This window comes from Ascaphus truei, chromosome 6 (genome assembly GCF_040206685.1).
Source record: "Ascaphus truei isolate aAscTru1 chromosome 6, aAscTru1.hap1, whole genome shotgun sequence".
In the NCBI taxonomy this organism is placed as follows: Eukaryota; Metazoa; Chordata; class Amphibia; order Anura; family Ascaphidae; genus Ascaphus; species Ascaphus truei.
This window is the reverse complement of record NC_134488.1, coordinates 37,623,379-37,684,326: the sequence shown is the minus strand read 5'-3', so window position 1 is coordinate 37,684,326 and position 60,948 is coordinate 37,623,379. Positions and strand designations below refer to the sequence as shown.

Genomic DNA, 60,948 nt, shown 5'->3' with positions numbered 1-60,948 from the left:
TGATACACAAAGGCACAGTTGAGACATAGGCATACTGATATATACTGATCTGTACATGCATACTCACACAGATACACATAGCCACACACATGCTTATATATTGTTATATACTGTATACTGCTTATACTGTAATGCTCAGAGTTTTTGCTGACATGGCAATGTTATGTGTATAGAGGCATATTCACCCTATTGCTTTGTCAATGCCCTGTGTGCATCAGAGATTTGGGAGCCACATACAGTATAGGGACAGCAGTTGGCATGGATCTGGACAGGTTTGTGACAGCGTGATACCCTCCCCCCAAGCCCAGCAGCTGATCGCAATGTGAAGCCCTTCACTCGGCAGCACTACTGACCCCCCCCCTCCCCCCAAGCCCAGCAGCTGATCGCGATCTGAAGCCCCGCACTCGGCAGCAGTACACATACACACACATGCATACATGCATACACACACATGCACACATACACACACATGCATGCATGCACATACACATACACACACACAATGCACACACACACACACACACACACACAGGAGACAGGGACCGGAGCAGAAGGGGGGCAGGGACCAGAGCAGAAGGGGGGCAGGGACCAGGGCAGAAGGGAGACAGCGATCGGGGCTTCACACACACACACCCCACCTTCTGTCTGGCAATGACGGCTCTGTAGGGAACCGGCTGCAGACCCATTGGATGGGAGCGGTCACGTGACCGCTCCTCCGCTTCCCCTTACTAACTGACAGCACTTTCCAGTGAACTGGACGGCTACTGCCGTTTTTTCCTGGCGCGCACAATTGGCGACTTCAGCGCTGAGAATTCAAGCACACATGCCGAATACCACACTTTGCCCTTTCCTGCATATGCCGAACCTAGAAACATGGCGAAATTTAAAAAAAACACGCTTCTCGCCAACACATTGGCGGGATGCTGCCGCCTAGCAAATCTCCTGGCGAAAATGTCAAATTTCGCCACTCAAGGAAGCCTCTGTGCATACGGGAAGCAAATTCTGCCGAATACATGCCGAATGGCATGTATTCGGACGACTCTGCATAGGCCCCCTAATGTTTGTGAACTATACTAACTGTGAGCCTATAACAGTATTGGGCTAAAACAAATGTTTATTACTTAATTCACTCATGTTTATCACCATTTAAATAGGTTTCATACAAGGCCTACTTACTGCTATCAATATGTTGTGTGTACTCCTGCATTATATATATATATATATATATATATATATATATATATATATATATATATATATATATTATTGGTTTTAACACTACAGCCCTTCTAAATTTAAAAGAAACATTTTTTGATGGTAAATCACATTTACCAGACAGGTCAATGCAATAGGCCATAAAAGTTTAAGCCTCTATTATGTTAACCTTTATATAAATCACACCAATATAAAAATCCCTCTTTACATATAAGCCCTTAAAAGTTGTAATATACACACACAGACATGTAAAGTTTGGTTTTTCAGACATATTGTAATATATATATATATATATATATATATATATATATATATATATATATATATATAACTATATATATAACTATATATATATATATATATATATATATATATATATATATATATATATATATATATATATATATATATATATATTACAATATGTCTGAAAAACCAAACTTTACATGTCTGTGTGTGTATATTACAACTTTTAAGGGCTTATATGTAAAGAGGGATTTTTATATTGGTGTGACGCTTATTGGTTTGATCTTGCACAAAAACTTCTTCAAGTTTGAGAAGTCATTCTATTTGCAACTGATGGGTACCGCGATGGGGTCCAATATGGCCCCATCGTATGCGAATCTCTATATGGATGCCTACGAGCAAACTCACCTCCTCAACGATGCACCACACTCGGAGTGCATTCTACATTACAACAGATATATAGATGATATCTTCATGCTTTGGAAAGGGACAGAGCAGGATCTGTCGGAGTTTGTGGCACACATCAATGGGATACCATCCACCATCAGGTTCACAGAAAGTCATGACACAAAGGAAATCAACTATTTGGATACAGTGGTCTTTTTGGATGATGGGAAGCTCGGGACACGGGTTTTCCACAAACCAACGGATAGAAACACTCTGCTGGATGCCAGGAGCCATCATCCAGCTACATTGAAAAAGGGTCTTCCATACTCACAAATGCTGAGAGCCAAGCGCATCACTAGTAATCCCTTGGAGGTGGATGCTGCGTTAGAGAAGATGGCGGATCGCTTCAGACAAAGAGGGTATGACAATGGAGAAATAGAACAAGCCCTTATTAAGGCCAGAAACAAGACCAGGGTGGAGCTTTTGACACCGGTCAACAAAACACAGGACATTGATCGTTTTAATGTTGTCTCAACATATAGTACATCCTCAAGGTTGATACAAAACAGTATCAGGGATAACTGGCACATTCTACACTGGCGACACACTTTATTCGAGCTTGGCTAGTCCCACGAATTCGGGTATACCCGGGTGTATTGAGGTTTGTGACTGTTTTCTGCCCGAGTACATTGAGTTATTTTTCAAGCAGGGATTGAAGCATTTTATTCCCGCTGGCTGCAATACTGCACAGTATATATATATACACTGCATTACAATTCATGAATTTATGCCATCTGGTAGACACGCGAAGCATTGCAGCCTATTAAATCCTAATCATCCTCATTTAACAGATCAGCCGCCCATCAGCCAGGCATGAACCCAGGCTGGGAAGGCAAATGCAACGGGGCTTGTCAGAGGTGAGGAGCGGCGCATTCCAGGTATCTGCCAGGTACATACCGGGTATTTGCTCGAATAAAGTGTGTCGGTGCAGTAACTAACGACAAAAAAATTGGAAAGAACTTTCAGCTGCCACCTCTTTTTTGTTATAAGAGAGGGCGTAGCGTGGGGGACATGCTTACTTCAGCAGATCCTGTGGATAAATACTCTACCAGAACGACCTGGCTCAAACAATCACCTGGAGTCTACAAATGCAAGGGTTGTGTTAATTGTCAATACCTTCTGTTAGGTAAAACCTATGCACATCCACACAGTGGTATTCCCATAAAAATCTCGCATTTCTTAAACTGCGAATCATGCTTCGTAGTGTACATTATTAGATGCCCCTGCGGACTGTACTATGTGGGGAAAACAACAAGAATGCTGAAAGAACGAATTGCGATGCACAGGTCCTCCATCAGGAAGGCACTTTTGGAGACCACAGACCAAGATGAGTTGAAACACCAGCCCGTGGCTAGACACTTTAAAACTCTGAAACATAGCCTGGCCACGTTCCGTTGCATGCCGATCGCACAGGCACATGTTCCAAACAGGGGCGGCAATAGGAACAAACTGTTATTGCAAATGGAAGCAAGACTCATATATAATCTGAATACGGTGACCCCAAAGGGTCTTAATGAGGACCTTAATTTGGGATGTTTTCTATAATTGGCCTTTTTTATGATTGGCCTTTCATTTACTGTAGTTCTGCTGTTCCTTACTGCATGCACATGAAACGTACGGTGCGCTGCTGCTGCAGTCATTGTTTGTATTATCTTCCTGCCTGCTGTCTCAGTCTCTCTGTGTGTGACTCTGGGATATAGGGTATTGTAGGGTAGTAGTATGTGTAGATATCAGACACGGCGTGACTAAATTGTTTTTAGTTTTCTTTGTGTAAATATGTATATCCCTCGTGTGTTCACATATCCCTTTCCTTTTGTGTTAGTATGGATGGTTTCTATGTTACACTGTTATGTTTGATGAGCCTTGTCCCATAGGATTGATGCAGTTTATTGATGTGCAGTAAGAGGGTTTTTTTGGCTACATTACCAGTTGTCATTTATGGGAAGCATTACTCCCTTTTTTTTTTTTTTTTTTTTTTTTTTTCATTTTTTTTTCTCTCTCCCCATAGTTTGCTATATCATTATTTCCATTTTTTGGGTTGATTGGTGCTTTGTTGCTGCCTGTATAGACAGCCTAAGGCTGTCCTTCACTCTTTCTGCATGCCCCATTGACTCTAGCTTGGGAATAGCCAGGTACGCCACCTAGTGGTCGTTCTGGCAGGCAGACAAGCTGCAAGACTGACCTTACTATAGGGTAGATACATAGTAGCAGTGAATGAAGGCAGATCAGTGAGGTCATTACCTTCACAGACACCCCCTCCAAGATGGCGACGGCTCATCACACACACCTGGCAGGTGATTTTTGCAGAGATTTGGATTGTAGGTAATGTGAGTCAGGTGTGTTTGTCACATGTGGTGAGGGTATATATATGCTTGTCTATCAGTCTGTCATTGCACCCCCTTGAGAAAGGTCCTATTCCAGGACCGAAACGTCGGATTGGGTGACTTATCTTTTTTATTCAGATGCCCAATACAGTTTTTCATGATTACTGAACCGAGTGCAGTCTTTCTTTACCGGACGAGAGAATGGTAATGTTGTTTTTCTATTATTTGAGACTAGCACCTGTCTATATGAACCAGTACATTGAGTGCAAGCTGTGATGTTGGTTTTTATATATATATATATATATATATATATATATATATATATATATATATATATATACATATACTACAATATACATATACACATTATATATATATATATATATATATATATATATATATATATATATATTTATATTTATGAGAGAGATATATATATATATATACATATACACACGTACTTAAACTGCTGCAGACAGGGAGTTAACCAGACTTTCAAATACACACACAAAATTATGAGGAAAAAAAACATTTTCTTTTGCAGGTGTGTGTGTATTTCATTATATGGCTGTGTAAGCACTATTTTCAGACAGTGGACAATGTTATTTTTCCTCAACCCACAATGATTCTTAATTAAAAGTCTACCAATGTTTTGAGAAACAAGATAAGATTTGCTACATGTTGGTCAGAAAAATGTCTATCACAAACCACAAATGTGAAAGCAATTATTTCTACACATCCAATTGGTGCTTCAAACAAGGAGTACAAGTTGATACTTTTTATGACCTTGAAAAGGAAAGACAGCAAATAGTTAGCAATTGAGCAGTTTCATTCTTATGAGCAAAGAACAGAGACCTGCAGACATCTTTTCTGTTAATCTGCAATGGCTGATGAATTATTAAAGAATATGCATCCGCACAGAGGATACAAATTCATGATAGCAGAAGCGATTTTGTCCGCTTCCGGACACAAAGCCAACACGGGTCAAATCTATGATTTGATTAGAGCCAAGTATCCTTATTACCAAGAACCTGGGCATGCGCGCAATTTTAAATCCTCAGTAAGATTCACTTTATCAACTAATGACTGTTTTGAACGTGTGCAGGATAAGCTACAAGACAGATATGGTTTTTGGAAGATTGCTAAGGAAAAACATTTCACCGTGAAAGAGGCCACACATATTGTGCTTAATGGCATATTTATTCCTAATGCCAATAGCAATGGATCCGCTACTACTGTTCCGTGTGAATCGATACCTGCTGCAATATCTGCACCCTCCATTCCTGAAACCCACATTGTACAAGAACATAACTACTATGATTATGTACCAAGCCTTTCAGCTGAAAATGCATTGGAATGGGTACCCGAAGAAATGAACCTACCTCCGGACCAATTGTTTGAAGAAAGCTGTGGCGATTCCTATGAGCGCTTCATGGAGGAGATGTGTGTCATACAGGATTCAGCGTTTGGGTCAAGCGTGGATGCATATGCCTTGGTTTTCTGGAGCGACCAGTTGCAGGCAGACGAAGTGTTAATTCTACAAGAATGGTAAATATAATAATCGTTATGTGTTGACTCAGCGTTTAAATTTTTTTTTTTTTTTGTAACCACCATTTTCACTTTCAATGCGTGGATACAGCGTAACATTGCAGACTGCATAACATGTAGCGATCACAAACAAATTGTTTCCTATTACAATATAGTAGAACCTGAAAGAGTAGTACACATTGCTGACGGAATAAATATACGTACTTTCCTATCCCTTTAAACATATTAGCAACATGTTACCATAACTCTAACACATACCTGTTTTGTTATCATGCAACAGCTACAAAATAAAAAACCGGGTCCACCACGTATGACGTGGGACCCTTGTCATGGGCCAAGGCGTCCTTAAAAAGGATTACGGATGTAAGTCCCGCCCCCAAGCGACGTGCGAGCGTCTAAGCCTATTGGCTGTGTTGTTTTGTTATAGTTACGGTAACTGCACTGTGTCATGCGTGCGGCTCAGTGTTTGTGGGCGTACACTGGGCGTTAGCCGAATGTTAATTGAGTGGGAGGAGTGTTAGCGTGCGTTTCACGCTGGCTTAACATGACGTCACACGTATTGCATTTGCGCATTGTGTTATCGGCCGTGCTTTCTGTCCAAACACGTCTGTTTAAAAAGAATACAGATGTACTCGTTTGGAACGAATGTAGTTTCGCCTTCATTGTATTTGAAATAAATATTTTATGGTTAATGGTATTTTCAACATGTATTGAACGCACAACGTACGCATTGTTTTGCGCATGCGCTAACACTTAGTCGACCCAAGCGTGAAGTGCGTGCGCACACTAAGATGTGCGCGCACATTTTTTAGTATACAGGCAACGTTCACTTCATATACATAGTTATGCCTGCTACTAATTTAATGAAAGATTACATAATGATGTACACTTGTACTTCTAACATATAAGTGACTGACGTGTGTATGTACACAATCATATAGAGCTGTGTAACGCGTTGTCACGGATACATATATAGTAAGGTGCTATCTTTGACCATCATGTGTTTGCTGTATTTCAGAGATGTCGGGGAAGATACAATCGGATCAATGTATGATTTCAGAAGAGTCTACCTTTATATGAGATGATTGTGAGGAGGAGCCACCGACTACTATACGGAACTAATTTTATATTGCTTGCAGCGCTTATTAACAAACAATTAAAAATGTGATACCCTTATGCCTATATTGCATAAGCACTTAATTAACATAATGATGTTTCAAAAGAGTGCCTCATGAATTTTTCTTGAGTGTTCTTTAATTACTACTAACATTTTATGGCATGGTGTGTTTTATATATAACAACCTTTCCCACTCTGCTAACACATTTGTGTATTCAATTGTGTAATGGAACGTATGTCTGTCGAAACTATGTAACAATAATAATAATAATAATATGAGCATGTTCATGTATAGCGCTGCTAGTTGTACGCAGCGCTTTACAGACACATTTTTACAGGCTCACGTCCCTGGCCCGTGGAGCTTACAATTTAATTTTTGCCGCCTGAGGCACAGGGAGATAAAGTGACTTGACCAAGGTCACAAGGAGCCGACACCGGGAATTGAACCAGGTTCCCCTGCTTCAAACTCAGTGCCAGTCTGTGTCTTTACTCACTGAGCCACTCCTTCTCCCAATGTAAAGAACACTTACAACCAACTAGCCATTTATTGTTAAAAATCTCTTGTTAAATGGGTATGGTGATAAAATGTTTTGGGACTGTAGCAAATAATGTTATTGCCTAGATATTGTGGTCCCCTACAATGCATGATTTTCTGAATATTACATCAACATCATGTAATGAAGTACGTTTCTGTGTATATTTCATTTACCTAACTAACTGTCGTTTACTGTGTTTATTAAACGTTATATAAATAAATAGTACAGTGAATATGATGATATAAGCTACCATAATAAACCTGCTGTTCTCATTTGTCGATGTTATACATGGATCCTACACAAATTGATACAGACACAAACAGTTGTCTTAAAAAGTGTGCCTATGCTAATTTGCACGTGATTGACGTTTATATTTAGAGAATACTTGATAATTATCATCATGATAATGATGAAGTGACGTGAATCACATTCCAAATATATTACCAACATTGCAATTGTGGGAAATTAGAAATGCAACATTACAGTAACATTTGGGACAAAATTGTGGTTTTGTTTACACTTTGCCACTTGTTACATGTAGGTCACATCCACACACGTGTGACTTATACATAAACATGTCTCAAATTTTAATTAATGTTGACTATTAATTTCTAGCATTAATAATCACCTACATTGCTAAATATAAGATGTACTACGCATTGTTGTGATTACAGGCATTCATGCATGGAGTGTTATGATCAGTCAATTGCATCCGTGATGAATGATCTCCCGTAAGTAAACAAATAAGTACAGTTATCCCCTTTTCTCCAAACACCTCTATATTACATTATTGGAATTTATAAGGGAACATACATAAAATGTGATAAAATGGGAGTAATCATTTTCTAATACAATGCACATGAATCCTCAATAGTAGCTAAATGCATGTACATGATACAGAAAGTACATGTATGTTACATATTTTTCTTTAAACCAATATGTTGGGTTTTCACTTAAAATAATTATAGGAAGATTGAGGTAGGCACATCTTATGAGAGATGTCAGCAAATATACATACCATGATCAGTCATACTGGAGATATACCTATAATGCAATGGAACAATATATAAATTGCAAACATTGACATGCCATCTTCAGTACCGTAAGCAACACAGCAAAGTGTGTATTTGGTGTTAAATGTGCAACACCATGTATATTTAATGACATTCAAAATGTAAAGCAGCCTGGTGTACACATCATATGGATGTACATGTTACACTGCACCAATAACATTGTATGTAAGCATACTAGAAGAATGAATGACTATGGGCATACTATGTGTATTGTGTTTGCATAAGGAACAACACAATGCTAAAATATTACTGCTTTGTTACCCCAGTTGTATTCACATACACACAACTAATGTACAATTGAAGAGGGATTATATCACCTGTGCAACAATAACATACCGGTGCCACATCCCTTTGTGCACACAGCAGAGAAAAGAAAGGTGTGCAACCCATATTCATCTGTGTCCTAACAGAAGGTTATATAAAGAAACATTATTGTTAATATAACATAATTAAACTATAAAAGTAGTACTAGGAACATATATTTTTTTACTTACAAGAAAAAAATGAATTGATGAGATTCTGGCGTGTCTGGCCACCACTTGCTGTTTGTTCATTTTCAGCAGCTACATGGGTGGGATGCTCGTCTACCAAAGGCTCAGCTAGGTCTGATTGTACATTGTGCCTGAGTGCAACATTGTGCAAAATGCAACAGGCAAGGATAATATCAGACACTTTTTGAGGCTTGTATAGAAGAGCCCCACCAGTTCTGTCGAGACACCTAAATCTGGTCTTGAGTAGGCCAAATGTCCTCTCTATAACAGATCTTGTAGAGATATGGGCTGCATTGTACCTCTCCTCTGCTTCAGTTTGAGGGTTTAGCACCGGAGTCAAGAGCCACGGCCTAATTCCGTATCCTGAGTCACCTATAATGAATGGAGCACACATAAGCTTACATTAGTGATAAGATTCTACAATGAAAACATTCCTAAAGACAAATGTGTTTTGTGTTACAACATCCAAATCTGTACTCACCCAGCAGCCAACCATGTTCAAAATGTCCCTCTTCGAACGCATGGAAGACTGAAGAGTTCCTCAGGATAGAGGAATCGTGACTGGAACCAGGGAATTTGGGTACCACATGCATTATCCTCATCGTGGCATCACATACCACCTGTACATTGAGTGAATGGTAGTGCTTACGATTGCGGTAAACATGCTCACTCTGACTAGGTGCAATCAAAGCAACATGTGTGCAATCGATTGCACCCAGCACACATGGTATCCCTGCTATATTATAAAAGCCATTCCTGACTTCCAGCCACTCTGTCGCCTCTGTAGGAAAATGAATATAATTCCTAGCGCGTCTATTGAGTGCATAGAGAAACTGGGTAAAGGCCCGCGAGAATGTAGATTGCGAGACCCCGCCCACTATGCCCACAGTTGTCTGGAATGACGCGGAAGCAAGATAATGTAATGAGCACAGCATTTTAACAAGCCCAGGGACTGCACGACCTCTGGCTGTCAAAAAATCTAAATCTCCCCTTATCTCCTCATAAAGAGATAAGATTGCTGCTGAACTCAAACGATAGCAACTTACTATCTCCTCCTCACTCATCCCATCTAACAGGGTTCTCTCCCTGTACACACGCGGACGAGGCACAACTTGTCTCCTCTGTCTTCTCCTCTGATCTCCTGTCCCTCTACCTGTCCCTCGGCCTGTCCCTGTCCCTGTCGTATCTGCGTGCCTGTCCCTGTCACTGTCCCTCGGTCTGTCCCTCCCTTGCCCTATATCATTCTCTTGATCAGCAAGCATGTCATAGAATAGAATGTTCCTCCGTCTCCTAAACAATCGCAACATTTTGAAATGAGAAGCTGTGAATGAGCAGGTAATGGGCGTCCTTTAAATAGGTATGTGATGATGTCAGGTGACATAGTAAAATGCAAGGTGTTACATTAACATAATAAAGTACTTCTGTGCCAAGCTGTGTGCAGTTGATCTTAGAAGTATTTGTTGTGTGTATTCTGCAGGGAATGATGATATTTGCCAATGATGTCACGTGAAGCTTTGTACAAACATTGCTTGAAAATAAATAGTTTAATGTGCAATGCATGTAACACTTCTGAACGCAACAGTCAGTCATGTAATTAGACAAAAAGGCTGAGATTGACGTGGGAAAAGTTTGCTGTAACATGTGTAATTAGCCATGTTATTGTCACATGTTGACAACAATGAATTGTCGTGTGCATATGCATGCATTTCTGCAAATCCTCAAGCCAATGCATGCTGTTTTAAACACAGCTTTTAGACAGAGGCTGGGATGAGATGCAAAGCCATTAAACCCACTCACAGACATGTTTAAACCTTGATGGGTATCATCAGTGTGAGGTTGGTCTTAATGGCTAAGCAGGTTTGAGACTAGACTAGGTAATCACCACTATTATTAAGGTTATGGTGGGTAAAAAAAAGTGACAAAAACCCTCCACAGTAAAGCATAAAGCAACTGTAAATATTACTGTATGTTCATTTGCATTTCTCATAATCCCTTGTTGCAGTGGAAGCGCTGTATGCTGGGCGATGATGGGGAAAGACAGGGTTGCAGACCTGTCTAAGACATGCAAATGAACATACAGTAATATTTACAGTTGCTATATATATATATATATATATATATATATATATATATATATAATATATGTGTGTGTGTGTGTATATATATATATATATATATATATATATATATAGCAAAATGGGGGAAGGGGGAAAGGGAGGGGACCCTCGCATCTGCTTATAATATAGAAAATCTCTATATGGTGTGTACAACGGTGCAATAAGGGGAGAGAGAGAACAACATTGATACTAGGAAACAAAAGCACCCTATTTGACAGCACTCGTATGTGATGATGAAATGATGAATAACTTAATACATAATATTTAATAAATCTCAATTAAAATAAGTATCAAAACATTGAAACCAACAACCAACTGACATTGGTGTTTAATAAGCAAATCCTCCCTTGGGGGGTGAAGACGCCGCACAGCAGCAATAATGGAGAAGGCTGATGGATGACTGAAAAAAGCTTTATTCACACAGAATGTGCAAGCGGATCCTCTTGACGCGTTTCAGCCTGTGGGGCCTTTGTCAAAAGAGTGATCCGCTTGTATTAAAACCATCTATTTATAGGGTGTTTCCAATTGCTACACCTGTTCCGATTTCCCAATAGAATCGTGTAACAGGTGTCCATTAACACACTCCCCATATCATAGACGTTACATAAAACATAGTGATACACCAGAATCATAATAACCTGAGCACCATTACTTATACAATGAATCCTCACATTGTAACCGAATATGTAAAGCAATGTCTAAATGTTCAGGTTATATAAAAAACATGTATATATGCACAATTCATGTCTGGATCAAGCAATGAAATAATAAACATATTGCAATAATGCTATGATATACCCATGGATTTGGATGACGAAAAAATGTATACATGTAAAGGGCAACAATAACAACAAAAGGATATAGCAATTCATAATTCATAATCTATACAAATATTGAAATATTATTTCTGAATTTTAAATTTGTAAACAGTAGAATAAAGCATACAATCTATTGAATGTGTAATCTAAATACATAAATTGATAAGGAGAATGGAGAGGATGAGGAGGGGGAGGGGAGGTGGGGGGGAGAGGGTAAGGGGGGGGGGGATGAAGGAAGGAATGGCACAAAGTAATGAGAGGTATAAGATGAATCAATCATGAAGGAAATATTTCAGTTCCCATTCAACATTTAAACCAAAAGGTTGCAAAGTATTCAATGAGAAAATCCATGACATTTCTTTTTTGTTGAGGCGATTAAGCCTGTCACCTCCTCTTACATGAACAGAGACATGTTCTACACCAAAGAACGAAAAATTCTTTAACCCCCCGAATGGGCATTGTGCAAAATGTTTAGCAACTGTGTGAAAAAGGTCATGTTTATTTATTAATCTAATATGTTCAGAGATTCTAACATATAATGACCTGATAGTCCTACCTACGTATCTATATTTGCAACCACAAGTAATCACATATATAACATGAGTAGTTTGACAATTTATAAAGGTATTGATCCTGTGTCTGCTGTTGGGTAATAATGTACGTATTATTTTGGTGGGAGATGCATATTTGCAGTACTTACAGAAACTACAAGGGAAAAAACCTTTTGGTATATTTCTTATGTTTGATTTTTTAGATTGAAACATGCTTCTAGAGATGGACGTGGCTAGTGTATTGGCCTTTCTGAATGCAAATTTTGGACCCGATCTGGTGTATGATTCCAGGTCAGGGTCCAATTTCAGTATATTCCAGTGTCTAGAGACAATTTGTCTGATTTGTGATGCCTGTTTACTGTATTTTGTGATGAACAGTGGACCGTCAGTAAACTTGGCTTTTTTAAGTTTGTCTCTTTCTTTATTTTGTGTCAATAATTCTTCACGATCCATTGAATCAGCATTCAGAAATGCCATGTCTATATTCTCCTGAGTATATCCTCTAGATAGAAACTTGGAACTCAATACTTTGGAGTGTTCCAAAAATGTTTCTTGGGAGGTACAAAGGCGTTTGTATCGCATGAATTGCCCTTTTGGTATCCCACGGATCAATGTCCTGGGGTGACTACTATCTGCATGTAGGTATGAGTTCCTGGCATGAGGTTTGGTATATATGTCCGTTTGTATACCTGCAGATGGATCACCATGGATAGTCACATCAAGGTAATTTATGGTCTCAATGTTAGTTTCAAAAGTAAATTGTAGATTTAAATTGTTAGAATTAATATTTTGAATAAAGGATTGAACACTATTAAGATCACCATCCCATATGAAAATTAAGTCATCTATATAACTCTATAATAAATAATATGTGAACGAAATAGATTAGTGCTACCGTAAATGTGTTCCAATTCCCATAGACCCATGAAAAGATTAGCATATGAGGGTGCAAAAGAAGTCCCCATAGCTGTGCCCTGACATTGGTGACAAAACACACAACAGACAACAATACGTAATACTAAAACTGCAAACTACGTGGATAAAGAAAATCTAACCAGTGTACCTAATGGTAGAAAAAAAACTCACAAGTAGGAGTTAACCCTCTAGTGCAGCAATGAAAATGATTAAAAAGCCTGTATAATTAGAACAGGTAACATAGGACTGATAATACACATGTATATACCTCCATGAAATACCGGGTATATAACAAATGAATGTTGACTCACTGCCACATGGAATAATATATACCGGATGGTATCCACAAATGGTCTACTGTAATATGTCTGTAGTTACTGACCCACTGTAAGGAACATTAATATGCCTAAAGAAGCTAATAGCTTAGCAGATCAATATCAGAGATGTCAATCGTGAATATTAGGCACAAGAGCTCACAAAGTGTGATAACTGGCTCTAGGGCACGGATCTAGTCTGTATCCAGTTATAGCCCCCTAGTATAATGTGCCATGTATCCACGCTAAATATAAAACAGCAGACACATTGCAGTGTGAAAACAGACTAACATGAAAGAGGGGATGGTTTGATGCAAGCAGCAGTTGCAATCAGCTGCTGTAACAGAACAAACAGGGTAGATTGAATAAATGCACACAAGTGACACGCTCTAAATGCAGCAGAGTTATGTCTACAAAGCCAACATCATGGCTAAGAAAGCACAATAATGCTGCAACTGATACAATATCATTAGTTGAGCATATGGTACCCTTATTACGTTTGTTCTCTTAATATTAAAACAAGCAGGGTTAAACAAAGCAGAGTGATAATACACACGTGTGCAGTTTGATTACATCTACAAAGCCAGCGTCATGGCCATGAGGACACAGTAATACTGTACTGCAGCTGCCACAGAAATACTAATAAAGTATACCATACCATAGTTTAGTATGATCTCAAACAATCTCAAGCGATTTAGCACTCAGGATACCCAGCAGTGTGTGTGTGTATATATATATATATATATATATATAGATATATATATATATATATATATATCTATATATATATATATATATATATATATGTGTGTGTGTGTATACAGTATGTATATGTGTGTGTATACAGTGTGTGTGTGTATACAGTATATATATGTGTGTGTGTGTATACCGTGTATATATATATATATATATATAAATGAATGTGTGTGTATACAGTATGTGTGTGTGTGTGTGTGTGTGTGTGCGTGCGTGTGTGTAATATTATATAATGTGTGTGTATAGGATACAGTTCGGATGATGGTTAGATTAATGATTAAATGTGCAAAAATTAAAGTGCTAATAAACTGAAGCAATAAAACATACTGTTTCATGCAGTATTATTTATTAAGCTCCATTAGACATTTAACACATTTTGTTTCTAAAATTATCATTCTTAGTATAATTAAGTTGATGTTTAGCAACATTTTTATAAAGCTTCACTAAATTCAGTAATCATTTGTTATTGGGCTACTTTTGGCTATTTCCGAGATGTTATTGGGCGGGATTTTTGGGAACTATCTGGCAACACTGAGGGGAAGGTTTAAAGCACAGGGCTAAAAACAGACATGAAAGGAAAGGATACAGGAAGGAAGAGACACAAAAAGAAAATGACGTACAAAAGAGAAATACATAAGAGCGTAAAATAAAGACATGAGAGAGACAGAACAAAGATAGAGAAAGAGAGAGAGAGCAAAGAGAGCAGAGAGAGAGAGAGAGAGAGAGAGAGAGAGAGAGAGAGAGAGAGAGAGAGAGAGAGAGAGAGAGAGAGAGAGAGATAGAGAGAGAGACAGAGAGACAGAGAGAGAGAGAAAGAGCAAAGAGAAAGAGAGCAGAGAAAGAGACCAAAGAGAGAGAGAGCAAAGAGAGAGAGAGAGAGACCAAAGAGAGAGAGACCAAAGAGAGAGAGAGAGAGAGCAGAGAGAGCAGAGAGAGCAGAGAGCAGAGAGATCAAAGAAATAGAGAGCAGAGGGAGAGAGAAAAGAAAGAGAGAGCAGAGGAGAGAGCAGAGAGTGAGCAAAGAGAGATATAGCAAAGAGAGAGATAACAGAGGAGAGAGCAAAGAGAGAGCAAAGAGAGAGAGCAAAGAGAGAGAGCAAAGAAAAGGAGCAGAGAAAGAGAGCAGAGAAAGAGAGAGAGAAAAGAGTGACAGAGCAGAGAGAGAGAGAGAGAGAGCGAAGTGCCTGAAAGCGAGAGCGAAGAGATAGAGAGAGAAAGAGCAAGAGAGCAAAGAGCAAGAGAGCAAAGAGCCAGAGAGCAAAAGAGCCAGAGAGAGAGAGCAAATAGAGAGCGAGAGAGCAAATAGACAGAGAGCTAGAGAGCAAATAGAGAGCTAGAAAGCAAATAGAGAGCGAGAGAGCAAATAGAGAGCGAGACAGCAAATAGACAGAGAGAGCAAAGAGACAGAGGGCCCGATTCACTAAGCTACGTTAACTAGCGCTAAAATGGGTTATATCGCCCGGCCGCAAAAGGCTGAAGCCATAAGCGCTATTCACTAAGGCTGCTCGGCGCGTTTACGGCCGGCCTTGGCCAAAAGGGCCTTAGCGCACGATCACCTTTTCCCCCCCTGTTATCGTGCTCAAAGTTATTTAGCACGATAACTATAATAAACAAAGCAGCCTGTAAGAACTGCATGGAGACGCTGTGTCTCAATGCATGGCTCTTACCGGCGATCGTACTGTACAAATATGAGTTTTAATAGTAGTATACATGAGCAGGGGGTCTTCTGAGCTGAACTGCATTGATTTCAGGTCCGAGGACCCCCTACTTCAGGAGTTACAGGCCACGTTATGGGGTGCCGGTATCCCCTGCAGAATTTCAATGTCCCGGTCACGTGACGCGGGAGTTTTAAAGTGCAGGGGATACCGGCACCCCATAACGGGGCCTGTAACTCCTGAAGTAGGGGGTCCTCAGACCTGAAACTAATGGGTTCAGCTCAGGAGACCCCCTGCACATCTACACTAGTATTAAAAAACAGATAACTATAAATAATAATTCATTACCATAGCGGCTATCCGCTATGGTAATGAAGCTGCATTAATGTATTTTAAATAATAGTGTGTGGGAGCAGGGGGTCCCCTGCTACCACACAATATGAATAAAAATACATTAAAGCAGCTTCATTACCTTAGCGGCTATCCGCTAAGGCAATGAAGGGGTTAAGGCATAATAGCATGTTTATTGAGAACAATTGCCCCCAATAAACATAGCAATATACCACACACATCCCCCCCGCCCCCTAACACATACACTACATTAATGTGCAAAATTACTATTATCCACATATGGATAATAATGCATTTGGCTCAAGTAGAACATGTGACAGAGGCTTTGGGGAGAACGGATGTGACGTTCGTGAAAGCCTGTCACATGGTACTTGAGCCAATCAGAGTTTGGATGTATTTCCCACGCTCTGATTGGCTACCGTACCATGTGAGGCCAGCCATCTTTCTTTTCATGACGTCATCTTAAAGGCAATTGAAGCAGCGCCATTCTGATTGGCTGTGCTTTCATTGCCTTTAAATGACATCATCATTTTTTTTTGTCGGCCAAAACACATTGTTTTCACGGCCCAATCAGGGCCGTGAGAACCATATGACGAAAATGTGACCTCATAGGCCATTAAAAGCCTATGTCGTCTCATTTTCAGGCTTGACGCCGAGGAGGAAAGACCTCCTATGAAGAAAGAAGACCAGGGTGTGGTGGATGAAGATAAGAAGACCCCGGGAGAAGAAAGAAGACCCCAGAAGAAGACAGAAGAAGACGGAGAAGACCCCACGATGGATTACAAATAGAAAAAAAAAAAGATAAAGATTTTTTTTTTATGGTTACCTGGTTCCTGTTGTTGGATTAGCTGCTCCAGTTTTTCCGGTTCCCCTTGATTGCTGTGACTGGTACATCTAATAGTAAGTAAAAGAAGAAAATGTACTGTATTTGAATTTTATTTTACAGGTTTTTTGGATTTTTCTCCCTGACGTCCATTTTTTTTATGTCCATTTATTTGTCCTGAATGTATGTATGTCACTATGGGTATACATACGTACAGGACAAATCAGTGGTTGTAATGTATGTTCATTTTTAATGGGATTAAATTGTTTTTAATGCTCTTTTATCGCACCTGTATTTATGTCTGCAAAAAATATAGATGGACATACATACAGGTATAATAAAAACGTGTTGACGTGTTGGCTTGCCTTGTTTGGATGTTTTTTTGAATGGTAATTTGCTGCTTTGTGTAAAAATGTGTTGCTAATGTACATTTAATGTTTGCAAATGTTTAGTTAAAGGCTGGATTCGATAGATTATTTTATTGGCTTATTTTTGGCATATAGATGTTGTTTGATGGTTACTTTGTCATAGATTAATTTACACAATGGTTTGATTGTATGATTTGAAGTGTGTAATTGAATTGGATTGTAATTGATTGGTGATTAGATTAATTGATGGTAAATTAATTGTGTTGATGCTTTGTTTTTCTTTAATGATTGTATTTGTATCTTGTTTGGATTAGTGTCTTTGATTTGGAGCAGTGTTTGACATAGTATATATGATGAAAAGATTATTTGTATCGTGTACACATTGTCAAATTGAGTGTTTGTATTTTTATTTATTAGATATTGATTGAGCTTGGTGCTGTTTGATATTTGGAGAGATTTGTATTTGGCCATGTACTGTATTTATTTGTATATTGTTTAAACCTCCATATACAGTATATATATATATATATATATATATATATATATATATATATATATATATATATATATATATATACATGATGAAGCCACTGTACAAATAAATGGGTGAAGGGTGGGTATCGGGTCAGGGTGGCTTAACCCCTTAATGACTGTAGCGGTTAATAACCACTAAGGTCATTAAGGGGTTAGGGGACATTAGTTTGGCACTTGTTCTTATTTTGTATATTTTTCAGCACCCCAGTGTATGGATGAGAAGGAAGATGCGGCTGGCCTTCATCGTGAGTTCCGGACAAGGGTGAGTACAACATGTATTTAATGTATTTATTGAATTAATGTATATTTAATGGGCAAATGCATTATTATCCATTAGTGGATAATAGTAATTTTGCACATTAATGTACTGTATCTGTTAGGGGACATGGGTATTTTTTTACAGTCTTGTTAAATTTTTGGGGGCACACCAATGGTACCGCAGGACAGCGGGGACCCACGGATGCCCACGGACCCCCGCGGGGACCCACGGACTCCCCCGCGGGCCTGTTGTATGGATGGTGTGCCAGCAAAAAGGTAAACAATTAATTTTTTTCTAATTCCAGCTTCTTTTGCGCCTGCCTTTTGCTGGCGCGTTTATTTGGCACGTTTTTTAAGGCCGATTCACTTAGCACTGCTTAGTGAATCGGTAGTACTGGCAAAAATCAGCGCAATAGGCTGATCGTGCGCATTTTGCGCCGAGGGCAAAAAAATTACCTTTTAAGACTAATAAAGCGCCGTTATCACTGCTTAGTGAATCGCAATGCAGCTTTATGGGCTTGAAGGGTACTTTGCGCTCTTAAAGCCACTTTACGGAGCTTAGTGAATCGGCCCCAGAGAGAGCAAATAGACAGAGGGAGCTAAGAGAGGGAGCTGAGAGAGAGAGAGAGAAGAGAGAGAGAGCACAGAGTCAGAGAAAGCAAAGAGACAGAGAGAGCAAAGAGACAGAGAGAGCAAAGAGACAGAGAGAGCAAAGAGACAGAGAGAGCAAAGACAGGGAGAGAGAGAGAAAAGAGATAGAGAACAAAGAGCAAGAAAAGAGATAGAGAGCAAAGAGAGAGAAAAGAGATAGAGATAGCAAAGAGAGAGTTAAGAGATAGAGATAGCAAAGAGAGAGTAAAGAGATAGATATAGAGAGAGAAATTGAGATAGAGAAAGTGCAGAGAAAGAGATGAGAGAGACAAGGGGACCTGAAATTTGTTTTGCCCGGGGGCCTGCACATGTCTAGCTACGCCACTGTCCTAAATACATAATAACCCCAGGGGTGTAATTAAATAAAAGTGGAGATCAGTGGAGGGATGCTACGGAGCACAGCCAGGTAACAGCCAGGAGATACTCTTTGACAAAGCGCTATTGTAGCGTGAAACGCGTTAGAGTGGTGTTTCTGCACCTGCTCTGTATCATGCGTTCACTGTTTCAATAAACCAATTTTAATCATATTCCTGATTGCTGGCCCCACTTTTTTCTATTCTGGCTGTTACCTGGCTGTGCTCCGTTGCATCCCTCCAAGGATCTCCACTCCTATCTCAAGTATACTACAGTATGTGAGGCAAGCTCTGGACTTATCTGCAGCACCAATATGAGAGATATTTCTTATCTCATTATAATGTCACTACTGTACCCTGGCTAGTGTACTAGGCTCTAGGGTGTGTGTCCAAGTGTAGTAGTTTAGATAGGACAGTTTCATGTACAGACCCTGGTCTTTTCACATACTGAATAGGATTCTTCATTGCTTTTAACACCATATACAGTAGGAGCTTACTTGTGACTCTCACTAAGGTGCTGCTCTTACAGTATATGCATTTCCTGCAGGAACTTGCCAATTTCACTATACCAACCTTCCCTTAATTTGGATGCTCTGCTATTGAGGACATTGTACCTTTTTTCAACCGTGTAATTAAATAATGCAGATGGTGCAACATGGGATGAAGCTTCTGAACTCTGTAAATATTGGGAACACACAGAAGTACATTAAATGTCTGTCACAAGTTACACAATCCCACCATCATACTCTGTGCATATCTTACCTATATGATTCATCATTCAGATGTCTCCCAATACGTTACACAATGTTCATTTAAAAACGTCTTGTCATATTCTAGCCTGCAGTACCCATGCTTGTCCACCAGGATTGCTGCTGCTAAACTAAGGAACATTCCAGACCCTGAAACCTGACACCACTGCACCTGTGTTCTACCTCTCAGCCTGCTTATATAAACCTCCATTTCCTGTTCCTCCCTTGCCTGTTTATACTGGTTACTAGCTCTTGCAAGGTTCCTATGTTACTGCTGTGCTAGCTATTGCTATCATCCTGTTCCAGTCTCCTCGTCGCCGACCTCTGCTTGTTTCCTGACTCCGCTATCTGCCGCCTGCCTCTGACCTCTGCTTGTTACCTGACTACAATATCTGCCTCCTGCCTCTGACCTCTGCTTGTTACCTGACTACGCTATCTGCCACCTGCCTCTGACTTCTGCTTGTTACCTGACTACGATATCTGCCGCCTGCCTCTGACCTCTGCTTGTGACCCCTACCACGCTCCCTGCTGTTCCTGCCGCTGGGACTCACTTCAGCCGAAGTCCAATCCTTGAGACCTCTACACAAATACTTTTATTTTGGTTAATTAGATCAGTGCAGTTGAAACCAATAATTACATTTTAGGAGAGCAAGATAGGTTTGTATTGCTCATCTGTACTGTCACGTATGACCTCCTGCTAGCAGGCAACCTGCATACAAGACAAGGGTTAATACTGACGCTCACAAGCGTACCCACTCTTCACCTCCGCTAAGGTCCATCAAATGGACAATATCCCCTCTAACAGGATCAAGGATCAATACAAAACCCGCAAGCTGCCCCACTCTTTACCTCCACAAAGGTCCCTCAAATGAGTTGTATCTCTCCTCAAGCCATCCCAATAAAACACCGCCACGAATAGCACACAAGTGAGCACGTGACTTTAGATATGCAACCAGGGTTAATACACAAGGCTACTCTAGCTACCCCTTTTCTCCTCTGCAAGGAACCAGCGAGTTAGTATTAACCCCTACCCAATTGCACATCATAACTATCCACTGCCACCACCTGAGGTTATGCAAATATGATAAAATGGCAATTAATATTTGCCAGGGCCTCAGGACCATGTTTATTATAGGAATAACTACGCACTTTAACACAAAATCAGTTGAAATAACATGTGCTCAAGTTTAGTAAGTTATTCTCTCCAGTGTGCAAGAGTTCATTCAGAGCCCAAAGCATTCCTTATTAAATGTTTTAATATATATAAAAATACAGAGCTTGGATTATAGAAAAGTATTACAAAATATACATACAGTTACAATATAAGGCAGAACAGCTTCTTAAAATAAAATGATAAACAGAAAAGAACATCTATACTTTATCAAATGACAGATTTTCCCAGAGAGGTCGCTGGTAAGAAACATTAAAATATCCCGTATCTGGTCTCAAAAACACTCCTCTGTGGACATCTACCCCACACAACACTTGCTCAGCCTTAAATATAGTTATTTCCCATTGAATACAACCTACACTCAGCCCCTGTCATAAATTAGTGATGAGGTTGACAGTCTTACCCCAGAGTAAAACTCCTCCCACCACCGGAAGTTTAAAAAGTGCTTTTCATATCTAAATGTACTCATAACTTGAGTTCTGTAATACTTACGGAAACGTGAGACATATTAATACATTTCGGCACACATGGCGGTCCCAATGAGACTAAACATAACAGTGTAATCCTAAAATTAAGAGAAATATTAATATCTGTCTCTTAGTACCTGCTAGACCTCGTGTCTGTAATCATTATGTGCGACTCGGTTCCACGGATATACACGTAACTTTTAGCATGTTCAACAGAGGACCTCTCATGATATTCTCATATTTAAAAAGGTCACTCAGTTTGATACCTTCTGTAGCCACGACTCTGGCCACCCATTTTACTAAAACTGTACCTCATAACCCCTTAAGCACCAGAGGGATTAAAAAATGCCCAGTATCTCATGAAATTCTCATGACATGTACCCACATAAGATAATTGTGTCTTTGATGTCTCTGTATTTGGGGGGAGAAGGAATTAGGTTTCAATTGATCAGATTGCGGTCACTATGTAATCTAAACAAAACATATATTACTATGAAGTCATATCATGATTTTCAAACATACTGTAACCCTGAAAACCCTCATCAAATCCCTTAATCATTAACTGGGAAGAAAGAAATGATAACAAACTCAATTAATAATATCAATTTAATGTATTTACTAATTTCTTCATACAATATTTCTTGCAGTTTTGTAACTAAACATTTTGCATTGAATGGAACCACAGCCCACTTACTAAATCTGACCCAAATCCTAGAACATAAACCCCTTTAACCAGGTAAATTAGAGTGCATTTAGCATGTCACAAATATGTATTAATCTGCATATTACAAGTTTACATTGGGGCCTATGAACATAACATGTCCCAATACTTAAGTGATGGAATTTGTACTTAAATTGGGTAAATAAGAACTGATCTATTAATAAATTAAATCTCTACAGTACATACATCTATAAATGATTTACTATTATTGGGGATTTCTTGTGTTTCTAACGCAGGATTAATAGATTTGAGGATCATGTCTGAAAATGATGCAGCAGTTTTATAATTAGGTCTTTATATTGTACATGAACACTACCTGACCAATCTAAATCTCATTCCTACATAACAAAGAGGCATCACAGTCAAATTCTTTTATTTAAAGATATAAGGGTTATTTATTCCAGTCTTCCAGTTGTACAAATAGCAGAAATGTTATCAAAGAGAAATGTTGTTGGAAATAGGAGAATGCACAGCAGTGATCAGACATGAAAGAGGTAAATATCTAGCCATCTTTGTTTGTTTTTTGTTATTTACATTTAGCCATGCCCAGTAGCACTCCTTTTGACACTTATATGCATATGTATATATATATATATTATGTGGTAATGTTTTTGGTTTCTCCGAGCTTATTGCATATCTGTATGAGCTGGATATAGAGCATTTAATTGCACATAAATCTAATATTATTTGGAGAAACTAAAACGTCAAGTTGTATTTTTCCGTTAAAACCCATCTCTTTGATTTAAGAGGAATAAATAAATACATATTTATATACGGCATTGTGGTCAGATGATCGGTGCAGGGTGTGGATATTCTGGGTTAATAAATATTGGACACAGTCCCTGCAAACTCAAACCCCAAACCCACTAAACTATAAATATATATATATATTTTTTCAATATATATAATATATATATATATATATATAAATACAGCTGGACCCCATTATAACGCGGTACTTTTGGTCCACAGTCCACAGACCGCGTTATAACCGGGCTCGCAGAAGAAAAAATATAAATTAGATTTTGTTTTAAATGGCCGCCATGATCAGGACTTACACGGAGGTGCAGGGGATCTGAAGGAGGTGCAGGGGATCCGACACCACAGGTCGGCGATGGGGGTGTATGTTGTACAAACTCCTTCTGTATCCTTGGCTGCTAACCCCTTCTCTGCCCGAGGGGCCAGAAGTGCATTGCAGAGTGGGGGGAGGGGGGTATGCTGTGCAAAGTCCTCCTTTAAACTTGGCTGATAACCCTTTCTCTGAGGGGCCAGCAGTGCTTTTCAGAGTGGGGAGTGGGAGGGACGGGGGGTGGTTGGGTCATGAGTAAAATGTATTGATCCAATAATATTTGTGACGCAAACACTTGTAAAAAATTATCTTTCCTTTTCTTTGGAAATAAAGGTTCTTGTCAATCTGGGTGCAACCAGAATTGGAATTGAGACTCAGACCTTATTCTTAAGGATAGTTACAATTCAGTATGCAATGTCTCCGGGATATAAATGAAAATATAAAGTGTAATATTGTCTAAATTAAATATTGTGTTACTGAAATATTGTGTATTTAATAAATAACAGAATTTGTCTGTGATGTATTTTTGTTACGTAGGAATGTGATTTAGATTTTTGTCAGGAAATGGTTAAATACAATCTAAAGACCTGATTATAAAACTGCTGCATCATATTCCTCAAATCTATTAGTCCTGCATTAGAAACACACAAAAATCCCCATGATTAATAATTAAACATAGCTTTTTAAATTATTCATAGATAGGTTCCTATTTACTGAATTTAGGTATAAACTCCCTCACTGAAGTCTTGTAACGTGTTTGTCACACAAGAAATGCTTTCGTCTTTATTTCATTTTTATTTAAATGTTACAGAAAGGTAAAAACGTGGCCACCTGAGTATATTTTTATTTTAATGGTGAAATGCAATACACATTATGCCATATTTACTAAGCAGTGTTCTGCTTTAAGGCTCCTTCCTGCAGTGGAAGAAACCTCACAGCCCATTCAAGTCAATGAACCATCAGGTGTCTTCCAGCGCCAGAAGGCATCTAATGGCAGAACGCTGCTTAGAAAACTGGCCCTTGTTTTCAATCAGCAATTTCTTATAGATATTTCTGGGAAATAAACTTTATTTACCATTAAACGTGTTGTGTTAGTAATGGTTCATTACTTATTGCATTATTGCAGTTTAATGATTCTATTTTTTTAATACATTCTACAGTAGTTTGTGAACTTCAAAAACAATTGTTATTTATTGTCTATTACAAAGCATCAGTTGTTGCACACATATCTGGCAGAGAATGGATCACATGCTGAATCACTGAAGATCATGGTAACATCCACTCACAGGTCATTTGTATATCCATGCACTGTATGTTTATAAGAAACACATGTTCCAAGAATGGACATTTCTTTCATTTCATACAGTATATGTTCTGCCTACATGTGTATGGGCTTTGTATGTATTGCGGATTTCATCCTAAGTACACACAGTGCTGAGGTTCAACTCTGAGGATGTATGTATTTGCAAACAAAATTATTATGCTGCTTTTTTAATCCTTAAGAACGTGAAAAAGGCAAAGACATTATATATTGTACTGGGAAATCATTTATTTTTATAAAAAAAAAACATTAGCAGTAAAACGTTATATTCTTAGCAAGAATATTTCAGTGTCCAACAGAACATGAGTCAAAAAAATAAAAGCAATATTTCCTCAACAATTCAAAGCCCAGAATGCAGTTTTGCAAACATTTGCTATTCCAATGAGTGCCCTCATATATTGATATTATTTATTTTTTCATTCAATAGGTATTGTGCACTGACAGAAGAAAATACATTTATTGATTATAGAGTTTTTGAATATTTGGAAAGGTCCTGTTGGACACTGTAAGTTGAGGAATCAAGTAATAATAAATACATATTCTTAGTTCTCTCTTATGTAAATATTAATCAGTCAGAATTAAATTATTAAATCTCCCTCTCCTTGCGCGCTATAACATACACAACGTGTTCACAATCTAACAAATCACAGCCCATTCTGCTGGGGAGCACATCCATATTCTCAATGACGTACCCTGCATCCCTGAGAGCCTCGCCTAAAAACTTCTCATCAAAGGTCAGGAAAAAGAACCTGTGATCACCAATCTTATAATATGTCATATTAAATATCCCAAAGAGTAACAGGTGACCACCAATATTCAGTAGTGATGCAAATTTTCTCAGGTTGCTCCGGTAAGCATCCTTGTCTTTGCTAAAAAGATGTAGGCACCAAAGGCTGATCACACAATCCACTTTTGGCAAGACGACAGGGTCTAGAGGATTGTCTTTAGTAACATCCCATTTTACAACCTGTTTGACAACTCTTCTTACTTTGTCTTCCTTTACCTGCCATTCCTCTCTGAAATTAAAAACAAAATACTATTATTAGTTTCTGAATACATATATATGTGAAAGTAAAATGACTGACAATAGAGATGTGTTAAATATGTTACACAAAGTTATACAATGCACATGGATGCTCTTTCACATTGGAAGTATGTTCAGTGTAAGGAAATGTGGACCTTTATCTCATTACTAGCTGAAGTATGTGCTATGTTTATCAGGAGATCTCAGCAATACATGTCCCCCATTATTCCTTTATATGGATCACTTTAACTCCCATAATTCCCATGACATGGACATTGCAGCTTTCTGTAGGAATAACCTGTGATCAAGAATGAAAGTGTAAATCATTGGAGTCACTCACAGACTGCTGGTTTTGCAGCAAGTTTAACATTACAGGTTCTATTTCCAGGTCTGCAAAATAGGGACAAAACCAGTGCAAAAACTGCATCAGATTTATCATAGAAGGAATCCCATTGATAACTGTAGTGCAATTTCTTGTTCACCTCTCGCAGTCTAGGACTTTGATAAAAGATCCATTTTTACTCTGGTGATAGAATTTTTACCCCCAAATACCCCCAAAATACCATTAATCACAAGGGAAATTGACAGAATTTACATTTTTTTAAAACACATTACAATTTATTTTCAGTGGCAAAACTTCAAAGACCAATCTAAACCACAGAGAACCCCCCGGCATTTTCTTTTGTTTTACACTTTTAATTCACTGGCACATACAGGTGTTATTTGTCTTGTAATAATGTACAGGTAGTCCTCACTATCCAACATTTCAATTAACAACGAATGGCATATCCAACGCAACCCTATGGGCCATTTTTAAGTGTCCGAATGCGATGTCCAATGCTCACCGCCACTGATTAACATGGGACTCACTTTACAACAGTTTCACTATCCAACGCTACTTCCAGAACGGAGTTCGTTGGATAACCGAGGACTACCTGTACTTGGAAATATTTTACCTGTTGCCTTCTAGGTCACAAAGAGCCTTTGCTGCATATGACCAATCAGGAGTTTCTGGATCATTTTTAAGCCATTTCTCAAGTTCTTGGATGCTGGGGTCACTAAATTCTATCACAATAATCTCTTTGAAGATATCACTGGCTGATAAGAGCTGGTAAACTGCTGGGCCAGAGGAGATATCAATCAATGTGTCTCCTCTCACACGCCCTGCACCAGCAGATAGAAAGAATAACATACTTTCATTATATTTAACAAGTTTTTATGATATTGAAAAAAGATTATAAATAAAACTTCCCAGGACATTAATCCAATACAATTAAAAAAAGAATACATGTAAATACAGCCGGGTATAAGAATAGAGTATATACGGTATATCTAAATGATGCATTATCTGTGTTACATTTTATCTCACTGAATGCAATTTACTGTACTGTATGTGGGCGCGCGCACGCAAACACGTGCATGCGGCAACGCCGGAACCATAATACCAGCGTTAAACAGCTTTTTCTGCACAGCCTGGGTCAAATAAGTGCAGAGCCAGAACCCTTACTCATAGACAGCTTTGTTAACCGTTTTGGTCTGATCAGTGTGAGGTTGTAACTGGCTATGCTGACTATTTACTGGCTATTTTCTGGTATAACCAGACACAAAACAGGTTATGGTGGTTAATAAAATGACAAAAAAACTCCACTGTGCAGTGTACAGCAAATAAAAAACACTTCTAATTAAATAAATGAGTACGTTTTTTTTAATAATCTGTAAATTTACTAGTGTAATAAATATGCATTCATTATCTGTATATAAAATATCTGTCAGTCTCCACAAATTAATTCTATGTTACCAATAAATATACAAACCTGAAGAAAACGTTTCATGCAATTTTTTCAAAGGGAATCCCACACTTTCATCTATTAAGGGAAAGTTTTCATCACAGAAGTATGTGTCCACAAGTCCTTTTGGATCAAATTCTTCATCATGATAATGTTTGTGGAGACTGGGATCCATTGCAAGTCTTTGGTGCAATCTCTCTGATGTGATGTTGGATAAGTTTGTACATAGTTTTAAGTCCTTTAATTATCAAATACGACCCCTCCCAAATCATTAAAACAAATATTAACATTGGATCATACTGAGCTTTTTTTTGTCACAAGGATTCTTATTGCATATATTGACCCTTCTAATATTGTACAATATTCTATTTCTTATTAATTAGTTGGCTTTCTGCTAGTTGAGAAATCACACGTCATCTCATGATCTTATAATGTTTTATAGTTTACTTAAAAGAAAAAGAAACAGCATTTGTCAGTGTCAGTACAGCAAAGGTTAATTAAGGCTTTGCTGAGCTGCAGTGTGTTTAATTCACGACATCCTGAATAGATATTTACCCCAGGGATGTAATTAAATCATGCAGAGGTTACATCATGGGATGAAGCTTTTGAGCTCTGTTTATATCAGAACACACAGAAGTACATTAAATGTCTGTCAAAGTTACACAATCCCACCATCATACCCTGTAACCAGGAAGGCTATTATGTGTGTGACCCTCCTCTGCCCCCCCCTTGCCCGTCTGGTATGGAGTAAGGAAGAATACTGTGAGGTACAGTAGTGTAGGTGTGGTTTAAAAAGGGTGCCAGAAAAGTTATTGTACAAAAAGGACAAGTTTATTGACAGGACAGGCTTTCACTCTTACAGTTCTCTTCCCTGGAGTCCAGACTGCTCCACAGGGAGGTACACACGGCTTATACAGTATCACTTCATATTGTACATTGTCAAAGGAACATTTATTTATTTATAAAATGTTTTACCAGAAGTAAAAAACACACGTCTTTATACTGTACGTAGCCCTCATGGTATTTAGCTATGTAATGTGAAGATGGGACAGGAGGCAAACCCCACATAGAACGATCATTGGCTTGACTATTAGTTATTAGTTAATTAAACTCAAAACAACTTATGGTTGGTAAAAAAAGGATCAAAACCCCTCAGTGTACAGCAAATAAAAATAGCACTTGTGGGCACAGTCACATCTCTCAGACAGGTCTGCGACCTGCCCTTCCCCATTATCTCTTACAATACAGTGCTTCCACTGCAGCTAGGCATTCTGGGTAATTACATGAAAATGAGCACTCAGTGTGTCTCTTTCTGCTTCTTGTCCTTCGTAACATGAACCCCAACAAACATATTCCTGAAGTATTACACAGCTTGTTCAGCACAGCCTGGGCTAAAGAAGTGCAGAGCCAGTAACCCTACTCACAGACAGCTCTTTGAACCGTTTTGGTCTCATCAGTGTCAGGTTGTTACTGGTTATAACCAGACGCAAATCAGGTAATGGTGGGTAATAAAGTGACAAAACCCCTCCACCATACAGTGCAAATACAAATACCGCTTGTTAATTAAATTATAAGCAAATCCCTTTTGTATTAGTGTTATAAATATGCATTCCTTTTTTATTATGTAAAAATATCAGTCTGTCTCCACAAATTCATTCTATGTTACCAATAAATATACAAATGAAGTGTACAGAAAAAAGATCCCAAATAGTACACTTCATTTGATATATTCAATTCATTCCCTGCCAACACGCTGCCTTATATTTCTTTGGGGGTTTGAGCGAGGCAACACACATCTTGTAATAAATATACAAACCTGAAGAGAACGTTTCATGCAATTTTTTCAAAGGGAATCCCACATTTTCATCTATCAAGAAATATTTCTTGTACAATGTTCTATTTCTTATTAATTTGTTGGCTTTCTGCTAGTTAAGAAATCACAAGTCATCTCATGATTCTTATAATGTTTTATAGTTTACTTAAAACAAAAAGAAACGGCATTTCTCAGTGTCAGTACAGCAAAGGTTAATTAAAACCTTGCTGAGCTGCAGTGTGTTTAATACATTTCACACTGAATAGATATTAACCACAGGTGTGTAATTAAATCATGCAGATGGTACATCATTGGATGAAGCTTCTGAGCTCTGTTAATATCAGAACACACAGAAGTACATTAAATGTCTGCCACAAGTTACACAATCCCACCATCATACTCTGCATTTCTTACCCATCTGATTCATCATTCAAGTCTCACATTATACATTACACATTTCATTCAAAAACCTATACACAAATTCTCTGATTTTGGTTACTATACATTTTCTATTGAATTAAATTACAACCCACTTACTAAATCTGGCCCAAATCGTTGAAAATAAACCCCTATAACCAGGTATGTTAGTATATATTTAGCATGTTACAAATATGTATTAAACTGCATATTACAGGTAAACATTGGTCCTATTCTGGTAACTGTGAGATGTGCATATCCATGCGGAAGGATCCCTATTCCCTCGGATATGCAGGTCGCTGTATTCTTCTTTCATGTTCAACCCGTGCGAGAGAGGAATTTTTAGAAGCAATTTCATTCCAACTACTGTATGCAAATTTGTACAAAATGTAAAAATTCCACTCCACTATGTCCCACCCACTCCACCATGTCCACACTCACACTCCCCGCATACTCACTACCATCAAACTCACTCCCCTCATACACAAATTCCCCTCGTATCCACTTCCATCAAACACACTGCTCTCATGCCTACTCAACTCATACCCACTCAACACATGCCCACTTCCATCCCACACACTCCCACTCCCCAAATACACAAAAACAAGACTTAGGGGGGAAAGACACTAACAAACACACTGGGGTATATGCTGTAAACCGCGATAAGCCCTCTCTCGCCAGTTTTTTAGCAAATATGCCTATTGCGATTCAGTAAGAGCTGAAAAGATGGCGAGATTTGGAAAATCCGCCGTGTTTTTTGGCGGGAAATAAAATCCGCTGCGTGCTTAGCGATAAGCCCTATCTCGCCACTTATCGCCAGCTTTTCAAAATCTCTGTATTCTAGTAGCCCCGATCAGCATTTTGGCGCTGATCGCCGCTCTAGAATGGAAAATTTTTCTCCAAATCGGCCTGGCAAAAAAAGTTGGCAAGAAGCTGGGGCTGAGCGGCGATACGGGACTTAGAAAAAATCTGACAATTTTTGGTTCATAGGTTTTCATCATGGAGCCTATGGAGCCGAGGCATATCATTTATGATTTGTGATGGCGTGGCCTTAAAAAGAACTATTTTTAATCAATATTAGCGTTTAAATTATTGATATAATAGTGTCCATGCGTTGTTATTAATGTATTGGGATAGTGCTATGGTAATCAGCGGGGTCATGGGATAGTGCTATGGTAATCTCTTAAAGCCAAAGTTCTTAAAATAACAAACATGTTTGTAAACAAACATACATACATATTAAACTATTGTCACAACTCTTATTACTAACCAAAATAACCATGGCATACATTTGTAACGTCATTTGACAATGTTTATAATGCATTATGCATTTTCAAAGTTACATCCCCTTTGTCATCATTTTAGTAGGAATTTGCAGCCACGCCTTCTCTGTTGCAGGGAACCAATTGAATCTAGTAAGTGGCCACTCAAACAGATACAAGGAATAATGTTCAACAATGCTGTGCGATTATGTTACGTTTTAATCCTGATCAAGCGACTGATCCGATGAGAACGGATCGGTCATCAGTGAAGCAATTATGTTGTTATTGTGCTTCTGAAATGTATGCCCGTAATCAATAATAGTGTATCAATAATTATTTATGAACACATTAAACCTTCCAAAAGCAGCTTTATCTAGCAACATATGTAAATGATTTAGTCACAGTGTTCCTGAATTCTACCTAAAATGCAACACTTGTTGCTGACAGTTGCGTATGTTACAATGATTGGCTTCTTTATCATAAAATGTGATGATTAACCAACATATATGAAGTTTTATGTCACGTGTTAAATATATGTAAGATTATAATACGTTACAATAGCAAATTAATACATATTAATTTTTGGTAGATACACATGTCATTTAAATATGTTATTTTGTTATTAATTTGCTTAATAATTCCAATTAATTAAGTCTTGTGACCAAACACCACATATGTACTTAAATGCAGCTATTTACACACTCATTTCGACATAGAGATGCGTTTGCGGCAAAGGAGATGGGGATGGAGAAAAACGAGATAATGTTGAGAAGGAGAAGAATAGATTTGAGGAGAGACAGGAGAGAGAGGAGATGAGAGGAGAGGGCGAGGTCGATGGCAAGGGCACAGGAGAGACATAGTGGCCCGTCCACGTCTATATCGGGAGAGGACAGTATTGGATGTGCTTAAGGAGGAAGAAATCATTAGGCGATATCGCTTTAGTTAGGCAGCAATCTTATCTTTTTGTGAAGAGATAAGAGAAGATTTAGATTTTGTTACAGCCAGAGGTCGTGCAGTCCCTTGTCTTGTAAAGATGCTGTGCTTATTACATGTTCTTGCTTCTGCGTCTTTTCAGACAACTGTGGGTATAGTAGGCGGGGTCTTGCAGTGTCATTCTCGCGGGCCATTGCCCAGTTTCTATGTGCACTGACTAGACGCGCTAGGAATTATATACATTTTCCTAGAGAGCAGACAGAGTGTCTGGAACTCAGGAATGACTTTTACACCATATCCGGGCTACCATGCGTGATGGTACCAAGCTATGTTGCGCGGGCACGTTAGCTGGGCGTATTAATGTAGCTTTGCATAGTGCAAGGTGAGGCTCGTCAATTGACCACGTAGCCACGTCACATGAAGACGCATTATTTATATTATTACATGCAGAATTGTTTCTCAATGATAGCATGTGAAATGTAATATAGTAATATAATATATATATATCATGTAGATAATAACTTGTTACTATTACAGTATTATTAATGCAGTTATGTGATTTGAATGAATACCAACAAAATTATACTTGTATGAGTACAAAGCGTGTGTGTGTTTAGCATGCACGTGTGTGTGTTTAGCGCATGTTGATGTGTTTAGAGTGTGTGTGTGTTTAACGTGCGTGTGTGTGTGTGTTTAGCGTGCGTGTGTGTGTGTGTTTAGCTCGTGCGTGTGTGTCATGTTTTTGCCATACAGACATGTGTTGTGCTGTATCATTTTGCTGAATACCATAAGCATTATCTCAAGAGTGCCAATCATATTGCGTGAGGCACTGTGCTGGTGTTTCAAAAGAGACAACACTCAGGCAAATTCAATTAGGACTGGGATAATTGAATAAGCTATTCCTCAGCAGATATGTGCCATGCTGCAAAACAATTTTAAACAAATCTTTTACTTCCCAACAGCAGTACTTCTCATCTTGATGTGGCATAACTCGAATAAAACACTCCTGCCCAAATAAATTGAGCCTGACAGTATTTTTCCAATTGTTTGGCTCATTAGACTTATAATATGGATATTTCCGGGAGATATAATCATAAATTTGACATGCTGTAGCTCTGTGATATTCGTGATTTTCAATTGCTTCAAATATTAATTCTTTAAAGTTTCATTTGGACGTGTCAGCATATCATCAAACCCTGCCATGTCTATTTCCTTGCACTGTAGTTCTTGTTTGAAAATGACTTTTCTCAATGCATGTATCTTTAGCACACAAATTGTAACTTTGTATCAATGTGACGTAATTATGAAGGTCATAATACAATGTGCATTCTGTACGGATTTTACTCTCCCACAAACAGGTGTGAGAAGTAAGTGGTTCAGAACATTTTACATTTGTAAATATTTTCTATCTGAAACCTTAAGGCTGGAATACTTTGGATATGGATTAAAGAAAGATCATTTAATTAATGTTGTTGTAACATCTAAAGTAAAATAATTGTGTCAATGAAGAAGTATGTAGATACAGTGTAATGAAAGTCTAACCTTTGCCTACAAAATATACTATATATTCAAATAGATGTACTTTAGTTTTTACATTTACATATACACACTAACAGATAGTTTCACATTTAAAGATGTAAAAATGTAATTGGGATAACATGTTTCAAAATATTCTGATGGTAGGCAAATTCTCATTAAAACTTTACTAGTACATTTATATAGCTAAATACATCTGTGTGTTACTTCTATGAAAGTGAAAGCACCTAAGTGTATTTTTAGAATTAATTAAAATCTATGTACATTTATTAATTAGATAATTGTAGGCCCCTTACATGAACTCTAAGTTATTTGTTTTAGCACATGTCCTTAGAACACACATTTATCACGTACAAAGTTTCTATAGATTGGCCATTGCTAATACAATTCATATTATGATGTGTAGTTATGGGGCGTGAGTCCCAAATACAGTGCTCAATCTGAGTCAGAGCTAGAATATGTGATAAAGTCCTTAAACTTTTGGGAAGTCAGCCTCTGAACACAGCAAGGTATTGGACCCAGTGCTTGATGAATGCATCCACAATAACGTTGTCATATGTAAAGATAAATAAGGGTTAACATACCGTTAGTTTGTAGGATTGTGCCATACATGACCCTTGTGTTGCTTGCACTGTTGCCGGTCATCAAGTCTCAAAGGAAAGAGACATGCAATATTCACATAGGACTGCTTCCCTGGGTGCGTGCATCCACGCTCAGTGTGCAATATAGTAGTAGAAGAGATCCGAAGTTTCCAGCGGTGCACAGCTCATAGGAATGGGAGACCAGCAAGGTGTTGACTAAAAATTAATTTTTATTGAAAAAACATGGTATGGGGGACACACTCTGATGCGTTTCGGACTAGCATATTCATATTATATCCCTGTTACTGTTTAAAATCCAAACATTTCGTTCTGCTTTAACTGTATAATTCTATGTAAAAAGAATACCATAAACATTTGAAGATTGTGTAAGATTTATATAAAGAACAACAACAACAACAAAGATGTTCAAGTTTCAATCCAAATTTGTATTCATTTTTTTGGGGGGGCGGGGTCGGGTTAATGGCCTACATGTTTTTGGCTGTCTGGATATTGATCCTCGGCCACGTACATTTCTCTGTGATCTGCCTGCCAATGTTTGAGATTGTTGGCTTACAATATTTTGCCACTGTGGCTGCTGTTGATGTTCAACTACATTGGTGGTTGCCTGTGGCTGCTGTTGATGTTCAACAACATTGGTGGTTGCCTGTGGCTGCTGTTGATGTTCAACGACATTGGGGGTTACCTGTGGCTGCTGTTGATGTTCAACGACATTGGGGGTTGCCTGTGGCTGCTTTTGATGTTCAACGACATTGGAGGTTTGCTGTGGCTGCTGTGGATAATCTGCAAGATATTGATGTTGTGGCAGTTGTCGATAATCTTCCATAAATTGCTGTTATGGCAGCTAGCAATAATCTTCCATAAATTGGTGTGGTGGCTGCTGTCGATAAGCTTGACCAAATTGATGGGGTGGCTGCTGTCTATAATCGGCAAAAAATGGATGGTGTGGCTGCTGTGGATAAGCTTGAAAAGATTGGTGGTGTGGGTGCTGTTGGTAAGATTGGACATTTGTGGGGGGGGAGCAGTGGCTGCTGTGGGTAAGCTTGAACAGTTTTTGGGGGGGAGCATTGGCTGCTTTGGGTAACCTTGAACATTTTGTGGGGGGAAACAGTGGCTGCTATGGGTAAGCTTCAACATTTTGGGGGGGGGGGCAGTGGCTGCTGTGGGTAAGCTTCAACGTTTTGGATGTGTGGATACTGTACAAAGGCAAAGGTATAAAGTTCCATTCTTTCTGGCTGTGGCTTTGGTTGTGTGTATTCATCATTATGGCCTGGCTGTGGCAAGGGTGGGGTCATGACCCCAGAAGAAGTTCATGACTGAACGAAACCAGCAGGGACAAGACCAAGGTACACCTCCAACAAAGGACCTTAGGATCCAGGAGAGCGTGGGAGCGTTTGAGAGTTGCAGGAAAGCAGCCAGACACCACCGGAGGACAAGCTGTTCCTAAGACTGCAGTACACTGTGATTTAGTCAACGCTTCTTGTGAGTAGGATTCCAGTTTTACATGAACTGGACCAGTTGCCTGCTTATTGTTTATATTTGTCATTTATTTTTATTTGTAATAAATTAGCTCCTCTTTTTCAGCTTTGTCTTTCACTGTTTATTGTTGTAAGTGATTGTTTGTCCTGTGTTTGTGTTACATGTTTGTTTGATCAACAGTATTACACTATTATTCTTTTTCCTTATTCCACATACTGTATCACGAGTCAATTGGCTGTGGACTCATCCAATTTTGGAAGCACAGAAGTTCAAGCTCAACTTTTAAGTTTTTCTTCACTTGGACATTTATCAGACTGATTTTGGACATTTTTAGGCGCCGGTTTTTATTGTTTTTGTTGTATTTCCTTTTGACTTTGTTTTGGGTCATTTATTCCTGGCAGCCTTGCCTAGTAAGTGCTGGGTATATCCGTGTTTATTACTAGTTTGCACTTCACATATATTGTTTAGCTTGTAGCGCTACACTGGCGACACACTTTATTCGAGCTCGGCTAGTCCCACGAATTCGGGTATACCCGGGTGTATTGAGGTTTGTGACTGTTTTCTGCCCGAGTGCATTGAGGTATTTTCCAGGCAGGGATTGAAGCATTTTATTCCCGCTGGCTGCAATACTGCACAGTATATATATATATATACTGCATTACAATTCATGAATTTATGCCATCTGGTAGACACGCGAAGCATTGCAGCCTATTAAATCCTAATCATTATCATTTAACAGATCAGCCGCCCGTCAGCCAGGCATGAACCCAGGCTGGGAAGGCAAACGCAACGGGGCTTGTCAGAGGTGAGGAGCGGCGCATTCCAGGTATCTGCCAGGTACATACTGGGTATTTGCTCGAATAAAGTGTGTCAGTGCAGTATTTGCACCATTCTTTTTTTCCATAATCAGTGTGGTATGCAGAGGTATGCAATGGAGACTTTTTAAGGTGAAATTAATTAAGGCTTTTATTGCGCCTGTTTCTTTAACACAAGAAAATCATCCAAACGTATGCAAAATAAGGGGTCAAACATAGCTTCTGTTCCATTTAGGAGTATTTCTAGTGATACCTACTGTATGCAGTCCACAACTCCCTTTAGATTAGCATGTCTCCCAGCCCCAAACATATATCTTGGTATGTGCAGATATACAAAAAGTCTTAGAAAGGAAAGTCTTATCTGTCTCTGTAGGGAAATGCTTCTTTGTTCTCCAGGTTTAGAAGTACTTTCCCCTGTGCCTTGCAGGCAGCATGCAGTTTCTTCTGGCAGACTCAAGACGTCTGTTCCTATGGTCAGTCCCACAATTTGTGAGACTCAAGAAAATCTCACTTCCTGTCTCAAAGGCAGGCTTTTCTAACAAACCTAATCAGCCAGGTGGTGTTGGTTAATTGACTACCAGCAGTTAACCACCACACTGCTGGATTAGAGGCACATTTCCTGAACAGGGATAAATCCCCTGTTACATACCTCCCCGGTTTGTGGGAAGCTTGGGCTTGCCACGGCCAAAGCCCATTCTTCCACTCTCATTCGAGATATCTCTGTGACTTGAATGAGAGCGGATGGAGGAAGAGAACCCTCAGTCCCACTGGGATTGGAGCCCTTTCTCCAGTTTATTCGTGTCTCCTCCCGAAGGTGCTTGAGATTAGCACTCCTCAGTCGCTCGAGGAGGACTTTTTCCAAGTACAGTCTTTTTACTGCGTGCACGTCATGAGATTTTCCTTGTGTCGGGGGCTCCTCTTATTGTAGGCAGACTGTAGGGCAACAGTTGCAGAGCGTTTAAAAACAGCCGTTTCAGTTTTCCGCTCTTGAAGCTGTCTCTCTGCACTTTTTCCACTCAATGGAGTTGCTAGTTCAGCTTCTTTGGGATTGAGTTGCAATTCCACAACCACTTCCAGAGAATGTCCCAACTTTTCAGCTTCATCAGCTAAGGTTTCTTCTGGTTTTTATTCAGCACATGTACCTTTTTTTGTTGCCTGTTGGGTGACTGAAGGTTTTGCTATTGCTTGTTTAGGTGGTTCAAATTTTGCAACCTTGTTTTTCAGACGAGCGGTATTCCCAGCTCTCACTGTACCCTTGTCTTTATGGGTTTTTGTGGCTTTTGGATGCTGACGCTTGGTCAGGGTCAATACTTGTCCTTGTAGAACTGTAATCTCATCCGCGAGAGATCCCTGTTTTTTGAGTGCGTCTTGCAAGTCTCTTCTCAGGGAATTTATCTTCACACTTTGCTTTCTCTGAGCTTGAGTCCACATTTTCATTGTATTGTGAAGCACTGTGAATTTCTTTGCTCGGGCCACAGTTACTTGTCTCAGTTTCTGGACCTTCTTGTGCTCCCTCTTGTGCCGAGTCACCTGGGCTCTAAGCTTGGCCTCTAGCGATGCTTTGGTGATGCTCAGGGTAGCCTTCAGTTTCTCATGCTGCTTTGCGGGGACATACTGGATAATCAGACGTTCCTGCAGCACTTGTACTTCTTTAGCAGCCTGCAGATTGTCTTCCTGCAGAGTTTGCTGCTTCTCCTCGGCCTTCTTGAGGTGCGTACGCAGACCTAGCAGTTGGTTCTGCAGTCGGTGCTCTGCTTCAAACTTCTCATCTTCCAAAAGTGTATTTATTTCTTTAAGCTCATGCAGCTTTTCATTCTTTTCCTTGACGTAGTCTGTCAAATGAGAATTTTCTTCTTTCTTAAGTTTACTCTTTTTACAGTCTCTGTAATTTTCAGGTCCTCCATGTATCCCTCCTTCCATTTACGCACATCTGCTTTGAGAATGACAGTCTCCTGGCTGGAGGCTTCCATATCTAGGTTGAAGCTCCTTCTGAGAGACTTTGAGATCTAAGTTAAGATGGAGGATAGTTTTCTTCAAAATGTCCAGCTCCTCAGTGAGGCTGTGAAGTTCCTTTCTGGAGACTTCCAGTTCTGTGCGGCAGCTGTTGATCTCATGATGTGAAGCCTCCAGTGCTCTGCGGAGTGTATGAACCTCCTTCTGAGATACGTCCACCTCTGTCCGGACACTGTTGACCTCCTGTTGTGAGGCATTCAGCTCTACGCAAAGAGTGTGAACCTTTTGCTGAAAGACTGCCACCTCCTTCAGTGCCTCCTCATACTTCCGCTTCAGCTTAGCCATCATTTTATCAGATTGGCTCTGCTTTTCATCCATGGCGGTAATAGTAGCGTTTGTAGTACCTAGCTCAGTCTTGAGATCGTCCAATTCTGTCCTGGCCGAAGAGTACATTGTGAGCACATATTTCTGTAGCTTCACGTTATTTTTCAGTAGCTCTGCGTAATCATCTTTCTTCAGCTTCAATTGTTCCCTGAGCCGATCACAGTCACGCCTGGCAAGCTTCAGGGCATCCCCAGGGCTGGTCAAGGGATCGTCACTCACCGATTCCAGCACCGCTTCCATGGGATGGTTGATTGAGGGTTTCTCACTATTATCACCGGACAGGCACTTCTTTGGGGTACACGACTTCTGCCTTGGGCCCTCTGGATATTCGGTCATCCGAGGGACGAATTCTCCATTTTCTCTAGGCTGCCGGCATTTCGGACCCGCTTTTCCTCCGCAAGATCTGCAGATGTGTCTGTTCCTTCCACGGTAAGTGAAGAACCGCTTTTCTTTTTTCACCTTTTTGTTTTGGATGACACCGTCCCCTCAGGGATACTGGGGTCTCCATCTTCATTTGAAATTTTAGTAGCGTCACTTGATCCACCCTGTTTTTCTTGCAACTTTAACAGCTGACGGAAATATTCGGTGATCCACTGCTCCCGCTCTTTCTCCTGCCAATCATATTCGTCATCATAGGGAGCGGTCTTTTCGGTTCGTACCGAGTTCAGGCACCCCAACCATTCTTGGGGTGTTTTGTGGGTGTAACTCGGTTTGGGTTCCCCATAAGAGATGTTTTCCTCCTCATCGGTCTGGAAGGGGTAGGGTTCATTCAGGAACACTGCATCTTGTCCCCCATTTTGTGGCTATCAGGTGTATTTTTCTTCCTGACCTCAGGAGGCGCTATTGCAGCTGTTGCCATCGTATTTGCTAGAACTCCAAATGGTTGTAGTCCTACAGGTGGGCATATTTTCCTTGTAGAGGTCGTAGCTCTTACAGGCCTCTCTGTAGACTTTTTCTTCCCTTGGGTAAGTAGTATAATATTAGCATTGCTGTGCATGCATTCACTCTCATCGTCTGAATAAGGCCTGAAGGAACACTGCACCGTGTGGTGGTGTTCTTTATACCAGGAACACATTTTCTTTCCTATTTTTGCAGAGTCTGTATTTGACTTCAGCTAGGTGGCCATTTTAAATTCCCAGGATTCTATTTCGTTAAATCCAATGCTTGCTACAGTAGCTGCCCATTTTCTGGCTTCAGCAAAGGCATTTGCTTTACACCATTTACTTTCTATGTGCAATCCCTCCGCTTCAGCAACAGAATTTGGTTTTCTGCTTGAGTCCAGTAATTTTCAGTCTCATCTTTGGGTATTATGGCATTTACTCTTCACACTTTGGGTGCCTTTTTTACTCCCAAGATAGACTTTACTTGCAGAAAAAAAAATATATTCTTTGCAGTGGAATATTTCTTTCACTCCCGGCAGGGCGACTCAACACTCAGCAATTGGCTTTGGGATACTTTTACACAATTCAGCAATCCCTTTTTACCCGGCGGGACAATTTTACACTCAGCATTTGTTTGCTGAAAATTCCCCTGCTTCAGCACAGTCTTGCATCAATTTTCACACTTTTCTGCATATACTCCATTCACAGCTGGTAGTCCTATGCGGTGTGGCAGTCTTTACTTGCAGAATCAGTACTGCTCGTGGGTCACCATCTGTTTTCACTGCTTCAGCGAAACATTTGAAAACGCCTATCCCTTTTAAGGGCTAACTTACTTCTTGAACCCTGACTACGACCACTTTATTGTGATAGGCAAGTAAGGTTTACCTGCTTCAGCAGTCTCTCTCTCTTTCCTCTTGGGATTGGAGAAAAGAGTCCATCTGTGGATTTGTGACATTCTTCAGTGCAGTGTAGATTTTCTGCCTGGATGTGTATCCCTTTAATTCTGGTCTCTGCTGCATGAGAATCTTTGTTTATGTTGCTCAGGCTGTTTGTAGGCAAAAAGCACAAAACAAAATCACAGGCAATCTCCGGGGCCCCTTTTAACTTCAAGGCCCACTTCAATCCCACTTCTGACACCATATGTAAGAGGACATGTGCAGAGGTATGCAATGGAGACTTTTAAAGGTGAAATTAAATAAGCCTTTTATTGCTCCTGTTTCTTTAACACAAGAAAATCATCCAAACGTATGCAAAATAAGGGGTCAAACAAAGCTTTTGTTCCACTTGGGAGTATTTCTAGTGAAACCTATGCAGTCCACAACACCCTTTAGATTAGCATGTCTCCTAGCCCCAAACATATATCTTGATATGTGCAGATATACAAAAAGTCTTAGAAAGGAAAGTCTTATCTGTCTCTGTAGGGAAATGCTTCTTTGTTCTTCAGGTTTAGAAGTACTTTCCCCTGTGTCTTGCAGGCAGCATGCAGTTTCTTCTGGCAGGCTCAAGACGTCTGTTCCTATGGTCAGTCCCACAATTTGTGAGACTCAGGAAAAATCTCACTTCCTGTCTCAAAGGGAGGCATTTCTAACAAACCTAATCAGCCAGGTGGTGTTGGTTAATTGACTACCAGCAGTTAACCACCACCCTGCTGGATTAGAGTCACATTTCCTGAACAGGGATAAATCCCCTGATACAATCAGGCAGACCAGGCAAGGTATGGGGTTACGTTATACGTACCTGTGATCAGGGATCTAACAGACACATATTGAGCTATAGTTTAATATTGACAGACCCTACAGTGTATGCCCTTAACTTAAGGGCACGGGATATTTGGATTCTCCTCTCTGCTGTGGACACACACATCCACACTATTGTTGACGACAGAATATTTTTCTACTCTCTTACAACTTAACATTTATGATCCTGAGCATTCAATACACGGCTCTCCAGTTGATCAAATATGCATTTAAGCATCGTTTTAACCATCATTATTTTAATTAAATATTGAATAAAGATATTTTAACTATATTCACCAATGATCCAGCTTTTTGGGAGAGTGCCCAATCTAGGTTACATTTTCTTTTGTGTTGTTCACTTGTGGAGTAAGTAATTTTCAAAATCTACCAGCATGTGCATTTTTACACACACACACACACACACACACACACACACACACACACACACACACACACACACACACACACACACACACACACACACACACACACACACACACACACACACACACACACACACACACACACACACACACACACACACTGTCTCTTTAAGGGAGCTGATCTGTCAGCCGGAAGCTGACAGTTGAAGCAGAGAGGCGAGTGAGCAGGTAGCTGCCAAATGCCAAGTGGAGGATGAGAGAGCTGCCAGATGCTAGGTGGGTAAATCCTGTGTGGGGTTGCCTCTGTGCTGTCGGATCTGGGAATGATAGGAGAGGGATCCAGGCTCTCCCCCTCTGGTGGACGCGGAATCCTTGATCGCTGCAGCCATTTTTTTCCTTTCTTTTTCACGATCCCAGTGAGAACGTGGTTACATCGTGTGGACCCCAAGCACCACGTTATAACGGAGATCAGCTGTGTGTATACAGTTAGGTCCGGAAATAATTGGACACTGACACAATTATCATCATTTTGGCTCTGTACACCACCACAATGGATTTGAAATGAAACAACCGAGATGCAATAGAAGTGCAGACTTTCAGCTTTAATTCAAGGGGTTGAACAAAAATATCGTATGAAACGTTTAGGAATTGCAACCATTTTCATACACAGTCCCCTTATTTCAGGGGCTCAAATGTAATTGGACAAATTAACACAATCATAAATAAAATGTTCATTTTTAATACTTTGTCGGGAATCCTTTGCAGGCAATGACTGCTTGAAGTCTGGAATGCATGGACATCACAAAACGCTGGATTTCCTCCTTTGTGATGCATTGCCAGGCCTTTACTGCAGCTGTCTTCAGTTGTTGTTTCTTCATGGGTCTTTCTGCCTTAAGATTTGTCTTCAGCAAGTGAAATGCATGCTCGATCGGGTTGAGATCAGGTTTTGACTCAGCCATTGCAGAATATTCCACTTCTTCGCTTTAAAAAACTCTTGGGTTACTTTTGCAGTATGTTTTTGGTCACTGTCCAACTGTAAAGTGAAGCGCCATCCAATCAACTTTGCTGAATTTGTCTGAATCTGAGCAGATAATAAATCCCTATACACTTCAGAATTCATCCGGCTGCTTCTGTCTTCTGTCACTTCATCAATAAACACAAGTGACCCAGTGCCATTGTAAGCCATGCATGCCCATGCCATCATACTGCCTCCATCGTGTTTTACAGATGATGTGGTATGCTTCGGATCATGAGCCGTTCCAAGCCTTCTCCATACATTTTTCTTCCCATCATTCTGGTAAAGGTTGATCTTAGTTTCATCTGTCCAAAGAATGCTGTTCCAGAACTGGGCTGTCTTTTTTAGAAATTGTTTGGCAAAGTCTAATCTGGTCTTTCTATTCTTGAGGCTTATGAATGGTTTGCACCTTGTGGTGAACCCGCTGTATTTGCTCTTGTGAAATCTTCTCTGTAAGATAGACTTGGATAATGCTATGCCTACCTCCTGGAGAGTGGTCTTCACTTGGCTGAATGTTGTGAAGGGGTTTTTCTTTACCATGGAAGGGATCCTACGATCATCCACCACTGTTGTTTTCCATGGATGTCCAGGCCTTTTTGTGTTGCAGAGCTCACCAGTGAATTATTTTTTTCTCAGAATGTACCAAACTGTTGATTTGGCCACTCCTAATGTTCCTGCTATCTCTCTGATGGATTTTCTTTTCTTTTTTTGCAGCCTAAGGATGTCCTGTTTCACTTGCATTGAGAGCTCCTTTGACCGCATGTTGTGGGTTCATAGCAACAGCTTCCAAATGGGAATGCCACATCTGGAATCATCTCCAGACCTTTTACCTGCTTTATTGATGATGAAATAACGAAGGAAAAGCCCACACCTGTCCACGAAACAGCTTTTGAGTCAATTGTCCAATCACGTTTGGTCCCTTGGAAAAGAGGGGGCTACATATTAAAGAGATGTAATTCCTAAATCCTACCTCCAGTTTGGATGTGAATAATCTCAAATTAAAGCTGCTAGACTTTAAACCCATATTCATTATTTAACTGTAACTTGAATTTATTTTGTGACATATATGAGAGAGAGAGACCCCAGCACCTCCAAATTGATCCCCCCCAGCCCCGCACCAATCCCGTCCAGCAGCCCCACGATGCCCCAGCAGCCTACACCAAAGGCAGGAGGTATGGGGGGGACTGTGTGTGAGGATTCGCCGTTCCCGGCATTCAAGGACCATCTCCTCATCTTACTGGCCCTTCGGTCACAGATACTCAAATAGCGCAGCCCTCAGGTCCTGTGATGCGCACGGACCCTGCGAAGTCTGTTCTGCCCTCTGCGGTCTCTAATATCATCCCTCACCTGGTTTTACGTTGTGGGTGCTTGTCTAGTCTCCCCGCTGACGTGCGCGGTAGGCTCCGTCCCCGCTCTGACGTCTCACAAACCGGCGTGGGAGTATCACACACTCCAAGTCCCGCCCTCTGAACCCTGTGACATGTGCAGGCTGCAAGCAACCTCCTCCCTGATTAGCTGCATCATTGGACACACCCGGGGCACCTGTAGCCTATGACTATTCACTTCTGGTTCCACCCCTGCTTGCTATTGGAGATACTTTGTCTTGCCTTGTCTGCCTGATTAACCCTTTGTTGCCTGAACCCTGTTAGATTCCTTGACTCCGCTTCTCTCTACTCCTGTGTATATTATTATACTGTCTATGTATTCTTTTGTGTTGTGTTAAGCATGGGCATTTGTCTTACACATTAATCTGTATTTTTATCCCTTTTTTATATATTTTTTTATTATTATCTGTTGTCTTTGTTTTTAATTTGAATAAAGTTTTTGTTGTCATGTGACCCATTCAACCAATGAGGATGGGCGCCACATCAGCGCGACTCAGTACTGGATCGCGTCTGTTTATGATGTCACTCCCATCCCCGTTTTTGGCATGAATCGATCTGTATAAGACTGTGTGAAATTTTAATGGCACCTACACCTTGATAAAGTGCCTTTGCACGAAACGCATAGGTGCGTATAATCTACCTTCACCATACTGTTTGAGTTGCCCTGGATTTTTATTTTTTCATCTTCTGCCTGGAATTTCTGCCTGTCTCTGGCTGTGCTCTGCATTTCCCTACAGCACTTGGATTACCTCTTCAACAGACTGCACGCCTTGGGTGTCCTGGATTGTTTCAACAAGCTGACAGGTAATAGATTCTACTGTCAGTAATGTTTTGCCATGTTATGATCACTACTTTGCCACATTGGATTGGGTATTCAGTGCTGTGTTGTTAGTCAAGTGGACACAACTAGACACAGACCCTTCCTTGTACTAAATCATAAATATTATATATTGGACAGCCTCTAAATCCTCAAGAATTTAAGAAGAAAATGTTTACTATGCATAGAGGAGAAAGGATTTTTTTCTCTTTTATAGAGCCACATGTGATTTTTTGAGCACCATTCTTCACTACATACCCCTTCCTGCGGTGGAAGAAACTTTACAGCCCATTCAAGTCAATGAACCATTAGGTGTCTTCAGTGGTGGGATTCAAATTTTTTAGCAACAGGTTCTCTCTCACGGGAGGGGGGGTGAGAAAGAAGGGGGGGGCGAGAGAAACATGTGGGGGGAAGAGGGAGAGAGATGGGGGGAAGACGGAGAGAGATGGGGTGGAAGAGGGAGAGAGACGGGGGAAGAGAGAGAGAGACAGGGGGAAGAGGGAGAGACTGGGGGGGGGGAAGAGGGAGAGAGACGACGGGGGGAAGAGGGAGAGAGATGGGGGGAAGAGTGAGAGAGACGGGAGGGAAGAGGGAGAGACGGAGGGAGGAGAGAGACGGAGGGGGGGAGAGAGACGGAGGGGGGGGAGAGAGATGGAGGGGGGGGAGAGAGACGGAGGGGGGAGAGAGACGGAGACCATACTGCCCTTTTATAGTGAAAAATTAAAAACAACAATATTTTTTTTTAAATAAATTATTTATTTGCCTTTGTTAAAATATTTCCAAATCGCTACGATTGTCATTATACTGTTTCTTTTGTCCAGAACAGAGAGAGACCAGGGTGGGCAGAGAGAGACCAGGAGGGGCATAGAGAGACCAGGTGGGGCAGAGAGAGACCAGGGGGGGCAGAGAGAGACCGGGTGGGGGGGTAGAGAGAGACCGGATGGTGGGGCAGAGAGAGAGAGACCAGGGTGGGGCAGAGAGTTACCAGGGGGGGAGCAGAGAGGGACAAGGGGGGGCAGGGAGAGACCAGGGGGGGCAGAGAGAGACCAGGGGGGGCAGAGAGAGACCAGGGGGAGGGCAGAGAGGGGGGGCAGAGAGAGATCAGGGAGGGCAGAGAGAGACATGGAGGGGGCAGAGAGAGAGAGAGAGACCAGGGGGGGGGTAGAGAGACCCAGTTCCAGCAGTCCCAGCATAATAAAATGTCCAAAAGTGCTTGCAGTGCAAATGTTAGTTCTGAAAGTAAATTATTTTTCTGCCTGCTGTGTTGGGGGGGGCTGCTTCACTTAACTTGTAGTCAAAAACACAATGGAGCAGCAGCAGGCAGGTTTTCTCCTTCTTCAAGGCTTGATGGAGTGATGCCAGGGTTCCACAGCTTGTGCATGCTCTGGGCTTCCATACCCACCCCCTTGAACCCCCCCCCCCTCCTGACCTGGTGCCGTGAAGATGCAGGAAGTGTTAGAGGCAGAGCTATGGCTGATTGCTTCTCCACATGGGGTCCTGCACAGCTTAGCAGCAGGACACAGTGCATAGTTCTGTGGGGGAAGGTAGGGCTGGTCGCACCGGTTCTAGGAACTAAGAAAATTTTAGGTACCGGTTCTCCTGAACCGGTGCGAACCGGCAGAATCCCACCACTGGGTGTCTTCCAGCGCCAGAAGGCGTCTTATGACAGAACTCTGCTTAGAAAACATGGCCCTTGATTTCAATCAGCAATATTTTATCGATTTTTCTGGAAAATAACCTTTATTTACCATTAAACTTGCTGTGTTAGTAATGATTCTTTACTCATTGCAATACTGTAGTTAAATGATGCTATTTGTTTTAATAGGAGAAAGTGAGGGGTACAGTGGTTAGTACACCAAAAGAAATTCACTTGAATGCACACTACCCAAAATTTAAAATTTAACCTTTATTAATCAATCCTTAAAACATATATTACCAATTTATAAATGTGATAACGTATAAAAATGAATTAAATGAATAAATAACTAGTGCAACTAGGCAGTCTCTGATATTTAAATGTATATTCTCAATGCTGGAAGATGGGAGACTGCAAGAGTGCAAACAGCCAGAGTGAGCAGAAAAGCTCACTACTTCATAGATCCACCTAATAGATAATAAACATCATGAGGGTTATTGGCATAAACTCTTAGACAGGACCTTAACTAATGCAGTGAGTCCCGCCTGGCCACTACCCTAATTTTTATATAGATGGCTAATCTAATGAATGGCTGACTAGTACTGTATTAAAACAACCCCATGAAGGGGGCTGACATCATCAAACACGCGTCCAACGCGCGTTTCCCTCCTACTACGGAGCTTCCTCAGGGACAAAATTTGCATTGGGGCTAGAGCGGACGCTATTTAATGCATATAGTTACCATGGTAACTTAATCAGCATCCCGCTTCGGCGCGTGCGCAGAAGAGCGCTTGCGCACCTACTGAAACATATCTGGCGAAACTTTAACATTGATTTTCATCATGCTACCATCAGGTGCTCCATAGGTATTGCATATGTTTGTCAAGGCGCGTAAAAGTCAGGGATATACTTCCCTTCAAAGTCGTATCAATCCCACGATTCCTGAGCATGCGTGTTCTCCCATAGTTCCCCAGAGTCTATCAGGGGACGCCTGCGCATTGCCTATTGCTGGAAAAAATAAATAAATAAATAAATAAATGAAGGTTACAGCGCATGCGTGGCCACTTAGTTAGAATCACACCGGTGCTAGTTAGATCCAGTGCGCATGCATTGACACTTAGTCAGTTTTGATATTGGCACGGAATGGACGTGATGCGCATGCGTGACCACTTTGAAATAATCGCTTGGTATTATTTTGCCGGGATATCGGCAATTAGATAGGGTCAGTGTGCATGCGTGGCCACTTAAACACAGCCACGACGGCGCTAGATAAATCCAAAGCGCATGCGTTGTCACTTAGACAGTTTCCCGTGAGCACAGATAGGAAATAGTGCGCATGCGTGACCACTTAGAAAAAATCACTTGATATTATTTTGCCGTGATATCAGCAATAGAATAGGGTCAATGCGCGTGCGTGGCCACTTGGACCAGATCACAACATGTCCTCAGTATCAAGCATATGGGGAATACAGACAACCTTGACACGCCAAAAATTAAAGCCAGATATGTACCGTAGTTTGCCCCAATTATAGTGCTGAGACATCATTAAATACAGTGAAAAATAAGTAATGAAATAAAGTAAATACATGAACTGAAGCACACTTATATCAAGAATTCAAATCAAATGAATCATGTCTGTGATTCAACGACACATTTGTTATGAACCCCAGATAAGAAATAGACTGGGTTCACAAATAGGTAATATAGTCACTAATTTGAGTAAATGGATATACAATAATCATTTTAATTAATACAAAACCATGGTTGGCTAACATGAACTGGGGAGGGTAGTTCGGGAGGACACGATGTATATTATCTGTACACACAGTAAGATGGCACACTCGTAGATACGGTGGAGGATCTGAGTGGCCGTGGCAGTATGCGGGAGGTAACACGTACCGGAGATATGCCGATGGTCAAATAAAAGGGGTGAAGGTGAAACCCTCATTAAGGCCATAAGGACTCCTTGTCCTTAGTTTGTAGATCCATTCAGCTTCTATTCTCAAGAGCATCTGATCTACATTTCCCCCTCGTGCTGGGCCCTTAAGCTGGTAGATACCCATAAATCTTAAACTATCAGCATCTCCATCATGGAATTGAGTAACGTGTCTCGCCACTGGCGTTTCGGCAGAATGTTTCACGGAATTTATATGCTCAAGAATACGCCTACGTAACTGCCGCGTAGTTTTCCCAACGTACCTCTTCCCACATTTGCATGTGAGAAGGTATATAACATTGGTAGTGCGACAATTAATAAAACTGTCTATGTTGTATTGCTGTGTGCAATCATTATTTTCAAAGGACTTGGCTAGAGTTATATATTTGCAGGCCTTGCAGCCCTGACATCTGTACATCCCTTTGATAGGGCTGAGCCATGTTTCCACTTTAGCACGCTGGTGGTGACTGTGCACTAATCTATCACGTAGATTTTTTGATCTCCTGCTGGTGATTGTTGGTCTCTGTCCAATCACCTTCACCAGGTCAACATCTGAGGAAAGTAGGTGCCAGTGGCGTGCAAAAATTCTTTTAATAGCCCACCAGCGTTTATTGTAAGTGCCAATGCATCTAATGATGTTATCTTTTTTCTTAGATGTATTGGTGGATAGGAGAGAGTCTCTATCACTGTGAAGTGCTCTATGATATGCCCTATTCAATGTCTTTGTTTTATACCCACGACTCAGGAATCGTTCTCGTAATTCCTTAGATTGAATAATAAATTGCTCAATTGTGGAGCAATTCCTGCGTAGGCGGAGATACTGTCCAGTGGGGATGCCTGAGATGAGACTTGGCGGATGTTGACTTTGTGCCAACAACAAACTATTAGTAGCTGTACTCTTCCTGTATACCTTAGTTTGAATATTGCGTTCTTCATCCACATAAATATTCAAGTCCAGGAAGGTAATTGATGTCATGCTAAAAACAGTTGTTAATCTCAGGTTCAGTGTGTTATTATTCAGATGTTCCACGAACCGAAGTAAAAGATTTTGTGGGCCATCCCATAATAATAGGATAACATAGATGATATCCTATTATTATGGGATGGCCCACAAAATCTTTTACTTCGGTTCGTGGAACATCTGAATAATAACACACTGAACCTGAGATTAACAACTGTTTTTAGCATGACATCAATTACCTTCCTGGACTTGAATATTTATGTGGATGAAGAACGCAATATTCAAACTAAGGTATACAGGAAGAGTACAGCTACTAATAGTTTGTTGTTGGCACAAAGTCAACATCCGCCAAGTCTCATCTCAGGCATCCCCACTGGACAGTATCTCCGCCTACGCAGGAATTGCTCCACAATTGAGCAATTTATTATTCAATCTAAGGAATTACGAGAACGATTCCTGAGTCGTGGGTATAAAACAAAGACATTGAATAGGGCATATCATAGAGCACTTCACAGTGATAGAGACTCTCTCCTATCCACCAATACATCTAAGAAAAAAGATAACATCATTAGATGCATTGGCACTTACAATAAACGCTGGTGGGCTATTAAAATAATTTTTGCACGCCACTGGCACCTACTTTCCTCAGATGTTGACCTGGTGAAGGTGATTGGACAGAGACCAACAATCACCAGCAGGAGATCAAAAAATCTACGTGATAGATTAGTGCACAGTCACCACCAGCGTGCTAAAGTGGAAACATGGCTCAGCCCTATCAAAGGGATGTACAGATGTCAGGGCTGCAAGGCCTGCAAATATATAACTCTAGCCAAGTCCTTTGAAAATAATGATTGCACACAGCAATACAACATAGACAGTTTTATTAATTGTCGCACTACCAATGTTATATACCTTCTCACATGCAAATGTGGGAAGAGGTACGTTGGGAAAACTACGCGGCAGTTACGTAGGCGTATTCTTGAGCATATAAATTCCGTGAAACATTCTGCCGAAACGCCAGTGGCGAGACACGTTACTCAATTCCATGATGGAGATGCTGATAGTTTAAGATTTATGGGTATCTACCAGCTTAAGGGCCCAGCACGAGGGGGAAATGTAGATCAGATGCTCTTGAGAATAGAAGCTGAATGGATCTACAAACTAAGGACAAGGAGTCCTTATGGCCTTAATGAGGGTTTCACCTTCACCCCTTTTATTTGACCATCGGCATATCTCCGGTACGTGTTACCTCCCGCATACTGCCACGGCCACTCAGATCCTCCACCGTATCTACGAGTGTGCCATCTTACTGTGTGTACAGATAATATACATCGTGTCCTCCCGAACTACCCTCCCCAGTTCATGTTAGCCAACCATGGTTTTGTATTAATTAAAATGATTATTGTATATCCATTTACTCAAATTAGTGACTATATTACCTATTTGTGAACCCAGTCTATTTCTTATCTGGGGTTCATAACAAATGTGTCGTTGAATCACAGACATGATTCATTTGATTTGAATTCTTGATATAAGTGTGCTTCAGTTCATGTATTTACTTTATTTCATTACTTATTTTTCACTGTATTTAATGATGTCTCAGCACTATAATTGGGGCAAACTACGGTACATATCTGGCTTTAATTTTTGGCGTGTCAAGGTTGTCTGTATTCCCCATATGCTTGATACTGAGGACATGTTGTGATCTGGTCCAAGTGGCCACGCACGCGCATTGACCCTATTCTATTGCTGATATCACGGCAAAATAATATCAAGTGATTTTTTCTAAGTGGTCACGCATGCGCACTATTTCCTATCTGTGCTCACGGGAAACTGTCTAAGTGACAACGCATGCGCTTTGGATTTATCTAGCGCCGTCGTGGCTGTGTTTAAGTGGCCACGCATGCACACTGACCCTATCTAATTGCCGATATCCCGGCAAAATAATACCAAGCGATTATTTCAAAGTGGTCACGCATGCGCATCATGTCCATTCCGTGCCAATATCAAAACTGACTAAGTGTCAATGCATGCGCACTGGATCTAACTAGCACCGGTGTGATTCTAACTAAGTGGCCACGCATGCGCTGTAACCTTCATTTATTTATTTATTTATTTATTTTTTCCAGCAATAGGCAATGCGCAGGCGTCCCCTGATAGACTCTGGGGAACTATGGGAGAACACGCATGCTCAGGAATCGTGGGATTGATACGACTTTGAAGGGAAGTATATCCCTGACTTTTACGCGCCTTGACAAACATATGCAATACCTATGGAGCACCTGATGGTAGCATGATGAAAATCAATGTTAAAGTTTCGCCAGATATGTTTCAGTAGGTGCGCAAGCGCTCTTCTGCGCACGCGCCGAAGCGGGATGCTGATTAAGTTACCATGGTAACTATATGCATTAAATAGCGTCCGCTCTAGCCCCAATGCAAATTTTGTCCCTGAGGAAGCTCCGTAGTAGGAGGGAAACGCGCGTTGGACGCGTGTTTGATGATGTCAGCCCCCTTCATGGGGTTGTTTTAATACAGTACTAGTCAGCCATTCATTAGATTAGCCATCTATATAAAAATTAGGGTAGTGGCCAGGCGGGACTCACTGCATTAGTTAAGGTCCTGTCTAAGAGTTTATGCCAATAACCCTCATGATGTTTATTATCTATTAGGTGGATCTATGAAGTAGTGAGCTTTTCTGCTCACTCTGGCTGTTTGCACTCTTGCAGTCTCCCATCTTCCAGCATTGAGAATATACATTTAAATATCAGAGACTGCCTAGTTGCACTAGTTATTTATTCATTTAATTCATTTTTATACGTTATCACATTTATAAATTGGTAATATATGTTTTAAGGATTGATTAATAAAGGTTAAATTTTAAATTTTGGGTAGTGTGCATTCAAGTGAATTTCTTTTGGTGTACTAACCACTGTACCCCTCACTTTCTCTGATTCACTTCAGTTCACAGCTGCACCTACCTTTCATTATCAATTGCATTATTATTATCTACACATTTAGTATGGTTTAGTTTGATCACTCCCTTACTCCCCCGTTTTCTGTGTATTTGTTTTAATACAATCTAGTTCGTGAACTTCAAAAACAATTGTGATTTATTGTCTATTGCAAAGCATCAGTTTTTGCGCACATATCTGGCACAGAATGGATCACATGCTGTATCTCCAGTGAGGATCATGGTAATATCCACTCACAGGTGACCTGTATAGTGTTTACTAAGGATGCATGTGGAAACTGACAGTAGTTTGGTAGCCATGTGGTTTAAGCAGTTGCCTGAGGTCTGTATAATCCACATACTGTATGTTTAGAAAAAACACTTGTTCCTAGAATGGACATTTCTTTCATTTCATGTATATTCTCCCTGCATACTGTATGGACTTACTATGTTCTGCGGGCCTCATTCTAAGTATTCACAATGCTGAGGTAAAACTCTGAGGACTTATGTCTTTGCAAACAAAACTATTATGCAACTATTTGGATCCTTAGGAATGGGAAAAAGGCAAGGACTTTATATACTGTATTGTACTTGGAAAGCATTTATTTTTATAATCAACCATTAGTAGTAACATTTTATATTCTTTGCAGGAATATTTTAGCGTCCAACAGAACATGAGACAAAAAAAATATTTCCTCAACAATTCAACTGAATGCACTTTTGTAAACATTTGCTATTCCAATGAATATTTTTTTGATGTTATAACCAAACATATACATGCACTCATATATTGATATTATTTTTTTTTCATTCAATAGGTATTGTGCACTGACAGAAGAAATTACATTGACTGATTATACAGTTTTTGAATATTATAATATTATATATATTATATTATAATATTTGGACACAGTAAGTTGAGAAATCATGTAATCATGTAATAATAAATACATGTTCTTGTTTCTCTCCTATGTAAATATTAATATGTCAGAATTAGATCATTAAACCTCCCTCTCCTTGCGCGCTATAACATACACAAGATGGTCACAATCTACCAAATCACAGCCCATTCTGCTGGGGAGCACATCCATATTCTCAATGACGTACCCAGCATCCCTGAGAGCCTCTCTTAAAAACTTCTCATCAAATGACAGGAAAAAGAACTTGTGCTCGCCAAGCATATAATATGTCATATTAAATGCCCCATAGAGTATCAGGTGACCCCCAATATTCAGTAGCGATGCAAATTTTCTCAGGTTGCTCCGGAAAGCTTCTTCCAAAAGAAAGTTGCAATGTCCATGTAATTGGAATTATCGGGGTTAAGGTGATCCATATAAAGAAATAATGGGAGACATGTATTGCTGAGATCTACTGATACACATAGCACATGCTTCAGCTAGTAATGAGATAAAGGAAGGCTTGAAATCCAGAGATTTGCAGCGGAGCACAGCTGAAGAATGGGGCCAGCACCAGCAGTTGGAGGATTAAAAATATATTTATTTAAAGCATAGTTTGACACGGAGGGGAGACAAAACAAACTCTGACGCGTTTCAGGCTATGCAGCCCTTTATCAAAGAGTACTCTTTGCTCATGTGCTATGTGTATCAGTAGATCTCAGCAATACATGTCTCCCATTATTTCTTTATATGGATCACCTTAACCCCGATAATTCCAATTACATGGACATTGCAACTTTCTTTTGGAAGAAGCTTTCCGGAGCAACCTGAGAAAATTTGCATCGCTACTGAATATTGGGGGTCACCTGATACTCTATGGGGCATTTAATATGACATATTATATGCTTGGCGAGCACAAGTTCTTTTTCCTGTCATTTGATGAGAAGTTTTTAAGAGAGGCTCTCAGGGATGCAGGGTACGTCATTGAGAATATGGATGTGCTCCCCAGCAGAATGGGCTGTGATTTGGTAGATTGTGACCATCTTGTGTATGTTATAGCGCGCAAGGAGAGGGAGGTTTAATGATCTAATTCTGACATATTAATATTTACATAGGAGAGAAACAAGAACATCTCTCTCTGACGCGTTTCAGGCTATGCAGCCCTTTATCAAAGAGTACTCTTTGATAAAGGGCTGCATAGCCTGAAACGCGTCAGAGTTTGTTTTGTCTCCCCTCCGTGTCAAACTATGCTTTAAATAAATATATTTTTAATCCTCCAACTGCTGGTGCTGGCCCCATTCTTCAGCTGTGCTCCGCTGCAAATCTCTGGATTTCAAGCCTTCCTGTATCTATTCTGCGTGATGCACGCACCTATGGAGTAAAGTCACATTCAGTGAGTATTGTTAATTCCCTACACATGGATTCAAGGGGACTTACAGACCGATGCAGTGCACGTAGATTTTTTGATCTCCTGCTGGTGATTGTTGGTCTCTGTCCAATCACCTTCACCAGGTCAACATCTGAGGAAAGTAGGTGCCAGTGGCGTGCAAAAATTCTTTTAATAGCCCACCAGCGTTTATTGTAAGTGCCAATGCATCTAATGATGTTATCTTTTTTCTTAGATGTATTGGTGGATAGGAGAGAGTCTCTATCACTGTGAAGTGCTCTATGATATGCCCTATTCAATGTCTTTGTTTTATACCCACGACTCAGGAATCGTTCTCGTAATTCCTTAGATTGAATAATAAATTGCTCAATTGTGGAGCAATTCCTGCGTAGGCGGAGATACTGTCCAGTGGGGATGCCTGAGATGAGACTTGGCGGATGTTGACTTTGTGCCAACAACAAACTATTAGTAGCTGTACTCTTCCTGTATACCTTAGTTTGAATATTGCGTTCTTCATCCACATAAATATTCAAGTCCAGGAAGGTAATTGATGTCATGCTAAAAACAGTTGTTAATCTCAGGTTCAGTGTGTTATTATTCAGATGTTCCACGAACCGAAGTAAAAGATTTTGTGGGCCATCCCATAATAATAGGATATCATCTATGTTATCCTATTATTATGGGATGGCCCACAAAATCTTTTACTTCGGTTCGTGGAACATCTGAATAATAACACACTGAACCTGAGATTAACAACTGTTTTTAGCATGACATCAATTACCTTCCTGGACTTGAATATTTATGTGGATGAAGAACGCAATATTCAAACTAAGGTATACAGGAAGAGTACAGCTACTAATAGTTTGTTGTTGGCACAAAGTCAACATCCGCCAAGTCTCATCTCAGGCATCCCCACTGGACAGTATCTCCGCCTACGCAGGAATTGCTCCACAATTGAGCAATTTATTATTCAATCTAAGGAATTACGAGAACGATTCCTGAGTCGTGGGTATAAAACAAAGACATTGAATAGGGCATATCATAGAGCACTTCACAGTGATAGAGACTCTCTCCTATCCACCAATACATCTAAGAAAAAAGATAACATCATTAGATGCATTGGCACTTACAATAAACGCTGGTGGGCTATTAAAAGAATTTTTGCACGCCACTGGCACCTACTTTCCTCAGATGTTGACCTGGTGAAGGTGATTGGACAGAGACCAACAATCACCAGCAGGAGATCAAAAAATCTACGTGATAGATTAGTGCACAGTCACCACCAGCGTGCTAAAGTGGAAACATGGCTCAGCCCTATCAAAGGGATGTACAGATGTCAGGGCTGCAAGGCCTGCAAATATATAACTCTAGCCAAGTCCTTTGAAAATAATGATTGCACACAGCAATACAACATAGACAGTTTTATTAATTGTCGCACTACCAATGTTATATACCTTCTCACATGCAAATGTGGGAAGAGGTACGTTGGGAAAACTACGCGGCAGTTACGTAGGCGTATTCTTGAGCATATAAATTCCGTGAAACATTCTGCCGAAACGCCAGTGGCGAGACACGTTACTCAATTCCATGATGGAGATGCTGATAGTTTAAGATTTATGGGTATCTACCAGCTTAAGGGCCCAGCACGAGGGGGAAATGTAGATCAGATGCTCTTGAGAATAGAAGCTGAATGGATCTACAAACTAAGGACAAGGAGTCCTTATGGCCTTAATGAGGGTTTCACCTTCACCCCTTTTATTTGACCATCGGCATATCTCCGGTACGTGTTACCTCCCGCATACTGCCACGGCCACTCAGATCCTCCACCGTATCTACGAGTGTGCCATCTTACTGTGTGTACAGATAATATACATCGTGTCCTCCCGAACTACCCTCCCCAGTTCATGTTAGCCAACCATGGTTTTGTATTAATTAAAATGATTATTGTATATCCATTTACTCAAATTAGTGACTATATTACCTATTTGTGAACCCAGTCTATTTCTTATCTGGGGTTCATAACAAATGTGTCGTTGAATCACAGACATGATTCATTTGATTTGAATTCTTGATATAAGTGTGCTTCAGTTCATGTATTTACTTTATTTCATTACTTATTTTTCACTGTATTTAATGATGTCTCAGCACTATAATTGGGGCAAACTACAGTACATATCTGGCTTTAATTTTTGGCGTGTCAAGGTTGTCTGTATTCCCCATATGCTTGATACTGAGGACATGTTGTGATCTGGTCCAAGTGGCCACGCACGCGCATTGACCCTATTCTATTGCTGATATCACGGCAAAATAATATCAAGTGATTTTTTCTAAGTGGTCACGCATGCGCACTATTTCCTATCTGTGCTCACGGGAAACTGTCTAAGTGACAACGCATGCGCATTGGATTTATCTAGCGCCGTCGTGGCTGTGTTTAAGTGGCCACGCATGCACACTGACCCTATCTAATTGCCGATATCCCGGCAAAATAATACCAAGCGATTATTTCAAAGTGGTCACGCATGCGCATCACGTCCATTCCGTGCCAATATCAAAACTGACTAAGTGTCAATGCATGCGCACTGGATCTAACTAGCACCGGTGTGATTCTAACTAAGTGGCCACGCATGCGCTGTAACCTTCATTTATTTATTTATTTATTTATTTTTTCCAGCAATAGGCAATGCGCAGGCGTCCCCTGATAGACTCTGGGGAACTATGGGAGAACACGCATGCTCAGGAATCGTGGGATTGATACGACTTTGAAGGGAAGTATATCCCTGACTTTTACGCGCCTTGACAAACATATGCAATACCTTTGGAGCACCTGATGGTAGCATGATGAAAATCAATGTTAAAGTTTCGCCAGATATGTTTCAGTAGGTGCGCAAGCGCTCTTCTGCGCACGCGCCGAAGCGGGATGCTGATTAAGTTACCATGGTAACTATATGCATTAAATAGCGTCCGCTCTAGCCCCAATGCAAATTTTGTCCCTGAGGAAGCTCCGTAGTAGGAGGGAAACGCGCGTTGGACGCGTGTTTGATGATGTCAGCCCCCTTCATGGGGTTGTTTTAATACAGTACTAGTCAGCCATTCATTAGATTAGCCATCTATATAAAAATTAGGGTAGTGGCCAGGCGGGACTCACTGCATTAGTTAAGGTCCTGTCTAAGAGTTTATGCCAATAACCCTCATGATGTTTATTATCTATTAGGTGGATCTATGAAGTAGTGAGCTTTTCTGCTCACTCTGGCTGTTTGCACTCTTGCAGTCTCCCATCTTCCAGCATTGAGAATATACATTTAAATATCAGAGACTGCCTAGTTGCACTAGTTATTTATTCATTTAATTCATTTTTATACGTTATCACATTTATAAATTGGTAATATATGTTTTAAGGATTGATTAATAAAGGTTAAATTTTAAATTTTGGGTAGTGTGCATTCAAGTGAATTTCTTTTGGTGTACTAACCACTGTACCCCTCACTTTCTCCTATTAAAACAAATAGCATCATTTAACTACAGTATTGCAATGAGTAAAGAATCATTACTAACACAGCAAGTTTAATGGTAAATAAAGGTTATTTTCCAGAAAAATCGATAAAATATTGCTGATTGAAATCAAGGGCCATGTTTTCTAAGCAGAGTTCTGTCATAAGACGCCTTCTGGCGCTGGAAGACACCCAGTGGTGGGATTCTGCCGGTTCGCACCGGTTCAGGAGAACCGGTACCTAAAATTTTCTTTGTTCCTAGAACCGGTGCGACCAGCCCTACCTTCCCCCACAGAACTATGCACTGTGTCCTGCTGCTAAGCTGTGCAGGACCCCATGTGGAGAAGCAATCAGCCATAGCTCTGCCTCTAACACTTCCTGCATCTTCACGGCACCAGGTCAGGAGGGGGGGGGGGTTCAAGGGGGTGGGTATGGAAGCCCAGAGCATGCACAAGCTGTGGAACCCTGGCATCACTCCATCAAGCCTTGAAGAAGGAGAAAACCTGCCTGCTGCTGCTCCATTGTGTTTTTGACTACAAGTTAAGTGAAGCAGCCCCCCCCAACACAGCAGGCAGAAAAATAATTTACTTTCAGAACTAACATTTGCACTGCAAGCACTTTTGGACATTTTATTATGCTGGGACTGCTGGAACTGGGTCTCTCTACCCCCCCCCCTGGTCTCTCTCTCTCTCTGCCCCCTCCATGTCTCTCTCTGCCCTCCCTGATCTCTCTCTGCCACCCCTCTCTGCCCTCCCCCTGGTCTCTCTCTGCCCCCCCTGGTCTCTCTCTGCCCCCCCTGGTCTCTCCCTGCCCCCCCTTGTCCCTCTCTGCTCCCCCCCTGGTAACTCTCTGCCCCACCCTGGTCTCTCTCTCTCTGCCCCACCATCCGGTCTCTCTCTACCCCCCCACCCGGTCTCTCTCTGCCCCCCCTGGTCTCTCTCTGCCCCACCTGGTCTCTCTATGCCCCTCCTGGTCTCTCTCTGCCCACCCTGGTCTCTCTCTGTTCTGGACAAAAGAAACAGTATAATGACAATCGTAGCGATTTGGAAATATTTTAACAAAGGCAAATAAATAATTTATTTAAAAAAAAATATTGTTGTTTTTAATTTTTCACTATAAAAGGGCAGTATGGTCTCCGTCTCTCTCCCCCCTCCGTCTCTCTCCCCCCCCTCTGTCTCTCTCCCCCCCCTCCGTCTCTCTCCCCCCCTCCGTCTCTCTCCTCCCTCCGTCTCTCCCTCTTCCCTCCCGTCTCTCTCACTCTTCCCCCCATCTCTCTCCCTCTTCCCCCCGTCGTCTCTCTCCCTCTTCCCCCCCCCCCCAGTCTCTCCCTCTTCCCCCTGTCTCTCTCTCTCTTCCCCCGTCTCTCTCCCTCTTCCACCCCATCTCTCTCCGTCTTCCCCCCATCTCTCTCCCTCTTCCCCCCACATGTTTCTCTCGCCCCCCCCTTCTTTCTCACCCCCCCTCCCGTGAGAGAGAACCTGTTGCTAAAAAATTTGAATCCCACCACTGACGACACCTAATGGTTCATTGACTTGAATGGGCTGTAAAGTTTCTTCCACCGCAGGAAGGGGTATGTAGTGAAGAATGGTGCTCAAAAAATCACATGTGGCTCTATAAAAGAGAAAAAAATCCTTTCTCCTCTATGCATAGTAAACATTTTCTTCTTAAATTCTTGAGGATTTAGAGGCTGTCCAATATATAATATTTATGATTTAGTACAAGGAAGGGTCTGTGTCTAGTTGTGTCCACTTGACTAACAACACAGCACTGAATACCCAATCCAATGTGGCAAAGTAGTGATCATAACATGGCAAAACATTACTGACAGTAGAATCTATTACCTGTCAGCTTGTTGAAACAATCCAGGACACCCAAGGCGTGCAGTCTGTTGAAGAGGTAATCCAAGTGCTGTAGGGAAATGCAGAGCACAGCCAGAGACAGGCAGAAATTCCAGGCAGAAGATGAAAAAATAAAAATCCAGGGCAACTCAAACAGTATGGTGAAGGTAGATTATACGCACCTATGCGTTTCGTGCAAAGGCACTTTATCAAGGTGTAGGTGCCATTAAAATTTCACACAGTCTTATACAGATCGATTCATGCCAAAAACGGGGATGGGAGTGACATCATAAACAGACGCGATCCAGTACTGAGTCGCGCTGATGTGGCGCCCATCCTCATTGGTTGAATGGGTCACATGACAACAAAAACTTTATTCAAATTAAAAACAAAGACAACAGATAATAATAAAAAAATATATAAAAAAGGGATAAAAATACAGATTAATGTGTAAGACAAATGCCCATGCTTAACACAACACAAAAGAATACATAGACAGTATAATAATATACACAGGAGTAGAGAGAAGCGGAGTCAAGGAAGCTAACAGGGTTCAGGCAACAAAGGGTTAATCAGGCAGACAAGGCAAGACAAAGTATCTCCAATAGCAAGCAGGGGTGGAACCAGAAGTGAATAGTCATAGGCTACAGGTGCCCCGGGTGTGTCCAATGATGCAGC

At 40.6% G+C, this 60,948-nt stretch overlaps 1 protein-coding gene across 1 annotated transcript; it reads right to left on the bottom strand.

Moving 5' to 3' along the window:
- Positions 1-24,229: 24,229 nt before the first annotated feature.
- On the bottom strand, positions 24,230-27,958 carry LOC142498046 (indolethylamine N-methyltransferase-like). The gene is made up of 4 exons (XM_075606552.1): positions 27,798-27,958; positions 26,940-27,147; positions 25,652-25,975; positions 24,230-24,269 (listed from the first exon to the last, which is right to left on the bottom strand). Exons 1-4 carry the CDS (start codon positions 27,943-27,945, stop codon positions 24,230-24,232), a joined length of 720 nt encoding a protein of 239 aa, XP_075462667.1. The 5' UTR covers positions 27,946-27,958.
- Between the last annotated feature and the right edge of the window lie 32,990 nt (positions 27,959-60,948).

Excerpts from the sequence above, each read along its gene's own strand:
- LOC142498046 (XM_075606552.1), bottom strand. The coding sequence starts at position 27,945 with ATGGATCCCAGTCTCCACAAACATTATCATGATGAAGAATTTGATCCA. Across the intron at positions 27,148-27,797 it reads GCATGAAACGTTTTCTTCAG|GGCGTGTGAGAGGAGACACA; the intron begins GTTTGTATATTT and ends CTGCTGGTGCAG. Across the intron at positions 24,270-25,651 it reads GAGGCTCTCAGGGATGCAGG|GACTAATAGATTTGAGGAAT; the intron begins GTACGTCATTGA and ends TTTCTAATGCAG.